Source organism: Vigna umbellata, chromosome 1 (assembly GCF_029865625.1).
Source record: "Vigna umbellata cultivar VRB3 chromosome 1, Vumbellata_1.0, whole genome shotgun sequence".
NCBI classification, from domain to species: Eukaryota; Viridiplantae; Streptophyta; class Magnoliopsida; order Fabales; family Fabaceae; genus Vigna; species Vigna umbellata.
In genome coordinates, this window is record NC_142165.1 from 90,328,699 (window position 1) to 90,400,787 (window position 72,089).

General features: G+C 32.5%; 2 protein-coding genes and 1 pseudogene across 10 annotated transcripts; 2 read left to right on the forward strand and 1 right to left on the reverse strand.

Moving 5' to 3' along the window:
* Positions 1 to 20,445: 20,445 nt before the first annotated feature.
* LOC124849016 (SEC-C motif-containing protein / OTU-like cysteine protease family protein) lies at positions 20,446 to 32,245 on the forward strand. 8 transcript variants are annotated; one of them, XM_088104683.1, is made up of 14 exons: positions 20,446 to 20,464; positions 20,622 to 20,746; positions 25,126 to 25,232; positions 25,491 to 25,566; positions 26,097 to 26,246; positions 26,588 to 26,649; positions 29,083 to 29,167; positions 29,250 to 29,399; positions 29,541 to 29,658; positions 29,859 to 29,986; positions 30,135 to 30,229; positions 30,378 to 30,520; positions 30,605 to 30,642; positions 31,774 to 31,913. In XM_088104683.1, the coding sequence occupies exons 2-12, from the start codon at positions 20,690 to 20,692 to the stop codon at positions 30,505 to 30,507; spliced, it is 1,158 nt and encodes a 385-aa protein (XP_087960809.1). In that variant the 5' UTR covers positions 20,446 to 20,464; positions 20,622 to 20,689; the 3' UTR covers positions 30,508 to 30,520; positions 30,605 to 30,642; positions 31,774 to 31,913. The 8 variants fall into 8 exon arrangements, with proteins under 8 accessions (XP_087960809.1, XP_087960811.1, XP_087960810.1 ...); XM_088104682.1 differs by lacking the exon at positions 20,446 to 20,464 and adding an exon at positions 20,501 to 20,519; XM_088104685.1 differs by having other exon boundaries at positions 20,447 to 20,746; positions 30,608 to 30,642.
* An 11,043-nt stretch (positions 32,246 to 43,288) lies between these two features.
* On the reverse strand, positions 43,289 to 47,002 carry LOC124849014 (floral homeotic protein APETALA 2-like). 2 transcript variants are annotated; one of them, XM_047326848.2, is made up of 10 exons: positions 45,964 to 47,002; positions 45,822 to 45,847; positions 45,569 to 45,599; positions 45,338 to 45,425; positions 45,029 to 45,174; positions 44,865 to 44,909; positions 44,623 to 44,711; positions 44,354 to 44,532; positions 44,062 to 44,277; positions 43,289 to 43,906 (listed from the first exon to the last, which is right to left on the reverse strand). In XM_047326848.2, the coding sequence occupies exons 1-10, from the start codon at positions 46,503 to 46,505 to the stop codon at positions 43,703 to 43,705; spliced, it is 1,566 nt and encodes a 521-aa protein (XP_047182804.1). In that variant the 5' UTR covers positions 46,506 to 47,002; the 3' UTR covers positions 43,289 to 43,702. The 2 variants fall into 2 exon arrangements, with proteins under 2 accessions (XP_047182804.1, XP_047182805.1); XM_047326849.2 differs by having other exon boundaries at positions 44,354 to 44,526; positions 45,964 to 47,001.
* A 19,645-nt stretch (positions 47,003 to 66,647) lies between these two features.
* LOC148206765 (secreted RxLR effector protein 161 pseudogene) lies at positions 66,648 to 67,436 on the forward strand (annotated as a pseudogene).
* The last annotated feature ends 4,653 nt before the right edge of the window (positions 67,437 to 72,089 follow it).

A 72,089-nucleotide genomic window follows, 5' to 3' on the forward strand; every position in this document is an offset into this window, starting at 1 on the left:
GAAAAGTTATCCAAAAAAAATTGTTAAAAAACATTTTCTTTTTAATTATCATTGAATTGTTTAAATTATTTAATATATTTTTCACTCTAAAACACTGTTTAACAAATATATAAAAATATTATTCAATTAAAATATTATATTTATTTACTTGTAAAATTTAAGAATCAAAATATATTAAAATTTAGAAATAAAATCAATTTTATATTAAAACTAAAAATATATTTAATTCTTAAAAATACACTAATAATATAAATATATAAAAATTATATGCAAAATGTTAAACATATAAAAAGGTAAAATAAATAATAAATTAAAGATCTGTTAAATGAGAAATAAAAATTGATATGCAATAATAATCATCGTAAAAGAAAGTTGGCATTAATAACAGTACCTGACTGATACTGTTTCTGAGAATATCAAGCTCTGTAGGCTTCTGCGTGGTCAAGGTTCGTGGTTAATGGTTGTCAATAGTTCATGAGATTTTCTTGGGTTCAGTATCACGTTATTAAATTAATATATGCAGAATCAAATTATGTGAAGAATAATGTTGAGAAAATTATGTTTAAAATAAATAATATTAACAAATACATGACAATTATTGATCAATAAAATTTCAAATATAATGAGTTTATTCCATTGCATTAGGTGATCTGATTTTGCTTTCATCCAACGGACTGGAAGATAGCAAGTCCTTGTCTCTTTAACACTGTCTCAGTCCTGATGCTAAATAAATAAGAGTGGCTAACACTATTATTAACATAAAACTTTATTTGAAATATGCAAATTATGGTAAATTACATCAATACTTTCATTTTGTTAGCTAGTATTATAAAACTTTAACTAAATAAAATGATTATGAGGAAGAAGAAAAGGAGTGGTTATTAGTGGGGGCATGAAGAGTCAAGTAATTAAGGATAGAATGCATTGCTTTATATGGCAGAGACTTTGGCTTTACTCTTAGCATTCTTGTGTCGAAACTTTATTATTCTTAGCTTTAACATTAATGGCGATTTTGATAATAATTGAGTGATAATGTGGACTTGTGGACCCTAATCTGCCTCATGTATTCAGTGGTTAGGATGGGTTTACCTACAACCAACAAAAGGATGTGAGTCCAGGTTGTTTCCACTCTAATAACTTCTTTAAGAAAATCAGATACTTTAACATATCATCAAGTACCATTCACAAATCATGTTCTTGCTACTCATTAACAAATTCAAAAATAAAATATTCTTATTAGAGATGTTAGAGGTCCATTCAAAATTAAAGTGAGAGTTTATATCAGTAGTAGATTCTTAATAAAAAATAGTCTTCTAATTTTTAAAAATATAAGATTTTGTATCCTTGATTATATGACTTTTTCGTTAACAAAATAGTGAAAGAGAATAAATGGTTTAAAATTATTTTTGACAAAAAGATATGGTAATCAAAAACATATTTTTTTTTCTAAAAAATATATTGTTAATTGTATTTCTAATACCCTACAAATAAGACTTATTATTAATCAAAATAAATTACTATGACTTTTTTTGGATGAGATTTGATTTATACCAAAATTAAATTCGAGACCCTAAATGGGAGAGAATGGTTTCAGAATCCTCTGTTTATGTGTTTATAAATAAAAATAGATAAATTAGTTTCTACGATTATAACTAAAATCAGTATAAAATTTATTTTTATTGAAAAATATTATTGTGTCCACTTTTTATACCAGTTATAACTATAACTAATATAGAAAATATTATTAACTATGTTTTTGGTCCCTTAGACTAATTTAATTTATCATCTTTAGAACGACATGCATTTAGGGTGTATTTACTAGGGAGATGATTTGGGGGAGAGTGAGTGAATGAATTTCAGGGGATTTGTAACATCCCAAAAATTCACCCTTTAAAAATTCAAAATTTAAATATGGTAACAATACATTTACAGTAACACCCCGTAACCTCATACTTAAATCTATACATAAGTTTTAAGCTCAGACTTAACTGCAAAGATAACATTAAATCCTTCTAATTCGTTCTTCCATCTCTTCCTTCATTTGCACCGAATCACGCGACAATCCTTCATCTGCTCCCGTATAACAAATACGTTATACGATCATCGCAAAAATATGATTTTACAGATACATGCACAAATAAGTAAGGGTGAGCTAACATGCAACACATCATTTATAAAATATGCATAATTACTTTGATATAAACATCATTAATATTTATGTCAAACATCCTCATATACCATCATACCACAATTCCTACTAGACACTCATCCGGATGATACGTTGATGAGCGATCACGGGAGGTTATGCACTTGTGATGACTTTTACTTTTTCTTACACATACACTTCCAAAATACTTCATACCATTCACAAGGTTAGTCCCCTCACTATGTCCAAAATCGGCACATAGACCAGGACCTCCTGCTCCTCTCACCACATAATTCATCCTTCTCTACTTGAGACTGGACGATTATTAGAGTATCAGGATAACCTCCAACTACGGGACCCTCAACATCAACATATACACTAATACCATAACATTTCAGAATCTCTCCATGAGATTCATACCATACTCGTATTCCTCAACTCATATTATACCATTACAAAATCTCCACATAATACACATATCATGATCAGATGCATAATTTCATGTCAACATCATAAAATACATTTATCACAGTAATTTTAACATATCTCTTGCATTCACATACTTCCACGTAATTCATGTCATACTATGCATAGTACACTTAATTCAACACCAACACAACATTAACTAAAATTGGAACCGAACACTAAGAACTTTGACCGAACGTTAAAGACCGAACGCTAATAGCCGAACATTATTGGGACGAATACGGTTTGGACGAACGCTATGGACCGGACGCTATCTGCCGAACGTTATTCGCTGAACACTATTTGGTTGGATCCTATTTGAACGAACGCTAGGGAAACATGTACTATTGAGCTGAACGCTAAAACTCGGGACCCTATATTGACCAAAACACTCTTAGAACGAACACAGATCAAACACTAGGCCGAACGCTCAAAGCCGAATGCCAGATCGAGCCCTACTTGAACGAACGTTCAAAGGTCAAATCTCACCGAACACTGCCTATGATGAACACTATCTGAGTGCAACATCATCGAGACCGAACGTTCCCTACGAACGACCCCTAACTATTTACGATCCATACCTGAGACAAGCATCATCCAAACCGAGCACTACCTATGAATGATCACTACCTGAATCATGCATCATCACAACTAATCACTACTTATTAATCGATCGCTACCTAGGAACAAATGTCAAGGCCGATCACTACCCATAAACGATCGCCACCTCAGAAAAACATCAGCAATAAAGATCATTCCCTATAACTCTCGCTTTGAGACAGAACCCTATAAAACCGCACGCTAAGGTCGAAGCCCATTTAACCGAATACGATAAGGACGAACGCTAAGCTTGAAACCCCTTAATCCTAACACTCTAAGGACGAATGTTAAGCTTGAAACCCATTTAACCTAACACCATAAGGACGAACGTTAAGCTTGAAACCCATTTAACCTAACACCATAAGGACGAATGTTTAGCTGAATCCCATTTAACCTAACACTATAAGGACGAACGTTTTGAGTCTTACTTGAACGCCTAGAGCACTCTGCCGAACACCTAAAGCACTGGCCGAACGTATTCAACTAATCCTCAGGGTACCAAATTAAGACCGAACACTAGCTACCTAAGAGCAACTATCATTAAGATCAAAAGCTACCTAATAACGCTCGCTATCTGAGAACAAATATCATCAAGACCGAACGCTCACTACTATCCATGGACATTCGCTATCTGAGAACAAGGAATATCAAGACCGAACGCTCGCTACAACCTATGGGCGTTCGCTATCTGAGGACAATGAACATCTAGACCGAACGCTCAAGATTGTTACCCGAGAATACCAAGTTAAGAACGAGCGTTTATATTCATTAATACACCAAGGCCGAACGTTTAAGTTTCAAACTTAGAATATTAAATTAAAGCCGAACGCTCACAATCACTAATACCCAAGAACGAACACTTATGATCCAAACTTAAGAATCCCAAATTAAGGACGAACGACTACAATTACTAATTCACTGTATACATTTTGGACGAACGTCTTGTACATGACTAACTTTACCTAAGGACGAACGCGAACGCTCGATACCTTAGAACACAAAACCGAACGCTCGTATATTTGAGCCGACCACGGTCGAGCAAATTGGACGAACGTCCAATTTTGACTCACCAAAATTGGACGTACGCGCGTTCTGCATAAATCTGCAGAATCGCACCAGATTCCAGAAAACCCAGAAAACCCCATTGTTTCACCCCTTTTTCCCAGATTTGCAACAGTATAGTTCTACAATCACTCGTACAGATTCATAGCAAAGAAGGATACTCTAAACATAAAATTATTCATCAAATAATCATAATATGATATCAAACCTATTATTCCTACAATTTATATACACAAATCTAGCTCCCCCTTACCTGGTTTTCTCCAAGCACAACCATCCTACAGCCAAGAACTCTGCCCCGATCGGAAGGACGAAAACATTCGGTTGAAATGAAGCCCTCTACTCCGCGGAGGCCATGGTAGCATCAGAATAGAATTCCTATGGTTCAAGGTGCTGGAATTTTAGAGAGAAGCGAGAGAATTTTGGAGATGAAGTTTTAAATAGAGAAAGAATGGGTTCCTTCCTCGTGAGCTGCTCTCCCTCGTGCCCAATCAAGAGACCTTCTCCTTTTCTCCCCTCCCGTAATAATTCCACTCCAATAATGCACTCCAATAATTGCATTCTAATAATGCAACCGTGTCCCCACCCTTCTCTAAAATATAGGTCCTTACATTCTCCCCAACAACAAAAATTTTCGTCCTCGAAAATTAAGCCTACCGGAACAAGTCGAGGTAAGTTTCTCTCATCTCGTCCTCTAACTTCCAGGTAGAGTTGCCGGTTATACCATCCCAGATGACCTTGACTCGTTTGACAGTTTGTCCTCAATCCTTACTGGTTGCACTTGAACTAACAAATCCTTTCTGGCTTGCACACTCTCAACCTCAAGTACTGTCCTAAGTTGATCTTCATGCTCACATGAAGGAGGTAAACCAGAAACTTCTTCAGGAAAAACATCTAAGAAGTCATTCACAACTGCGAGGTTTACACTCCGATTCTCCTGTATCGCAAGATCTGAAACTTGAGTCGCTTCCATAGGTGATAACACTAAGAAGCAATTATCATCTCCCAGGAGGTCTTGCCTCAAGACACCGATCGACAGAGACATACCTTTGTCTTCATCATTTGAAACCTTTCATCTTAGCCTATGATCAAACCTTTCTTCTGCGTGAACTACTAATCTCAAAACATCCAACTAAACTTGACTCTGAATCATCCACTTGCTGATAAAACTTGCTCATCTCCTTCAAAAATTTTTTTCACTTAATCCTAAGATCCTAACAATACTTCATTCTTCTTCAAAGACCTCATGTTCTGTCTTATCTGACTGCCTCTCAAAATCTTCCTCTTCTACTTCCTTTCTTGATACTTATTCCTCTTAGTTCACTATAGAATTTCCTATTCCTTTCTTAACTTAAACTTTAGGCCATCCACCACTTTCTTGTTCAGATTCCAACCATCACTGATACTTAGATTCATGTTACCAAACTCTCACAGCGTCACTCCGTTTCTCACCAACACCTCCCTTTCTTCTGACTGTTGACGTTACTGATATTCTAAACCCAACTCATTTCTCAAACCTTGCTACAACCATGCTTATCCAAAGCTTCTCTTAATCTAACCTCCGAACTTCTTCCGAACGATATAAGATCTTTTGACTTTGTTTCTTGAAATTTTCTTCACTCATAACATTACTCTTAAACTCCAATATCTTCACTCGCCCTCCGAAGCTTAACTTTTAGTCTTCTAACTCCTATTTTCAATGCAAGAACTTGTCTCAAAGGCTTAAACCAATTCCACTAAAAGTATACAACTCAAGTTGTCCTTGATTATGCATTCCCTTACTACGAAAGAGCATATTACACCACCACAAAAGCAAGAACAAAACAGGAATTACTACAGAAAACTACACTGAAACTCTAACTCTTTCTTACCTTAAACCTTCAGAATTAAGAAAGGAAAATCATCTATGGTAAAAGTCATGAGTGTGCACCCTCATTACTCTTATCAAGACGTTTTCTGTTCTCAAAAGAGGTCATCCTAAGGATGAACTGCTCTGATACCATCTGTAACGTCCCGGCAACTCACAGGGACCGTTGACTGCCCCCACAGACCACCACCAGGCTTTCCAGTGTGCTTTGTCCTCACTCGCACACTTTCCGGGAAAACTTCCCAGAAGGTCACCCATCCCAGAATTACTCCAGGCTAAGCACGCTTAACCATGGAGTTCTTATGAGTCAGGCTACCGAAAAGTAAATGCATTTTGGTGATATGAGTAGTCAAATCAATTCCTTTAAGCTATCCTTCAACCGTATAGTCCCATACCTACACAGTCTCCAGATCCCTCTCATTCCGGTGTATGTTCGATTCATTCATGTACCCCTTCCACCGGAAGCCTTGCCAGGAGCCGCTCATTGTCTGTGCCCCCTGCACCATGCTCCCCGCACCGGCGTCACTCCCCGCCCTCGTCAGTGCCCGGGTGTCACAGGATTTGAGGGTAAATTTGTTGTTGTTTATTTGAGTGAATTTGAAGGTGAATGAAACTGAATTTAAAAGTAAAGTTTATGAAAATTAGTGTAAAATTTAATCAATGTGACAAATAAAAAAATTATTTAATTGGTAGAAATTAAGATTACCAAAATGTCCCTAATTATAAAAATAATATAAAATGATAATTGTTAATGTTATATTTGATTGTAAAAATATTTATAAGAAAAAATAATTAAAATTATTATTAAAATATAAAAAATAGTAATTTAATAAATTGAAATAATAATAATAATAATAATAATTATTATTGATTATTTATTATTATTATTTATTATTATTATTATGAATTATTTATTATTATTATTATTATTATTATTATTAATTCATGCTCTGTGAATCCTTTACATTCTTATATACATAACTTTTGTAACATCCCAAAATATAGTAATTACCATAATTCAGATTTAATTACAATTAACAGCAACATAAACAGTCTTTGCATTAAACTCAGCGTTCAAAAGCCGAACGGCATTAGTACAAAAGAACGTACGATCAAAATAGAATTCAGAGATAAACAGGACGAACGGTTTTACAAAACATTTAACCGTACGTACAACTATTCTACCATTTACATCACAAATCTAACGAGCGCTCTAAGGCTCGGCCTTGACTTCCACCTCAACCAGATTTGCATCTTCCAAATTTTCTTCTTCCAGTATTTCTTCAAGAGATGCACCACCATCTGCTCACATCCACACGGATGATCATTGCATTTTGACAAGACGAACGTACAAGGACATGGGATAACACAATGGAAAATGCAAGGGTAAGCTTATATCATTTAATTCATACAACACACATACAGTTAACACTTCAGTTCACACATATATCAAGTAACTTAACATATAATTTAACATAGAAATATGTATATATATATATATATATATATATATATATATATATATATATATATATATGACAGACCGTCCGGACTGTATGAACCATGTAGTTACAAGCGTCCTTGCACCCGAGTGGTGTACTAGCCGGGATATACCTAATCAGCTACCACTCGAGGTTAATCCCTCGCCCATAACTAAGCGATGAACGAAGAACCTCCTGCCATTCCCCCACATGACTACCCCCTTCTACGTGAAGATGAGTATCACGGAATATCAGGATGGACCGCGAGTCCTAACTTATCCATGTTCATACTTTACCAAATTTAACATTTAATACAACTGAGACGTTCCTCCATGGAACGCTCGTTCAAATTCCATAATCATAAAATCACTTAATATAACGTTCGCACTGTAATTTATCATAATTCATAATCAATCTCATCTTTAACTTTAAGAGTACAAAAGGACGAACGTTCAGTCCTTTGAAGAAAATAGGACGAACGTCCAAATACAGTACTGGATGGACGGACGTAGCTCTCCGTTTGACCAGTTAAATGAACTGACTATATTGAAGGTATAATGATATTTTAGAAAATTTCATAATATAGATCTTGGACCAGATTCAATGTATCAAGGATGGTCAATAACACTTATAATTTTCTTTGTAAAATTTTTGTATATACAGAACTGATGCCCGTATTTGAACGAACGTAAGAGGATAGATATTCAAATGTTAGAACGAACGCTATTTTTGGACGAATGCTTCGGTATCAGACCGAGCGCTGTTTAGAACGAACGCTTCGGTATCAGACCGAGCGCTGTTTAGGACGAACGCTTCGACATAAGGCCGAACGATATTAAGGACGAACGTTCAGTAAAAGACCGAACGCTATAAGGGCGAACGTTCGACAGAAGGCCGAACGCTATATGGGCGAACGCTTCGGTTAAAGACCGAGCGTTCCATATTTATAAAGTTTCAAATATTTACATACAGCTGAGCTGAACCGAACGCTCAGACAATCAAATGGGGACGCTCGTTCTCGAGCAGAATTCTTTCCGAATGAAGGAATTCCATTCTAAGTTATTTTTAAGGAAAACCGAACGGTCTAAGACCGTACGGTGACGAGCGTCATTTATCAAGGGGATGATTTAAGTTTCAGATTTCTCAAACTTAACAAATTTCCAGATTTCAACCTTTAAACTTATACTTTATGCTTCATAGGATTTTCAATTTATACACTTTATAACATGCATTCCAGTAACTTCATATTCAACATAAAAATACAGATTTACTTCATACAACATAACATCCATTTTTCATACGTATCAAACTAACATGTAGATTAATCAAAATCAGAAATCATATTCCATAACAGTGATCGTCCATACAGCTCAAACATCATACTTTTCATACATGCAATTCCAGATTACACAACATGCAAGTATAAATTAAACGTATAAGCTTCCCTTACCTGGATAGCAGTGTTCGCTCAAATGCAAAGATTGGATTTGTCTCCTACGATCTCCTAACCTCAGTTTCGCTAATATTCCTACTTGATCTAAACACCGAAATCAGAGTTTACTTAGAAACAATCCATGCATGAACCGAGAACATGGTTTTCGAATGAAACCCTAATAGAAGAACTACTGGAGAAAGGAACTTACCAACTTAAGATCTAATTCTGTTCGGTCCAAAAGGAAGACCACGGCAGTACGAACACTCCTACGGTGCTGCAATCGTGATTGGAGAAGAGATGTGAGTTTTACAGTAAAGAGAAGTTCACTGGTTTTAGAGAGAAGTTGGAGAAGATGAAGAGGTGTGTTTCGTGAGGAAGAAGATGAGTGGTGCAGGTGAGAGAAAGAGTTTTCGAAATCTGATTTTGTTAACTCGCGTTCGTTTGAACGAACGTGTCCCAGGCTGACACCTGCACACCAAACTCTGAATTTGGAAGTCTCTCCAGCGACACGTGGCGTGCGTGCATGTGAGGCAAAGTGCGTTTTTAATGTTGCAGAGAATGATGTGGCTCGGTTTCAGTGCACAGCAGAGGGTTTATCAGATTTGGAAATGGGTTTTAAATGAGATAAGCATGGATTGTGGTGTGCATTAATGGTGATATGACAGGTAATTTACAGAGTTAATTTTTAGGGTCTCACAACTTTTTATGGTAAAAATATGTAACCTGTAAAATAAAAAATGGTAGTATATATTTTGTATGCATTTAGAATGATTGGAATTATTTTTTACCACAAAAATAATCAACTATGAACATAAGAGACTCACCTGAAGCAGCTTTCAATTAATCTGTCGGATTATATTAATAAGAAGCAGTTGGAGATTATCTACACATTGGAATGGATTCGAGAAACATTAGAATTATTACACGTGATATTTCTTCCAAAATTCGGTAATTATGAAATGAAACAAGGGTAAAGACCAGAATCTATCTAAAATCCCTTCAAATCAAAGCACTTTCACAATGAATTAAAAATCAATAAATCTTTCAATTACTCACTCTTCTTTCCTCTTAAATTCATACAAATGAACATAATTTTGATTGACAATTCGTCTGTCAGCTTTAATCATTTTAATCAAATTTTGTTAAGTTTATTTGAAGTTTCAAATATATTTCTGAATGGAAAAAAATTGTTTCAAACAGGGTAAAAACTCAAATATTACCATGAGATGCATTTGAAATGTCAAATAAACTTAACAAAAATTTAGTTAAAATAACTAAATTCACACATTTCAAAAATTGAGAAATTAAATTAGATCAAAATTTCAAAAAACAACTAATTTTAAATTTCACTTAAAATTAAAGACAAAAATATATTTAATCGTTACCTCCATTAGTTATTATAAGGAGTGAATTATTATTAATATAAAATATAGTTATAAAAAAATATTTTATCTTTATATATTACAAACATAAATATTGAATATAATTTTAAAATACTAGTTAAAAAATTAAAATAATAACGAAATTATTATTTCATACGATTATTATAACTTTATTATATATAAATATCTACTGTGGAAAATATTAATCAATATACTTCCCGCTTAAAAATTGGGGTTATAAAGTGGGAAGAAGGAAGTAAAGAGGAATATGAAATTTTTTAGTTATTATTATTTTTAATTACTACCTACCTACTAATATCACAAAAGTAACACCCTTTAACGAATTCTTCGTAAGCCTTTGAATAGAGATTATATCACCAACCCCAAAATGCAAAGTAATTAATGTAACTAATTAACATTATAATATTTTTTTCAATTGTTAGTTTTTATAATTATTTATTTATCTGTCATTTTTTAAGATTTAAAATAATATATTTTTTTAATTATACTTTTAATTTAGCTAATATGGAGTGAGAAAATAGTTATGATAATAAAATTATATAATTAAAAATAAATACACACTGAAATAGGTGAATGAAATACAATAAATAATTAATTTTAAATTGTGATGATTTCTTTTTTATTTGGTAAAACAATTTTAAAAGTTATTATAAAGAATCGAATGAGAAATGCTATGTACATAGAACAGTATATTTAAGGATGGGCCATTGGCAGGTAGCATATCTAATGATAAATTCATCGTACCTCGTTAGAACTTAAATTTAATTCATTAATATTATTCTTATGAATAATACAAATTACTTTAATATAATAAAATATATTAACTCGGTTCATTTTATTAAAATTTCAAAATAATTATCAAATACTAAATTTATTTTTATTACTAATATTTTTTATTTTGATTATTTATTAATAATACAAAATACATATTTATAGTATTTAATGAAACGAAGTAAGGAAAGCAAATTTAATGCTTCATGAAACTGGGAAATAATTATAAATATAATTATCCATTCTTAAAAATTATGTTTTAAGGATACAGTAGAGTACTAGATATAATTTTTAATAGATGATGTTCGATTATTTGAAATATAAATAGATTTTAATATTTGAGTTTCATTTTTTATAAAGATATTCTATTTCTTAAAAGCTTTCTTTAGAACATTTTTATATTTTATTTATGTTTTCATCTAACCGTTCATCTTTGATAATAAAATTTATCAGTGAAGTTATTACAGAGAATTTTTCATATTTATCCAATAAATACAATCAAATATAAAAACAAAGTAATAAATACAATATTATCTTAATTCTATTAACTATTAAACTTACAAAGAAAGATACTTTGTATTAGTCAAATAATTAGAAAATAATTTATTTTACTATATTTTTAGGAAGATATTGTCCGATCATTATATATAGTTATAACTTAGAGACATGTGTGAGTTATGATAAATATATAAAGAAAATAATACTTTAATAACAATATTTGACGACATTTTGACATGAAACACGTGTCAAAATGTGAGTGGTGCACATGGAAAATAACTTTTAAATATGAGAATGATGTGACAACAAAATTGGGGTGGAATTTCAAGTTTTTGGTTCCTTTTCTCTTTTCAGATTTCGAATCTGAGGAAGCTTTATGAGAGAACCAAGAGCGCGAAACCTAGAGAGAGTCTCCTCTTCCCTCCATCCAGCCACCCATTGTCGTCGAAGTGCCGCCGTTCGTAGAGAGAGTGGCGCTTCCTCCCACCCACCCATTGTCGTCGGAGTGTCGTCGCTCCTAGAGAGAGTGTCGCTTCCTCCCACTCACCCATTTTCGTTGTCATCATTTTTTCCACTTATAAGTAATGTGAAACCAATTTTTATACAATTTATGAAGAAATACTTGGCAAAGAAACCATATTTAGTAAAAGTCATGCTGCAGGAACAAAACTGGTACCAAAAGCAAAATAAGTGGGTACTTCAAGTGAAGGTTTTGCACACGAAGGTCAACAATGAACATAAAACTCATTTTGGAGTGCCTAATTTCTTTGTCATCATTTTTTCTACTTATAAGTAATGTGGAACCAATTTTTATACAATTTATGAAGAAATACTTGACAAAGGAACCATATTTAATAAAAGTCATGGTGCATAAACAGAACTGGTACTAAAGGCAAAATAAGTGGGTACTTCAGGTGAAAGATTTGCATAGTCAGGTCAACAATGAACATGAAACTCATTTATGAGTGTCTAATTTCTTTGTCATCATTTTTTCCACTTATAAGTAATGTGGAACTAATTTTTATACAATTTATGAAGAAATACTTGGCAAAGAAACCATATTTAGTAAAAGTCATAGTACAGGAACATAACTAGTACCAAAGGCAAAAGAAGTGGATACTTCAGGTGAAAGTTTACTTTGTAGTACTTTGAAACCATATTTAGTAAAATTCATGTTGTAGTACTTTCACCTGCAGTACCTTCATGTGCAAAACTTTTACCTAAAGTACCCACTTATTTTGTCTTTAGTACCAGTTCTGTTCCTGCACCATGACTTTTACTAAATATGGTTTCTTTGCCAAGTATTTTTTCATAAATTGTATAAAAATTGGTTCCACATTACTTATAAGTGGAAAAAATGATGACAAAGAAATTAGACACTCATAAATGAGTTTCATGTTCATTGTTGACCTGACTATGCAAATCTTTCACCTGAAGTACCCACTTATTTTGCCTTTAGTACCAGTTCTGTTTATGCACCATGACTTTTATTAAATATGGTTCCTTTGCCAAGTATTTCTTCATAAATTGTATAAAAATTGGTTCCACATTACTTATAAGTGGAAAAAATGATGACAACGAAAATGGGTGAGTGGGAGGAAGCGACACTCTCTCAATGAACGGCGACACTACGGCGGCAATGGGTGGGTGGGAGGAAGCGCCACTCTCTCTACGAACGGCGACACTCCGACGACAATGGGTGGCTGGGTGGAGGGAAGAAAAGACTCTCTCTAAGTTTCGCGCTCTCGGTTCTCTCTTGAGGCTTCCTCAGATTCGAAATATGAAAAGATAAAATGAACCCAAAACTTGAAACTATACCCCGAATTCTGTAGCCACATCATTCTTATCTTTAAAATTTATTTTCCACGTGCACCACTCACATTTTGATACGTGTCAAAATTTTGTCAAATAATATATAATCTTAGTCTTCCAAAGAGGTTGCGTCTATTAGTTTTTAAAATACATATTATATGTTTTTATGTGAAGGACTATGCATAATATTATAAATTTTATAATATACTTGTGTCCAAAATATAATTATGTAATAGCCTTTTAACAGTGTTGATATTATAATTGGGTGTTACATGTCTTATATTAACAAATGGTAAAATATTTTCCATGGTAAAAATAAATCAATTATAAGAAAATTCAAATCTTTAAGTAATAAAAATGTACTTTTTATCTAGTTAAAAAATTCTATTATAATAAAAATTGTATATTATTCTTATTAAATTTAATATGAAAAATATTTTTCTAACAAAAACTGTAACATCCCAAAAATTCACCCTTTAAAATTCAAAATTTTAAATGTTGTAATAATACATTTACGGTAACACTCCGTAACCTCATACTTGAATCTATATATAAGATTTAAGCTCAGAGTTGACTACAAAGATAATATTGAATCCTTCTAATTTGTTCTTCCATCTCTTCCTTCCTTTGCACATGATCACGCGACAATCCTTCATCTGCTCCCGTATAACAATTACGTTATACGATCATCGCAAAAAGATTTTCCGGCACAAACAAACAAGTAAGGGTGAGCTAACATGCAACACAACAGTTATAAAACATGCATAAATGCTTTGATATAAACATCATATAAAATTTATGTCAGACATCCTCATTTACCATCATACCACAATTCCTACTAGACACTCATCCGGATGATACGTTGATGAGCGGTCACGGGAGGTTATGCACTTGTGATGACTTCTACTTTTTCTTACAAATACACTTTCAACATACTTCATATCATTCACAAGGTTAGTCCCCTCACTATGTCCAAAACCGGCACATAGACCAGGACCTCCTGCTCCTCTCACCACATATATCATCCTTCTCTACATGAGACTGGATGATTATTAGAGTATCAAGATAACCTCCAACTACGGGACCCTCAACATCAACATACACACTAATGTCATAACATTCCAGAATCTCTCCATAATACTCATTTCATGATCAGATGCAAAATTTCATGTCCACATCATAAAATACATTTATCACAGTAATTTCATATCTCATGCATTCACATACTTTTCACATAAATCACATCAAACATTGTGCACAATTAATTCAACCCAAACAACAGCAAAATGAACTTAGAATTCAATACCATTTGTAGACCACTATTTGGACGAACACCATTCACCAAATACAACTGCCGAACACTACTATACTAATTGGAAGGACGCTATGAGATTCAATAGGTCGAACGCTAAACCGAGTACCCACAATTCGGCCGAACGCTACTACCGAACGTCTCACTTGATCAAAACACTAATCCGTCGAACGCTATAATCGAGTACTTAGACCGAACGCTAAACCAAGGACGAACGTATTTTCTGAACATCATTTGACTGAATACTATTTGCGCGAACGCTAGAAAATCATACTCTATAGGTCGAACGCTGAATACATTTCCATATTGACCGAACACTAATAATCTAAACCTCAGAACACCTGATCCAGATCGAACGCTATAAATCACTAAGGTCGAACGTACACTAATACATCAAAATCGAACGTCCCAGATTCAAACCTAAGAATCCCAGCTTAAGGATGAACGCTCACTAACACAATTAGACCAAGGTCGAACGTTACACTCACAATGAGGGACGAACGCTACTACCACATTTAAGAACGAACGCTCATTTAGCACTTAAGGACGAACGCTCATTTAGCACTTAAGGACGAACGCTCATTTAGCACTTAAGGACGAACGCTCGTTTAGCACTTAAGGACGAACGTTCAATGTAACACTATGAACGAACGCTCACTATAACATGTAAGGACGAACGCTCACTTACACCCAAAACCGATCGCCCAATTACACCCACAAACCGAACGCTCACTTACACTCATATACCGAACGCTCATTTACGCTCTTATACCGAACGCTCACTTATACCCAAGAACCGAACGTTCACTTATACTCAAAAACCGAACGCTCCATTATACTTAAAAACCGAACGTTCAAGAATTAATCCTAAGAATCCATATAAAGTACGAACGCCACTAATCACTAATACTCAATACCGAACGTCCAGAACTACTCCTTGTGAATGACAATTTAGGGACGGACGCTCAAGTTAAAACCTGGATTACCAATTGCCAACGAACGCTCACAATCATTTGGACGAACGTCTAGAATCCTGGCCGAGCGATTAAAACGAACAGTGTTAAATTCACACTTAACCGGACACTATCCATTTAGGTCTCAACCGAACGGTATTTAAAATAAGCCCTGACCAAACGCTAATATCATTATTGCAAAACAAGAACGAAAGCTAATGCTCGCTAGCTCTAAATGGCCGAACGTGTCAGAACTGGCTGACCTTGGTTGAGTACTATACGGACGGACGTTCTACACTGGCTGATTCGGACGGACGCTCAGAACAGTTACCGAACGTCCAGAAATTGGACGTTCGTCGAGCACCTATTGGACGAACGTCCAATTTTCACCAAAATTGAACGTTCGCGCATTCTGCATAATTCTGCAGAATCGCGCAGATTCCAGAGAAACCCAGAAAACCCCATTTTCAACCCCTTCTTCCCAAATTTGCATCAAAATACAGATTATACCAACAATTAATGAAATAAATCAAACTCCCCTTACCTCTTGAAGACTTTCTTTGTAAAATTTGTGATCCATCTTCCTCCAAACGTGCAGATCAAGATCTCTTTGCATCCTCCACAATTCTTCACTTCCTCTCCCAGATCTTACTGCAAGCACTCCATTCTCACCAGATGCCCATCCCAGCTCCTCCTCTCAGCCCTTCCGAAGTTGGTACAGCTTCCCATGGTGTTCTTTGGACGGCTGGAAATGGAGGAAGGAAGGCTCCCTTCCTCTGGCTGCTTTCTCGCTCCCTCCCCCATGCCAAAATGAAGACACCCCCTTTTCTCAGCTTCCTCCCTGCCCTTTCAATAATGCAGCCCAATAAACGAAAAAGTGGTGCCCACCATGTCCCCACCATTCCCAAAATTTACGGGTCTTACAAAAATAGTACTGTATTCTTTAATTTTCTGAAACTTATATATTTTCATAAATATTTACTATTAAACAAATATATTTTTATTATTTATGACAACCCTAGTTTATTGAAATAATTCTCATTCATAAAAACTTTTAATCAGACCTGATCTCTAATTTAATTTTGTTATTGAACGTCCTGGGCCAAGCACGTTTAAGTATATAGTTCTTATGGGTCAGGCTACTGAAAAGCAAACACATTTTGGTGATATGAGTAGCCAAATCAATCTTTTTAAGTTATCCTTCAACTGTATAGTTTCATACCTATACAGTCTCTAGATCTCTCTCATTCCGGTGTATGTTCGATTCGTCCTTGTGCCCATTCCACTGAAAGCCTGTCAGGAGTTGCTCCTTGTCAGTGTCCCTTGTACCATGCTTCTTGCACCGGCGATCATTCCCCGTTCTCGTTAGTGCCCGGGTGTCACAAATATCGATGAAATGCATGAAATATGGGTTTATTTTTATATATTTACACTCTTTTTAATAATTAGTAAAAAGGAGTGAAATATTTTATAAGACCATTTTAATTGACAAAGATAATTTATTCTATTATATATTATTATAAACACTTGTTAAAAGAATAAAAATAATCCTAATAATTATAAATAAATAAAAACATATATTGTGGTTACATTGGATCCTACTGCAACGGCCATACCAAGATAGTGTACGTGATTGCATCATTTAACGCAAAACTTAATAACTGCCACCATATTTCAGTTCTGCTCTCTGCAGCAAGGACTCGGACTCAGACGATTCAGAAGCTCAGGGCCCATTTCCCCACGGAACAATGGCCCAGAAGCTTAGAAAATAAATTGTTGTGTTTAAAAGATAAGTAAAATTGCTATTTTTATCTTTTATTTATAATTTTTATTTATTTACAATTTTTTATGTCGTATAATTAAATCAATGAACGATTATATAAATTCTTACAAAAACATTTATTAGCATAAAGATTTTGAAAATCATTGATACTTTTCATGAAGTAGATAATTTTACGAGCCAGTGTACTAATTATAAATTTAGTATATTAAGTTGTGCATATTATTCATGAAATATTATGAAATTCGATTTTTTAACTTTATTTAGATACACGCAATCCATTGAAAATAATAGATTTAATATTTTGGTAGGTTTTTATTTTCGTTGAAAATCTCAAATAAATTCGAGTTTGGGTAATGCTTTATTATAGGTGACTAGAGACCCAACTTGAGACTTACTCTTATACTTATCTCACACTTACTCATAATTGTCATAATTATAAATGAATATTAAACTCTAGTTGTAACAACGCATTTTTCTTCATTTTCTCTTTATTATTCACTTCTAGCATTCACCTCCATTGCATTTGAACCTAAATATCAAATAAACAAACCTAAACAATAACATTTCTTCATCTCAACCCTAACATTCTTATCTTTGTTGTTTGTCTTTGTCACATCTCAACTCTAACAATAAACAAACAAACCTAAACATTATTGTAGCCGCCTTTTTCTTTCGTTGTTTACCTCTATGTCATTTGTTTCCGTTGTTTATCCTAGTCGTTCGTCTTTATTTTTCTTTGTTGCATTTTCTCTAACATATTATCAACTTCAAACTCTTTTTTAGGTGAAATGTTATGCATTTTAGTTTTCCATTCTTTTAAATAAAAACATTATCTTCCTTCTTTGTCACTCTCTATCTCCTTACAGAGTCTTGCTTATAATTTACATAATATTTGCTCTCCTCAATGGCAAAAAGCACACCAACACCAACAATGTTTGTTATGGGATTCTATTGTATTTTTTGCACTTTATCATATGCATGAAGTCAGTGGATGTTGATAATGTTGATTTGTAACTTTTTATTATCATTAATTATTAATAATTGTTATTATATGAAACAAATTGTTCATTATTACTTAAATATTTTGGAAATTTGTAATTGTTCCAATATCCATACAAATGAAAAATGTTAGTTTTATTGAGTCTTCTACCAACATAGGAAGTATGAATACTTCAAGTCGTATGCCACCAATGACATCATGTGAAGGTTATACTCAACTTGTATAATTTGAAGTTTAATCACCATAAAGGTCACATGTTCTTACACAACCAAAGTCATTTAAATCAAGCAAAAGACTTAAGAGAAAACCTATAAGGACTCCTTCAAAGATTTGAGTACATTTGACAATGCAATTTACAAGTACTATGACAAGTCATAGAAGACTAAAAAGTATGAAACCACTAACTTGATTAAACATTTGAAAGATTATTATACTAATAGGAACGTTGATATAAAACAAAGAACATTAGGTATTGAAAAAGGACGTGAAGATCACCTTAATGCTATTAATTTAAAATTTGTTGAATTCAACCACGAGAAAACTATTGTTGGACTTGTTACAATGTTAATAGTTGAGGTACAACCTTTTTAGATTATTGAAAATGATTCGTTTTAGAAGTTATTCAATAAGTTTAACCCTATTTTTAAATTTTCCATCATATGACCATGACTAGATATTGTGTGCTCGTATTTAACAATGCAAATATGAAGTTAAAATCATTATTATCTAGAAATAAGCATATGTTTAATTTAGAATTGATTCATGTTTAAATGCTTTACAACATTTATAACATTAAATGCATGTATAATTTGTACTTTTTATTTGTGGTGATTTGTTTCTCTTTATCTGTGCAAATCATGACAAAACTTTATTCAAAAGTTTTTACTAGATCAAAAGCTCATTAAGATATAGAAAGACATTCTTAGAATGTTTTCTTAATGCCTTTTGGTATGAGAAAATCGGACACACCACCTTCGTAAAAAACATTATTGATCTAACACTACCTAGCACCTGATTTCGTATCTGAAAGATACCTCATTTTCTTGAAGTCAACTCTCTTTGAGTAACGAATCTTTCTTGAAGAGGGTTATATAAAGAGGATTAGATGAAGAGAAGAATACAATAATTTTATCTTTGACTCTTATACTGTTATTCTCTCTCTGAACTTCCATCGTCTAATACTTTCTTTGTTTAAGAAAAGATTTTACAAATCTTCATATTTCATTTATTGAAAACATTGATCTATACTTGTTTTCCTAAATTTTTTTATTGTGTTTGTAAATTTTAAAGAGAATCAAAACACTTGTTTGTTTAATTTAATTGAGCTAAACGATATAGTCAAAAAAATTAGTGTTGAATTAGGAATGACTAAACTCATATATTCAAATTGAATAGTTGAAAACGAGAAATGGTGAAACTCATTATAATATTTGAAAAAATTAGTATAATCTTTTAAGAGTTGTTAAAAAGAAGCTCATGTTGGATGAGTAAGTATAAAAAACAAAGCTTGCTTTATTTGTTTTCTTTATATAAGTTTTCTTAAATCCTAAAATATTTAATATATATTTGCAAAACGATTTTGAAAAATCTGTTCAATCCCCTTCTAAAATTTTAATGGTATATTATGCTATAAATGAATAATATATTTACATTGTCAATTATTGATACATAATTATTAAACTTTGTTTTACAAATCTAATAATCTAATTCAAAGCTGCTTCATAAGAGCCAGATTCTGGAATAAGTCAAGTACGCTGCTTTCTGCACCCCTACAATTCTTAAGTTCAGCTCCACAATGATAAGGACTGCATCATACCACCCCGCCACTACTTGAAGAAGAGGGGAAGAAGAACACTGAAGAGGAAGAAGAGAAAATGTGAGAAAAAACTTATTCTAGAAAACTCTTTCCACAATTTATTTTGTATGTGGAGGTGGGTAAAGAAATTGTGGGCTGCAGGAAGTAAAAGCTTATAAATAATGATTGATAATTTGAATAGGCTTTAGTTTAGTTCTTCACTTTTTGTATCTTGCAGCGTTCTGGGACGGACTCAGATAGACACCTTAAGAAATCTGTTTCATTTTTTCAATTTCGGACGAGGACATGGTTAAGCCGAAGCTACAGAAGAAGCTATCCCAGAAGAAGCAACAACAACCGCAAGTAGGTTTCAAATTCCGTTATCTCTTCCTTGTTACTTACTTTATGTTCTCTCTCGGTAATCGATCTCTTGCTACAATTCATGGATATTAGTGTTGCATTTGTGATCCCAATTTGTTATTTCCTAACGTATCTCTCTATCGTGCTTTAATTGTTTTACTGTAGGCAATGATCAATATAAACCCTATATTCATTTAACAATTTCATAATTTTATTTATTTATGCATTTTAGTGATGTTAGTGTGGGTTGCATTGCATCTTTCAGAGGGGGCATCTGTGATGTACTACCGGAATCTGCACTGTTACTAGTGGCTATATCTTAAAAATTACGTGTAAGGAACATTTTAGAGATTAGATTGCTAAACTGGAATCATCTATTTCAATTTTCAGCATAACTAATTTATGAGGTTGCTGTGGCACTAAATTACATTCGAGGGTAGAGACAAAGGTGGTGACATCTATATTATGGCTGTTGATGTGGCCAGTGATGTACTGTCAAGGATGTCTGTCTAAGTTTGAGCTTAAGCCTAGGGTTTTTTGTGATGTTTTTTTTTCTTATCTTTTTTATTCTTTCAGATTGAAGGAGCCTTTTCTTTTCCTCTATGCCAACTTGGTTTTCCTGTTGTTGGAAAAGTTATTTTATGTATTTGCTGTCTAGATTATTAAAAGCCAACTTTGGTGTCTTTACTTTTTCCTTGTAGAGGCAATACTAGCTGTTCTGATTGTACCCTGATTTGTTTATCTCTATAATCATCCGTTATATGTATATTAAAAGTCTGTTGAGTGAACAGACCACTTAACCTTTATTGAATCGAAAGAGGGAGCATGAAAAAGGTCGATAAATAGTGAGGAAAATAAGGTTGTTAGGATTTAGTGAAAAAGGTGGAAATAGGTGACAAATGAGTAGTAAGTTGATATAACTGATGTGATAATGTATAAATTAGTTGAAAGCTACATTTTCAAATACAAATTATATATTAGAACAAAAATAAAAATTGTGGTTTCCTCACTCAAATGAGTGGTTGGCTATTTTTTGTCCATAGTAGGTGCTAAATCTTTAATGCCTTACTCACAGTTGGTTTTTCTCCACGCAATTTAACAAAACATGGCAAAAAATGTCACCACAATCAATTATGTGACGAATGTACTTGGAAATAGAGGTCTTTGATACCAACATAATCAATCATGGGCTATACATAATCGATTATGTTGGCTCCTGGTGCACTGTGACAGGTAATTGCATCTGAGGGGCATTTGGGGAAATCATTCATTGCCACACGGACTTTGTCCTTGTATCAGCCCATTTCGCATTTCATCTTCTATTTGATGGATGGATTTGAGTGTGGGACTCAAACTTCCTTGCAAATCAGCGTGAATCCGTGGAAATAAACACATGTGATCCTCTTCAAATCCGTCTTCTGCATTTACAATACACACGTAGAAGAGAGTTTTAAGCATTTTGCGTTCAATCCCAATATTTTAAGTGCTTTATTCTGATTTTGTCTTTGTGAAGGTCCTTCACAAGATGCTATAAAGACTTTTAAAGGAAACAACAGACAATGCAATAACTCTCTTGTAACATCCCAGATTATATAGAAGCATATAACATAGTAAGTCCACCTTTAAATAAAAGATAACAGTTAGAGTAGACTGTAATAAAGTAGTTAAGCTTACAGTCATCCCAGAATGAGACATAATTTAAAACTTAAACGCAAATAGAATATTTCACAAGGATAGGAATCACCGGGAAAAATCCTCAACAACTAAATAGTAATTCAAAATACAAGAAACATTAAGAGAATCCTAAGGAGACTAAGCAGCAGCATCGTCTTCCTCCAAAGCCTGCTCCAGAGGCACATCATCCACCTCTGCTCACATCCAAGTGGATGATCATTGCAAAAGAAAAGCATACCCAAGCAACGTGAACACACAAGCAAGGGTGAGCTAGATATAAAAAAATCGTTTTATAGCAGTCACAGGCAACATGCAAGTAAAGACGAATATACTATACTATACAAACATGACTTGTTGCACTTAAACTTGACTCGTCCGGACTAGAATGATTGCCGAGCTATAGCGGGTTATGCACTCGTGGTGGCCTCTACTGCTTTGCAAAGCCATTGCCAATGGGTTTCACCCTACCACACTCACGAGGTTAGTTCGTTATCACTCACCTTGGGCCGTACTGGAAGCACCCAAGACTAGGACCTCCTGCTACTCCTCACCACATGGATCAATCCTCTCTACTTGAGAATGAAAGACCATTGGAGTGTCAGGAAAACCCCTAAGACTGAGCTACCATGCAAATCATTCTAAACATTAAGGGCACCACCATGAATCTTCTCCTTGAAGATCATGGAATTACGTCCAACACTATAGGGCACCACCATGTGACCTCACTTTGAGATCCATGGAATTGCGTCCATTAACCATACTTGTTACACTTACGCCAATCACAACTTTGTTTCATACATACTTCCAAACTATAATTCACACACAATACAACATACCCTCAATCATGTTGCAAAATCAAGCCACCCAAATCAGTTATATAGACATACATACACCTTGGCAGTCAAACAACACCAAACAGCTCAAACAGATGAGGAAAAATGTGAAACTCACTGAACCAGGTCGCACAGCGCACCAGGGTGCAAGGCAAGACAGCAAAAATTCGCACAACGCACCACCCTTGGTGCGCTGAGCGAATTTTCCTGACAGGGGGACAACTAAAATTCGCATAGCGCACCAAGTCTGTGCGCTATGCTAAACTAAAAATTCTAATACACATTATCAGACCCTAAACCCTCGCATAGCGCCCCAAATTCGCTATTCGAATTAATTGACATTAAACTCAAATCACTACCAGTCGCATAGCGACTAGATTCGCAAAGCAAATCACCAAACAGAGAACAACCTTCTCCAGTCACTCGCACAGTGCACCAACTCGCTATGCGAATGACTAAACAGAGAGCACCTTGCTGTGAGGACTCGCTATGCGAAAACATTCGCTTAGCGAGTCTGCATAATCTGCAGGACGCAAGTTCTGCAGAATTATGCAACTCACACACCCTTTACCATTTCTAGTCATCTTTCCCAACTTCTAACACCTTTAATTTGTAGTTTATACTTAATTAAACTTGTCTAGATGATCTAAAACCTTCCTACTACCATTCTAAAGTAATTACAACTCAAATTCAACTCTAAAACACCAATTTCCACCACTTAGGGACCCAAATTCAATTCAACCATTTTTCACCTGTTTTGATCAGTTTGATGACTCTAACAAGTCACAAATAACCTCCCTATATTGTCCCAACAGACTACAAGAGCCCTAGACCCTTAACTCTCAAATTCACTATATCACTTCCTCCAAAATAACTCAAAACACTAATAATCCTCTTAACTTTCAACATACAACTGCTACATCAGATTTTACTCATCAAACATCCTCAGTTGCAATCACACAACACGTTTAAAGCAGTTCACAAAACATTAGTTCACATATTCACATATGAACATTTCAGCACATATCATTCCATACACTCAGAACATAAAAACGCAACCCAAACAACACAATGATGCATAAATCAGTCCATACACCTAACATATAACAACTTATAAGAAAGTATTCTAGCTCCCCTTACCTTGGAGTGACTTGACTGAACCGTACAGCTCGCCGGAAAAACTCTAACAGCACCTCACAACAAGGACCTAAACAGTGCCCTACAACCACCACAAATGGCGATGGGAACAGCTCTTAGAGCTAGAACTGAGTGGAAAACCGGAAGGAAAAATGAAGGCACAAGCCACATGCAACTACAGAGATTGCATGTGCTAGTTCAAGGACAGAGAAGAGCTTGCATGGAGGGGCTTACCGGCTTAGAATCCGAAACTGATCGGATGGTTCCGAAGCTCTCTATGCTGCGGATGTTTTGGCGTCACCTAAACAAAATTCCAGTGGTTCAGTGAAGAGGACTGGAAGAGAGAAAGCATAAATATGGTAGAGAGAAGGCAGAGAAAATGAACAACTGAGTCCTTAGAGAGAGAATGAGAAGTTGAGATAAGGAACTCAAATTTTTTGAAAGGTCCCTTACTAAGGTCATAATGCCCTTAGCCTGATGGGTCTGACTGCCTCAACATAAGGCCCAACTGCCATATAATTTCAGGCCCTTACATCTCTTGTTGTACTTACTGTTAATTTAACTGTTTTGAATGTATACCCTTAGCTATTACTCAGTGGGATAAGGCTGTTGTAAAAAGCTCTTATATGTTAATCTATTGAGTGAAAATCCAATTGAGTTTGTATTTTGTAGTGTTTCTAGGTATAGATGTTGTTTGGATACTTTAGCCACTGGTGACCGGCCATGTATTGGAAACAGGTTAAGAAGCTGGGAAAACGGGCTGACACTTCTCAATTTCGTACTCAGTTGGATGCTCTGGGATTACGCATTGTTGAAGTGACTGCAGATGGTAATTGTTTCTTCAGGTCAGTTTGAATGCTTTGCATCCAGTTGCACTGACTACATTAGCATCCATGTTAATAGTACATACTACTATACTAGGTACTTTCACTTGCACACAGTACCAATCTTTTATTCTTATTATGAAACTGACAGTAAGTTATAGTCCCTATAATTTTGGCATTATCACGTACTAAATTAGATCTCTATCTCTCTCCATCCACCTCCTGTTTTTTGATTTTTGGCTAGGTAAATCTCTATCTGCACTCTTCTTTCTTATGCAGATCCCTTGCTGATCAGTTGGAAGGCAATGAGGAAGAACATAAAAAGTACCGCAGCACGGTTGTAAAACACATATTGGTACAATGTTCTGGAAACAATTTTGTTCTTTTCTTCCTCTTCTTTTTCAAATTTTCAACTTAATTACTTCTCATATTTTATGCTTATATATTGTTTATGTAATAATTTTGATTCATGTGGTTTTTGAAATTCATTGAAAAAAGAAAATAATATCTATGTCATTAATATGCTATACCCCTGTGCTCCCTTTACCCCTTCATTAGATAAATAGAAAAAAAAAGGTAGGGCTTGAAATACTGGGTTAATCTGTGTGTTGTTGATGTAAGATGTGGCATGAAGAAAATTGTTTGGTTGGAACCTTTATCTGGTTAATCACCTAAGTATTCACAGTTAACCTAATAAATGAAAGGAAAGTTGAAAAACCATAAATAATATCCATAATCAATCATAAGGATCATCGGTTGCCTGTGATTTGTCTATTCTTTTCTCAGTGATATTTTATGTTTGTGAACTTTCCTATGTTAGTTTCCCCTCTTTAATTTTTAGGAAAACTCCTTCACATAGCCTGGTCTTGAAGCTGTGATTAACAGGATAATCGAGAGATGTTTGAGCCCTTTATTGAAGATGAAGTACCATTTGATGAGTATTGCCAATCCATGGAAAATGAGGGTACATGGGCTGGACATATGGAATTGCAGGCAGCTTCTCTTGTAACACGTAGTAATATATGCATTCACAGGGTGAGCAGCATCCTTGAAGATAATCAACTTCTTCACATCTTATATTCTAATGTCGCATAATTTTGTATGGAATATTGTTGATTAGTTAGATTATTCATTATCTAAACTTTATACAAATGAAGATAGAGGTATTTTCACATTCTATCATCTCTGTCCCATGCAATTTTATTTTGTTTCTGAATGTGCGTAAGCTTTATTCATTAATGTGAAGACTGAAAATAGTAAATGCATATTTTTCCCAGATATATTTAATTGCTTTTATGATGTCTTTGATTGACTTTGTATTTTGTTACATGCTAAAGTTAATAGAAATTTCCATTCATATTGGTGGGATTTTGCAGCACATGTCTCCTCGGTGGTACATAAGAAATTTTGACGATAATGGAGTTCGCATGGTTCATTTGTAAGTACTATGGAGTCTATGGTTATATTGTACTCCTTTGTCTCTTTTGTCTGAAAATTATAGTGATGATTTTGATATGCTAAATCTATGACTAAACTAGCAAAATATTATTTATATATTTAACTTGCTGACAGACTCTAAGTCTTCATTTTTGTAATTAGGAGACATTTCTTTCTAATCTGGCATTCAATTAGTAAAACCACCATTTACAATCACATACACATGTACATGAATAGAATATTAGATTTGTAGTGTAGGCTGAGCTCATTATTTAGACATGAGGTATGGAAAATGACAATTGAACGTGATTGATGAAGCTGGTTGTAACCAATGTGATTTTCTTAGATTGCTTTGAAGGAAAATTGATAAAATTACGGAGTAAAAATCCAATCGTTGTGTGTGAATGAAAAATCCTTTCAATGATATTGATTAGGATTTGGATCCTATTATTTATTAGATTTTGCATATGCTTGAGATTAAAATAGAAAAATATATTTCTATGGGGCTAAGAGATCCCTTTTACTGCCTTCTATTTATATTGAAAATACAAGAGTACATGAAATATTAAAGGACTGCACTAGACACCTAGATGCAGAACTAGGTACGACTAATAAATGATCTAGCAGACTACACCCTGCTTAGGCTTAATGATGATACATAGATGAAAAAGTATTCTAACACTCCTCCTCAAGTTGGAGCATACAGATTGTATGTACCATGGAACAAATAAACTCAATCTGAGGTCCCCTTAATGACTTGGTCAACACATATGCAAGTTGGTCATTTGATCCAACAAACTCAGTACATTCTTTTGTCAACAACTTTTCACGAACAAAATGACAATCAATTCCTATATGTTTAATTATCTCGTAAAAGACTGGATTTGATGCAATGTGGAGAGCAGCTTGGTTATCGCAATACATCTTCATAGTCTGGATGTCATAGAAGCTAAGCTTTTGAAGGAACTGCTTTACCCATATAAGTTCACATGTTAGTGACACTATTGCCCTATATTCAGCTCTAGTCATTGATTGAGCCACTACATTTTGTTTCTTACTTTTCCATGAAATAATGTTTCCTCCAAGGAAAACACAATATCCAGTAGTAGATCGTCTATCAATTGGCGAACCTGCCCAATCTGTATCATAGTACCCAGAGACCTGAAGGCTTCCTTTATCTTCATATAACAATCCTTGCCCGAGAGCCTTTTTGACGTACCTTAGAATGTGAATGATAGCATTCCAATGGCCAACACATGAAGCCTGCATGAACTGACTAACCACTCCAACTGCAAAAGATAGATATGGTCTTGTAATAGTCAGATAAATAAGTTTTCCAACTAGCCTCCTATATCTCTTCAGATTGGAGAATAACTCACATTCTTCTATTGTTAATTTATGATTTGGGTCAATAGGACTGTCTACCAGTCTACAATCAATCATGCATGTTTCTTGTAAAATATCAAGAATATACTTCTTTTGGGAGATTACAACTCCATCTTTTGATTGAGCTACTTCAATGCCTAAGAAGTATTTGAGGCTTCCAAGATCCTTGGTTTGAAAATGTCTACACAAGCTATGGAAGTGGCATGGTGACGTTTCGAAAAGCAGAAGGTGGCGCGTGAACAACACGTGCCTGTTCACAGCACACAAAGATGATGTGCGTGGTGGTGCGTGGAGGAGAATTGGACTTTGGCACTGGCAGGGTTGGTCGCGGGGGAGAGACGAACAGATCCGGTGGTCGTTGGATGAAACTATGATGGCTGATGGTGGCAGCGACGAAATGGCATAGAACAGTGGTTGATAGTGCTGGATGGTCACAAACTGCAGTGGACAGCTGCAAATAGAGGTAGACAGTAGCAAAACAGCATCGAACAATGGCAGACAACGGCAAATGGCGCCGGACAGTTGCGGACAGCAATGACAGGTGTTGGCAGATGAGACGAGACAACCACAGCGGGATCAACCTGCTCTAATACCAACTTGAGATTAAAATAGAAAAATATATTTCTAGAGGACTTAAGAGATTCGTCTCACTGACTTCTATTTATATTGAAAATACAAGAGTATATGAAATATTAAGGGATTGCACTAGACACTTAGGTGCAGAACTAGGTGTGACTAATAAATGATCTAGCAGACTACACCCTGCTTAGGCTTAATGATGATATATAGATGAAATTATTCTAACGCATATCTTATCAGTATGTAGTTGGAGTATTTAGCAATTAATAGTTTCTAATCTTAATCACATCATTCTATCAATTTAGAAAGGACACTGTCTTGTAATATTGTTCTGTGTGCTGTAATCTGTTTATGCATAATGCCTCTAATTAAACTCAAGGTATATGCATACGGAAACAATGAAAACATAATTTTCCTCGACCTTGCATTTGACTTCGGATGGTTTTTGAGTGTACTGTGTGTTTTCCAGGTCTTATCATGATGGGGAGCATTATAACAGTGTGCGGTTGAAGGATGATCCTTGTGATGGGCCGGCAAGGCCGATTGTAATCAAGGTTGTTATTATTTCTGCTTCTTGATTTTTGGACTAGTATCAAGTATTGGAGCATATGCCTGATTAATTTTAGTTTGTGAAAGGCTGATGCTGATCTTTCAGTACCTTCACATGAAACAAAAGTCATGAACAACAAAACCCGTGGGCGAGCTGGTAAGGAAACTTTTCAACCGGGGTCCATAAAGTTGGTTATGGCTGGAACTGGATGTGAAAATGCTGAAAAAGTGGAACAGGTGAAATGAGTGCATATCATTTTGCTGTTTGCTTGTGCTACATTACTAATATTTCAGTTCGGCTAGATCTCTTGCAAGTTGCTGTTTTTTCTAAATTTTAGTTACGCTACATGTATTAAAAGTCTGTCTTCCTTGTCCTAGATTCTAGGGCAGGTACATGGAGACATTGATGCTGCGATAGAATTTCTAATAGCAGAGCAAGGAACTGAAGAGTGCTCTGCGAACTCAGATTCCCTACCTAGTCGGGCTAATACTTATGGTAATGTTTTCTTGTATAATAAATGCATTTTGCACTTTCCATACTTTAGATGGCAAACTAACTTTTCATGCTTTATTGGTAATTTTTTTTCTTGCATAGAGGTTTCATTTATTCATTAGCATTTAGTATAAACCATTATGATTAGTAGAGAAAAATGAAACTTTGGTTCCGTCGTAACCAACCTAGTCTCAAATTCCAAGCACGTATAGGTCATGATGAAAATGAGAACCATAAGCAACACAAAGAGGACAAGGTAGAGGACAGCACTAATGATGAATCAAACAATAGTTCCAGGAAGACCAATATCAAATTGCAACCAATTGATAAGGTTCTCTATTTTCTGCTAATTTTAGTTTATAGGTGCTTAATCCCCTGGAGGGGTTGATCCAAACTAAATTAGCTGTTTAAATATTATTATCTCCTTTGACACGTTTTTGTTATTCTAACTGCCTCTTCTTTGTGGTGTTAACCACCAGATTCCTAGAAACAAGGTCTGCCCGTGTGGTTCCAAAAAGAAATATAAAGCTTGTTGTGGATCTGCCTTGGGAACACAATCTGCTAAGTTTCTAGTGTACGTGTCTTCAGTGTTTGGAAATTTTCTCTGGGAGCTCACTTGATGTTCCTTGGATTTAAGTTAGCTGACTTGATTTAGTTTGCTACAAGAATGTAATCAAGTGAGAAAATTTCAATGCGTGTGACCAATATTTCTGTTGTGTCAGTAACCAAGCAGCTGACGCACGAAGAGGGAAAAATGAAAGGAAGCGAGGAGAAAAGGGGATTTCTGCAAAAGTAGAAGCGCCTAGTGAATACGATTTGGTAACACCTGACGTGGGCGCCCTTTGTATTTGAATTGACAATAGATGTAAGACATGCCTTGTACTATGGTCTACAGAACCTTTTCCCTGCTTTGCAAAATTGATTAATAAGTTATTGCTTCTTCCGACAGAAGTTGATTGTGCTGCACCAGAGGAGATGATACTGAAGGTGAGCAAGTTTTGTCTTTACATTCCTCTGGATTTACAAGTTTACTGAAGGTCATATAAAGAGAACCCTACCAGTTTTTATATCGTCACTGCTCATGTTATGTCAACTAGTTGATATGCTCATGTTATCGTCACTGCTCATGACAACTTATTGGCTACCAAGATGCCAGCTTTTAGTAGTAATCTACTATGTTGTTATCGTCCCTTCAGTATATACTGGCCGGTATTTGAATTAAGACTTGGTTTTGGTAAGGCGGAAAGAGGGAGGGAGGAAGGAAGAGAGTAGAAATGAGGAAAGGTGCTTGGGTTGGTTGGAGAGAAGTGTGAAGAAAAGAGGAAAGAGAAAAACGGACGGTCCACGTGGCACTGTGAAGAAACATGCAGAAATTTGCTACTCTCAGTGGCATAATTGTTTGTGATGCACGTATAATTGGTTATGCTGCTTGAATACACGTTTTGACGTTTAGATTAGGGATCACTGTGAAAAAACATATAGAAATTTGCTACGCTAGGGCATAATTGTTTGCGATGCACGTATACATAGTTATGCTGCTTGAATACACGTTTTGACATGTAGATTTGGGATGTAATATTTATTATTGATTATTATTATTATTACTATAATAAAAACAATTCAAAAAATAATATTGATAATAATAAATAAAATTATTAGTCATAAATAAAACAATTTCAAAAAGTTTATCTTCACTATTTTCCTCTTCTGAATCATATAGTGTTTCTTGTACTGATTCTTTAGGAAAATGACACTTGAACAACCATTTTTGACAACATTTAGACACGCGCACACGTGTCTAAATTTGAGTGGTCCATTTTCATTTAATTTTTCCAACTGGACCACTCAAATTTAGACACGTGTGCGCGTGTCTAAATGTTGTCAAAAATGGTTGTTCAAGTATCATTTTCCGATTCTTTATATCCATTTCGCTTTATTTTGTTTGTTTTCCTTCCGCTTCCTTTATTTTATTTTTCTCTTCACAAGAGTGTATACCAACTTCACATCTAGGCTTTATTCAAAAGTGCATCCTGTGTCCTTGTAAGTTGTATTATCAATATCGAAATATCACCACCTAGGACATTGTTTACTGATAGGTTTGCCTTTTTTCCTAAACAGGTTTGCTTTTGGCAGAAACCACATCGGGTACAGGAAAGGAATGTACAGAAGCAGAAATAGAGTTACAGAAATCATTTACAATTTTTGTTCTTCCGGCAAGATGCTTTTGGGAAGAATGTGGAAGTTTTGATCATTCTTTTCATCGGAAATCTCGTGTGAGAATCAGTTTTGCCAAAAATATAGGGTAGAAATATCATCATTATGATTTAGTCAAAAAGTTCAGCTGAACAAGGGTCCTTTTTCCTTTTAACATTTTCGGCTAGAGTCAATGGACCTAATCAACCAGAGAAAAATTTCTTACATTATCTCAGTAATACAAGACTAGAGTGGTTCAAATGAGGAAGAATTAACCCTCCAAGTTATTGTCATTTACTAGTTTGATTATCGAGGAATTCCACCTTTAAGTTACATTCTGGTGAAATTGCTGAAGTATTTTAAAATTTGAAACTAATGAGATGTAGCAGTTATGGTAGTTTTCTGATAATTCTTACTCGGTTGCATGCGTATTCTGACATTTTGCTCTCTTTAAGTCGACAAGAGTATATACGAGGTGCGTGAGTTCCTCATTTTATTTATTTATTTATTCATGGTCTCTGGAATAGTCTTAGAAGCAAAATTATCTTTGCATTGCCACGTGGCACGATCTGGATCTCCTATTGCCAATTACTAAACGAGATGGGCGAATCTAATTAAGGAGAGAAAACTCTTATCATTTACAACACTTCAACTTAAGGTCTAAAGGGTATCAAATTCTTCGTTACTTAAACCCAACAAACATTGGCTTCTCTTTGCAATTTTTAGTAAATTCTTAAAAAGTTGCAGACATGTAATGGAGCATAATGGATATTATTCTTAATGCTCTGGAGATGTTACTCTTTTAATTGACTTTTTTCCTTTCTAGTGTATCTATCTGTTTAAATACATTTTACTATACATGAAGTAATCCAATTTAATATACTTTTATTACAAATATATATTTTTTATTTTTAATATAAATAAAATTTTGAATTATTAATTTTTTTCTATAAAATTTCATTATTTTAAAAAATACCCATAACTATTCATAGATCCATACGTAGATTCTTAATATACGTATTCGTGTAGATACAAGAGAATCGTTCATATAAGGGAACTGGTGACATGAAGCCCGTGAATATTAAAATCAAAAGTTTATATGAATGATTGAAATTTGAAATGCAATAATATGAAATGAAGTTGGAATAATTTGCTAAAATAACCGTGTGAAAGAGGTAAAGGTTTGGGCCTAGCATGGGATTTAGTAATAGCCTAAATCTGCATTATGGGTAACTTAAAAGGATAGGGAAGGCTATAGTGGAAGGGCAAAACTAGAACTTCATACGCAATTCTGAGGCATGAAGAGAGTGAAGTCCTAAAGGGATGGCATGCAAAAGGAGTGTTAGTTGGTAAGCCCTAGCAATCATAATGGTAAGAGCATAGAAAGAAGAAAATGGCAGACATGGAAGGTTGGTGAAGATGAAGTTTGCGTTGAACACTAAACTTGCTCCAATAACTTAAAAAGAGTGCCCCCCAAAGTCCATCACATGACCGAAATAAGAAAAAACCTTGTTCAACACATTCAATCACTACAACACATTACTTAGTTTGGAAAAGTAGGTTATAGTTTCCCACTACCTTTTTATGTGTTCACCACGATATGTGCAAGACAAGACACCAAACAAATCACCACTCACCAACTCCCAATGGTTTGTTTTTTGTTGAGAACATTCGGTTAGAAAACTGAACAAAAGTAGTGCAGTCCCCATAGTAGAAACTCGTAAACCTCTTTGATTGGCATTGGCCCAAATAGAAACATGTCTGTTTCCTATTGAAATTAAGCAACTTGGACAAGCAAACACATAAACTTTGCCGTCCCTGTTTTGGTGTCTCTGTTACATTGCCCTTTTCCTCATATTTTTCTAGCTAGATTCATGCTTTGGTTTCACAAGTGTCAACCATCAACAATTTATTGCCAAACTCCATTCACATTCACACACACTTTCGTTTTCCCTTATTCGTATAGACACTGATTTTTCCTTTTTCCATTCAAGGGAAAGAACTTGCGTAGCCACTCCTCAAACCTCAAACGGATTGCGATGTGAAATCATAATAATAGTAACGTAATCATTTGACCAATCCAGCCTTAACGGTCGTAAAATGGAAAACCTAAAATCGATTCAACCAACCGAATTGACTTTTGACGAAGAAATCACATGTAAACCTTTCGATGTTAGCCAAATGTGACTCTGATCCACAATTTCCTCTTGCCTTGGGTTTTATAGGAATATTAGTATGTAACATAAAACTATACGATTTTTCAATGCTTTTCTCTTTCTGAATACTCACCAATGCCTAACTTCTAACACCACTCCTTCCTTTTTCGACTGCTTACTTGTTAATCCTCAAACTTTTGCATGACCACAATAAATATTCAATCTTGGAAACTCTGCCTAAAATTTTTACACCTCCTTATCAATCTTATTTAGTCCAATTCATAAGTAAACAACTTCAACTAATCCAACTTTCTATTTTTCATTTCTTCTACAAAAATCCTTTCGTAGAAAAAAAAAATCACGAAATTCTTCTTCATTTTTATACAATGGTATGTATGATCTACCTAAACTCAACGTTTTTAAATAATGATTATAGAAATGCCATTGTTACACATTTTTACTCATTACGTAAAATCCCTTCTTAAGCATTGTACAAACCCCCTTCTATTTTATACACATTACGATGAAATACGTTTCAAATAAAACAGATTTCAATTCATTATTATCTAAATTATTGAAATTTTAAGATAACATTAAAATGATACGAGACAACAAAAATTTTAATAGCAAAACTGTCAATTATAAGTTATATATATATACAATATTGTAACAAAAAAATTAACAAAAATATAATCGAATGGATTAGTACTAACTAAATCAATAATTTTCACTTTTTAATTCTTAAAAATTAATTTTTTTTTACCATAGTTCAAATATTTTTATTTTGAATATAAAATTATATTTCATTTAGTTATCTTTACTTTTATGTTGAATTAATTATATAAGATTATATTTTGAATATTCATGTAGGGAGAGGAATAGTCACATTTTATGCGTTTAAGGTCTTCGACTTTTAATCATTGTTTTCAAAGATGAATAACATCAATACAATATCATGGTTTGAAAAATTCTAAAACATTTTTATTCGGAAATTCATAATTTTTATTATTTTTTTATAACACAGGGATTTAATTGTGCTATAGTTTTTAAATATATGTTTTTCTTGTAATGTTTAATAAATATAGGATATTTTAACAATCTATATGAAGAATTTTTTTCCAATTTTATAAAAAAATATTTAGATATACAAAATAGAAGGAGGCTTATGTAAGTTTCTTTCTTTTGTTGATAATACACAGTGTACTCTCTTTTTTTTTAATTTATATAAGAGGTTTATCTACGTTTCAAAATTAAAGGGGAAATTATATTTTAATGCTGATAAATAAAAATATACATTACATTTAAATAACAATATTCAATAAAAAAAATTATATTTAGTAATTTATAAAATTGGTTATTTAAATTTGTGACAAATAAAGAACTAAATCAAGTTTCTCTTTAAAGATTTAGTCTTGATTTAATTAATTAGTAGTTATGCGTGGCTAATTGGCTATTTCATTAGAAAAAGTATAGGACAGTATGTTAGCTTGTTATTTCGTTCTGACATCTATTTCAAGGATTGACTGACTTGCATAACCTCCAACAAAAACTTCACTACATTTTAATTTTCAACACAAACCAAATTATTTTAGTTTATTTTGTTTTGTTATTCTTTCGCTCCATGCTTAAATCCCTAAACCAGCTCTCTTATCTACATTTAGTATTAGTTAATTGCTATAATTTTTGGTAGCTTAGAGAATAATTTATTTTTACGCTTCTTTATCAAGGGAATGTTTAACTTTCACATATTTATTTGTTGTAAAGGTTTGTCTCATATCTTCTTAGCTTATTTTAATGCTATAATCCTTTAATATTGAAACATTAAAATATTATTGTTACAACATTTATACGGAGATTTGTTTAATATTTTTGCTTGTGGCGCATGTTTATATCTCAATCATTATATAGTACAGATCAACAAAATTAGTTCGCAATTCTTATGTTTATATCTCAATCATTATTTTGATGTTTGAAAATAAATTTTAGTTTTAATATATTTAGTCTCAATAAAATAAATGTATTTTAATTTTGGTTTCCAAAAAAATATTATTTTTGTTTTTCAAAAATTTAAAACTAATTATTTTGGTCCACATAAAATAAATAACTTTTTTATAGTCTCTCTAAAACATTTTCCTTTAGTTTTAATTGCTACAAAATATGAAATAGTTACTACGCTGGTTCCTAAAGTTCATTTTAAGATAAATAATAGTACTTATTTTAGAAATTTATTTTTGGGAAAATGGTGACATTGTAAAAAAAACTTACTAATTTTTTGCAAGAACTGGGAACATAAAGTTAATTCAATTAAATACTTCCGCCTTAATTTCTTAAAATAACGAGAAATATTAAGTATAGAACCTTTTGATTGGTGGCTTTTGTAATGAATTCCTTGACTTGAAAATTAGGAGATCATACGTATTATACCCATTTTCTTCAATAAAGGATTTTGTTTTTACAAACACTATAAGAAAATATACACATATTAATATTGGTTAAAATTAAGTAAAATTCAATATCAATTAATTGATAGAGTTAAATTTTACTTAAAACAAACTTTAAAATTTATAAACGCTAATTCATCATTCATTTTTGAAATAATTTTAAATTACGTACAATTTAATATTAGTTAAAAAATATTTATAGTACAACTCCTCCATTTTTAACAAAAGAAAGTAAATCGAAAAAAAAAACTTTGAATCAAAACGGTTTTATGAAAAAAAAAAAAAGGCTTAGATCAAGATTTCTTTTAAATGTGAAGAGATTTGTATAGAAAAGCAAGAAAGAAAATTTATAAATGAGGTGATTTATATATAGAATTTAAATTGTAGCCTTTAGAATAAAAAATAATTTATGGTTACTATTTGTAGGCGAGAAGTACAAATTCCTAACATATCAATTTGTCCGGTTTAACCAATGTTAAATTATATAAATAACAAAGATAATCAAATTAAATTAGTGTCAATCTAGTTAATTTAACTTAAATAAATATGAATGTTATAAATAAATAAATTTATTAGTTAGATTGAACGCCTTTTAAATATTTATTTTAATTATTGTTGGTTAAATCGATATTAATATGACATTAACACAAATATTTTTATTTATTAAAAAATTAAAAATAGTTAGCATTGATTTAAAGTTAGCCAAGCTAATTTTATTAGAATCTAACATAAATCTATCACTGAGACATGTTTGTTTAAAAGTTGAGTAAGTCGATTATATTATTGTAATAAGCATTGATTACTTATATATTTTACAGAATAGAAAATGAAATTTAAACTTAATTTTAAGCTTTTCAATGTCAAATGTGTTTTTTTTATGTAATTAAATATTTTCAGTTTGTGTTTGATTGAGTTGGCTATGATGGTTAAGCCAAAGACATTGTGTATTAAATTATTTGTGTTATTTTGAGAAGAAGAAATTTGAAAAATGTTGGTGAAGATGAAAAAAGGAGTATAATTGGAAAGGAGGGAAAAGAAGGAGTATTTGGTTTGATAATTTGATGGGTTAAGAAAGTGATAATGCAGCGGAGGAGGAGGCGTAGGTAATAAGTGAGTTGGAACGTATTGTGTCCCTACAGAAATGAACAAAAAGATGTTACAGATGCTGAAAGTTAAAGACAAAAGAATGGATAGAGCTAAAACAATGGACATTAGAAAACGAAAGATGATTAATACTTAGCGAGGAAGAGAGCATGCATCCACATCAATCCTCATTTGTAGTTTATCTCTTTTAGAGAAAAGGAAGAAAAGGAAGAAAAGGAAGAAAAGAAAGAGGGGACCACAATTACTACACAACAACCCTCCACATTCCATCCATAATATTGACCAAAGGAATAACTCTCTTTTCCTAACATATACTAATCTTATTTATAACTTAACACCTTTCATTTACGATCAACATGCATAACGCTGCCTGCCTTTTCTACTCCCCCAAGATACACATCTTTATTAGCTTTGCTCTTTCTCTACACTAAACTTCGCACTTTAGGACTCTCATTTTCAAATCCAAACTTACTTACTGCTTTAATCCTTATTTGACGTCATTTTAAGATTTATTATTTCACCACATTTACAGTCTTTGTTAACACGAGCCAACCATACATTATATATATAAAGAATTATGAACTCATTTATCTTATTACACAAACAAAGTTTTGTTGGGATTATTTAGAAGGGGTTCAGCCCAATTGCATAAGGGATTGATACCATTCTATCAAAAATCTTAAGACAATAGGTTAATGAGTCTTTTACATTTATATGTCTCTTTTGTACCATCTTTCATTTCGAAGAAACACGCTTATCTGGAATCCTTCGCTAGTTAGACTTTCGATACATGGACCATTATATTTGTATGAGTCGGTCACCAAGACGAACCATTGACTTTGATACCACTGTTGGGTCTATAAAGGAGGATGTTTACTAGAAAGACACAAACACCAATAAGATTTGAGTCCAACCATTATGGATGACAAAAAAATCCGCACCTGCAGATAAAATCCGCGACGAATAGTTGGTACCCGCGGGTTGTGGGTAGTGAGTATTTTAATATTTGCTTATAAACGGGTCGGGTGCGGATATTATACTACCCGACCGGCAGATACACATTACTCGCAAAAAATAAAAATAATAATTTAATTTATATTTATTTAATTAAATTTAAAATAAAATTAATTTATATTTTATTTTATTTATATTAAAATTTATATATTATTTTGTAATTATTTTTTTAAAATGTATAAAATATATTTTTCTAATATTTGCGGATTTTTTTGGAACGGGTATCCATGTAGGTTGTGGGTAGGCACTATCCATACTCGACTGTTTGTCCTCCCTACTAACCACAATAGAGATTGACACCATTCTCTACCCAAAATCTTAAGACATTAAATTAATGTATCTTTCACTTTTATACCGTATTCTACTTTTTCATTTCTATCCAATGTAAGACTTGCACTCATATTTAGATTTCCAGCAAATTTCACATTAAATAAAGTAAGATATGAACATGAATTTAAACATACATAAGATACTCTCTTGGTAATAGACTTGTGTGTGTTGTCTTGGACTTTATGGGTAATAGGTTTGTGTGTATTTTATCCAAATATGTTTTTCAATTTTTTCATCAATTACGTATTTTGAAAAATAGTATTATATCCTCAAATAAACAAGCATTTCTCTTATCTGAAAAAAAAATCTAAGATAATTAACGATTATAAATTTAAAGCTTAAAGATTGGGTTGGCATTACACAGTTGGATATTTTTGTGTACATTTACAGTTGTTTCCTGTTGAAAAATATATAATTGTATGAAGAAAGATATAAATAGAGAAAAAAATGGAAGAGAAAAAGTAAATTAGAAAAATAGATTAGAAAAGAATCTTAGTGTACTAAAAATAGTAAAGTTGAATTAAATATGGAAGTGGTGGTAAAGAGAAAGAAGCATATGTGGTGAAAGGTCACATGGGAGGAGGATCTAAGAGAGGAGAAGAGAAGAGAAAATTACATATATGCCTGGGTGCGTGGTAGAAAAATCCAAGGAAGAAAATGCAGGTGAATACAATAACAAACCCACAAGGATGCCAGAAAAGGAAAGTGTATTGTGTATGGAAGAAGAGAGGGTGAAAATTGGAATGAGAGAGAGAAGGGGGAAAGCGCGTCCCAGAAAGGGAAACCAAAGGAGTAGTTTGTCTCAGTGAATGATGAAAGCGATCTAACAAATGAGACCACAATGTGTGTGATAGGACCAATCACTCCTCACCCAACTCCTACTCTCTGTCTCAGTCACCATCATCATCTTCTCTGATAAACAACTTTGTCTTTCGATAAACAATTTTGTTTAAGTAGACCCCAATTCCTTTCCAACCGTTCAAGAAATTCCATATATGGAAACGCCCAACTTAAAGGGTAAAAAAGCTGCTCTCAACCCAACCCATTTCCCTCATCGCTTTACTCTTTTCGATTTCCATTTTTTTCACTTTCTCCACCCACCTTCTCTCTCCCTAACTCAACCTATTCTTTTCACTTCTATCGCATTCTCTTTTTTTTTTTTTCTTACACTTCTACCTATAACATTGTATTTTCCTTAAACCTTCGACTTCCTAAGGTAAAACTACTGAGAAAATAAACATCAACGTGGGAGAAAAAGAGTAAGAGAAACGACTCTCACTGCTGTAGCAGTGTCTCACTTATAGGATGCAAGGAAAAAATATCCAATCTTTACTGCCTTTGTTTTCTTCTTTTCTTTACGTAGAATCAAGGCCCATGGCATCAAATATTTGGACCACCACCAACCTCTTCTTCTTCTTCTATTCTGCACTGCCTCTCATCATCTCACCCAACTATATCTCATTCTTAGCTTACTCTCGTAAGGCTTTGTGAAACGGGATCTTGGACCACGCTACTTCTTCCTCTATTAACCTCTTCCACCATACCAGTTTTTCAAAACCCATTCACGCTTTATTTCATCTTTCTTAATCATCAAAATATCGATATCATTACATTATTATATCAAGGATGTCGGCTGCTGTATTAACTCTTCAAATATTATTTTTCATATACAAGTATCACTATGTTTAGAAACCATTTATATAGAGATTCACACATTCTAAATCACCAAAATCGGAAGGATTTTTTTTTCTTTTATCTTTGCCATCGAACTTGGATTTTCGAGTTTTTAATTGTAAGTCAACACCCACGATATCATTAAATGAGAATCACAATTAAAAAATTTAAATTTTATTTTATAAAGAAAATTGTTCTTTTTTATTTATTATTTTTTAAATTTCTATATACCATAAATTTATTTTTAACTATACTCTTAATTTAATTACTATCGAAAGGTAAAAAAATAATTACAATAACACAGAGAAAATATAACATACATACACCTACACTAAAAAAATAGTAAAAGATAAATCGCATAAAATTAGATTAAAAATAAAAAATAAAATATTTTTCTTAGTTTAAATAAAAAAAAACTTTAAACTGCTATAATAAAGCAAGAATGAGGTACAATATACTGCTTTGTTCTTGTTAGTATGGCATAGAGGTTACAATTTTTTCCCATATTCATCTTAAATGTCATATCTTAAACAGTTATTGATTCTATTTATTTATTATAATATTCATTATGGCTTCAGTCGTATATATTCAAAGTCATATCAAGTGTATTAGTCGATCAAACTTAACAAATTTTAGAGAAAATAAAAACATACCCCAAATATATACCACTTAAAACACATGCGTAATAATGTGTATGCGTATTCACTTTTTTTTAATAGCAAAAAAGAATGAAATTATAATTATATAAATAATTTTTACAATTTAATTATAGATAATTTTTATCTATTTTTTTGTAAATAGTTTTTAATTATTTAGTAGATTATTTTTATTTATTTAATTTTTAAAAATAGTTAAATTTTAAAAAATGATTAAATTTAACAAGTCAGTTAAATTTAAAAGAAACTTAATGAATAAAAGTGAAAAAAAAAGTAAAAAAAATATCTTCATGTAATATATATAAAAATTAGATATAGATACCTGTATTAGTATTGAATGCAATTGCAATGTATTTAGTTTTTAGAGTAGTTGAAATTTGTAGCCCTACAATTTTTTTTTTATTTAGATCCTACGGGAATAAACTCTACCCTACTTAAGTAAATTTATTATAGGAAGGAAAGTTCACAGTCCGGCATTTATAATAGTTAAATACATTTTTTAAATGTCACACTGTATGTTTTGAATACTAATATATAGAGGATACATTTTGTAATTTTATTTTGTTTGAAGAAAGAAATGAAATGAGATTTTAAAAAAATGAAAAATCTAAGAAAATCTCTCTTCAGCTATCTAGATAAATAGAAGAATGAAAAAGGATGAATAAATTAGATAATATAATGTTTTAGCTTAACATAAAATGATAATATAAATTTTAATTTATTTTCAATCCTTCTATACAAAAAAGTATTATAAAAAACTCTCCAAGGACAAAAATTAAAAGTCTAAACAAATTTCCAAGCAAGGAGAAAGAATTATTCTTTGGTACAAACCTGATCCAAGAAAATTTAAGGCGAAGAATGAAATAATTTATATCCATCTTATTGTCTACCCTAATTATATTATATTTTTCTGTAATTGATCCAAACGAAGGACGTGTGATGCAACAAGATATCATCAATGAATAGTGTAGGCTACAGGGTGTTGCTTTTGTTTACTCAAATAATGTGGTTTACAGAGTGATTAAGCTTAATAATTTTTTTGCTTTTTTTAATTTTCCATTTTGGTAGTACGACCCGGTGGTAGTACAAGAAACCTAAAACTCGGGTCTTATATTTAATCTATTCGAAGCATACTTTAGCTGAAAATATCTAAGATGACGGTAGTGATGACGAAATGGTGTATGCTTTAAAATGATATTTTAATTGTTTACCAAACCACAAGGTCCAAAGAACAAATGGATGATTATTTAAATGGGAAGACTATTATTTTTGCAACCTACGAGATAACAAAGTTTATCATCAAACATTGAGTCTGATTCATTAACGAGTCAGAAGCTGTTCCCTCTCAAACTCACATGTCTAGAATCGTTGAACCCAACCAATCTATTAACCAATGAGGCCTCTGCTCCACAAAAGTACATCCCATATATTATATTAATATGATACGATGAAACAAACACCTGTTTTTACTTTTAATTAACATTGTCATTATGCACATACTTTAGTTTTTTGTCGTAAAGGTTAAAAGTGAGAATGGTTAAAGTGTTAAACCTCCTCAAAACCCCTTGGCCATTATGCCCTTTTGGTCGCTTCTTTTTCTCTCTCTCACTCCATGTATCAGTGTCCTTTTGGAGCTTTAGACGAACAATGATAGGTCCCTCTCATCATAATGGCATTGTCTGACTGCTTTTGGCCGAGAGAACTGATTCAAAGGACACCGTTGATGGAGACTATTCATCACCATCCGATGATATTTCCAAGACACCAGAAAATAAACCATTTTGTATCTCTGATTTTTCCCTGCCTCCACCTCCACCCTACTCCTCCTATCAATATATAAAAATTCCTCATTCCTAATATTATTTTCTTCAACTTTTTTTGCTCGTTTAAGCTTTACCTAGATTTGTCTCAACGTTTTTTGTCAAGCTAAACAACCCCCCATTGCCCTTCTAAGCCACCAAAGCTAGCATCTTTCCTTGGAAAAGTTTTTAAGACCAATCCCAATCCAAAGAGAAATAAGGAACAAATTGACAACCATGTGTAGGTGATAGCAATACATCCCAAATTAAGAAACGAATAGGTGCTGTCATAAATACCACAACGCAGAAAAGCAATAAATCAGAGTTATACAAGATCATAAAATTTTAGTCAGAGCCCAGAATATCTAGTTAAAGATTTCGTCCGTTTGTTAGTTTGACTGACCCAGACCAAGACCAGTAATAAGTACCCAATTTGGATTTTTTTTTTCTTTCATCCTTTCTTTTCACCTCAACAGTTAACAAGTTATGGTCTTGTATGGCCTTCCTAAAGGAGGTTGCTGGGTTGGACATGGACACGGCCTAACACCGCAACCATTTTTACATGCTAAGAAAAGAAAATAATTTTTTTTGGGGGGCGGCGGTGGGGGTGATGATATTCTCGGGGAGCAGATTATGATCATTTGAATGAAACTGGGTGGGCAGAAAATTTCTATATAGGGTCATGAGGGTCTCATGAGAGTGTGGAACCCATTTTTCTGCAGCCAACCTTGAGAAGAGGGTCTTATCTGTTGTGGGAATCCTGATGATGCTGCAGCAGTTGCTAAATAATGTGGAGGCCCGGATTGCCACTGTTGTTGATCGGCCATTGACAATGAAAGATCACTTCCAATACGGCCTCCAATGCTGCTGCTGCTGCTGGGAAACTACATTTAATAAATAAATAAATAAATAAATGGGCTGACAACTCCAATACTAAAAATGTGTCTCAATGGTAATAATAGTGGGGGCTCGTGTTTCTATATTTTCTGATCTCTATTTAATGTATGAGCTAAAATAAATTAATTGAAGAGATACCCACATGAAAATTTGGTGGGTGAATGGGAGCAAAATTTTGAAGCATTTGAGACTCTCCTCCGGTAGACCTGTAGGGACCATATCTTTGCATTTCACTGGAAGCTGGGCAATGAAGGTGGGTTTGACTTAGCATCCTCAATGCTTCACTCTCCCCGTGCACATCCCTTCCCTGTGTGTCCTTGTTCCCTCTATTACATGGTTTTGGCAGTATATTCACCAGCTTAACCAAATATTAACACACAAATCAATAACCATTCCACCATAACTTAATATAATAATAACAACCATCAACCAACCTTAGGTTTGCTTCCCCCATTTCGCCAATTAGATTCAGCTGCCACCTGTTGATCATGATTTCCACCATTGCTGCCGTGATGATGATTCCCAAACGCTTGGTTACCGCCACCCTTTGAACTTGAATTTCCCAAACTTAAATCCAGATTGTGATCTGCACCGTTCCCTGTGGATTCTGCTCCTTCATATTCACACATACGTTTCATTAATATAACATAAACACGATTATCGCAAAAATCATGCTAAAAAATACTTTTATTCCATTTCTTACCGGAGTTAAGCTCGTTCTCATAGATGCTGGGATCAAAATTGGTTACGGCCTCTTTGCCATTGCATTTTATGGCTGCTTTGTCATAAGCCCTATAGTAACAATGTGCGATTAAATTAAAACCCTAATGATGATGATTAATAGTTTAATATTCTTCGCTAGAAGATGGGCAATCTAGTAAATGGAAGGAGGAAAGGAAAACAATTAATAACGACGTGAGTGAGCAAAACAAGATAGTAGTTTACTTTGCAGCTTCAATCTCGGTGTCAAAGAGACCCAAATAAACGTACCTAATGAATCAAATGAGTTAATCTTAGTGATGAGGAAGATATGAAATTTAGATTGTTTAGCATGAAGAATGAGAAAATGGAGAAAAAGAAAAAGAAAAATAAAAGAAAAGAAGGCATACTTTTTCCCTAAAAATTGACCCATTCGAGCTTCCCATCTTCCACACTTGTGCAAAGTTACACCTCTATATTTGGAGCTTCCCCTCGGAAATCCAGTGCTTTGTCGGCGAAGCACGTGGACGAACTCTTCCTTGGTAAGATTGCTCATCTATTAACATCGAATACGACCAAATCACGAGAATAATTCGAGATGGGAGAAATAACAGTAACCGCAGGAGATAAGGTGTATTCTATGAGAAAGACTGTTGAAGATAAGATATATGGACGAATCCCTTCTTTACGGAATAAAATAAAATTTTCAAACGGATCACCTGCTTCAGGTCGTCTTCATAATCTTCAATATTGAAGTTTATGTCGGCCTCCACTCCTCGGAACTTGATGGCCGCACGATCATAGGCCCTGCAAAGAGAGATGGAAATAGAGGTTTTCCTTTGAGGCTCACATTTTCCACAACGAAATGTGATTTATATTTGATTCGGTTCAAGACATAGAAAAAGTTATATTACAAGCTTGGTAAACTAGAGGAGGGGGCAAGGGCTCACCGAGCAGCCGCATGTGCTGTGTCAAATCCACCTAGACAAATTTACCCAGACAAAACCATCAAGTCAGTCACCACAATAAAATTTCCCCCCCACACACACAACACACTCACTCTTGTCTCTACCATATCATAGCCGAGACAAAAAACACAAAAGAAGAAAAAAAAAACGTTTTAGCCGCTTAAAACAAGATTTAGGGAAAATAACTGCCACACTCCACACACACACACACAATCATTGTTATCGTTATGCTTACCTAGATACACTTGTTTTCCACAATCCCTGCAATACCACGGACACAAACAGAACCGAAAAGAATCAAATTTTGATGCTGAGAAAAGGCCAATTTTTTTTGAACTTCAGGTACACATTTTTTTTTTGAAATGGAAAGCACTAACCATATATGAGACTCCCACCGACCCGTTCTTCTGTAAAAGGTGACTCCTCTATACTGAGAGCTTCTTGACCTTGGTCCTCGGCGACTCTTCTTCATAGGCTGAGAGACTTCGACTGATTTTCCAGCACCAAGTGCTTCTGATTGGCAAAATTTTACACCTACCCAGTGAGCTCTAGGGAAGGTGGAGCTTCCACCACCCGATGCAACCGCCACGTCAGCCTCCTCCACCGGAAAAAACTGTCTTGTCACAGGTGGGTGGTCACTGTCCATGGACTCACAATCTTCGGTCACAGAGAACCCGAAAATCTTGCTGCTTCGCTTCTTCATGCTTCTTCTGCCACCTTCTTCGTCCTCCTCGTCGTCGTCCTCCTCTTCTTCTGATCCGTCCTCGATTACCACAGCCGAAGAGCTGGAATTGGAAACAGATCCAACCCTTTTGCCTTTGATGTTGTCATCGTCCCCGTAGATGGAAGTCTTGAGGGAAGAACACCCTTCGGATTCCTCGTCCTTCCTCTGATCGGGTGAGTAATTGAGATCCCACATTCTAACATTAACGGTAAGTAGCGAGCCGGGTGTGTGCTCTTCAGTCTCACATGAAAAGAACAAACCTTTGTGTTGCCCTTTTATTTTAATTTTAATTTGGGCTGGCAGGAGCAGAAGAAATTGAAACTGCGTGTGTGTTATGGGTGTGTTGTCGCGGTTTGAGAATAAAATAATGGAGATGCGAAAAAGGGAGAAGTGGTGGAGGTAGCGAGGTTGGGAATTCAGAGAAGAAAATCAAACCTAGGACGAGTGAAGAGAGAGAGAGAAAGAGGTAGGTGTTGCAAAAATGTAGTAAAGGAGATGTTCAAAGATCTTTGTATTCCCCAACTGCCCAATACAGCATAGACGAGGCCAGTTTGAGCAAGCTTAGACGAAAGCATCTCACCCTCTCCTTAACACCCTTCCTTTCTTCTCTCTCTCTAACCACTTGCTTCTCTCTTTTCTTTTCAATGACTCATAATTTCATTCTCTCTCCATCTCTAGACTGTCCTTTTTCTTGTCATTCGTCACTCTCGAAAAAACAAATATTTCTATTTCTGTTTTCTTTATTATTATTTCCTCTCTCACTCTTTTTAATTTTTACTGTTTTTCTCTATTTATTAGAGAGGGGTCAGAGAGATAAATAGGTGTTGAGAAAATTGGGAAAGAAAGAACCATCTCTTTCTTAAACAACTTTCCCACGTTAACCAAATCGAAAAGCATCCTGGGTGTCTTTCTGGCTCCTAATTACCCAGTAATGGAAATAGACAGCGGAAGGAGTCCTAAAGAAAGATAATTACTAAAAAATAGCTTTTGTTAGCTTGTAATCGCTAATGATTTCGCAAGTCGCAAAGCCCCTTGTTCAATCCACGCCTCCAAGCGTTTTTATCTTTTTAGGATTATGACTACGTTTTACCATGTGGGGTGCGACGGGAGGACAAAAAAGGAAAGTAATTAGAGGTGATGGAAAGGGGTAGTTTGGGGAAGAAAGAAGTATTTAATTGAGAGTGTGGAAGGGAAGGGAAAAGAGGAGAAAGAGTGAAGGAAGGAAGGGAAGGGTGTTTGAGTTTGTGATAGGTTTTGGCATCAGAAAAGGAAATGAGAATAATAGTAGTAAAAGGAAACTCTTTCCAGAAAAGTCCAATCCAAGAGTACGGGAAGAGGGCCACCTTTGCCTCTTTCGTTCTCCAAGCGACCAATGCCCTTCCTACGCTGTACCTTGTATTTATGACCCTATCTTACACTACCTCACTCTCCTCAAACTGCGCGTGTTACCTCTATGTAATCTTTGTTTCTCTTCCAACAATACTCTTCTTTCTCTACTACTACTACTACTACTGCTCTTTCTCATTTTTTTACCTTTCCTTTTCATTTCTCTAATCTCCTCCCTCTTTATAAAATCACTTCTCACAACTAACCACCCATCAACACAAATATCACTCTCCCCTTCAACCTCAACAACATTTTTTTCAGTGTAATATGCTCAAAAATATCTCACACTTCATTCCAACATGTAAAAACCTTTTAAACATTCCTGCACTTTATGTAACATTCTTAGTTTCGTAATGGAATGCTACTGTAACAGTCATAATATTATTATAGGTTTTAATAGATACAACTCATTTTATACAAGTTTCGTAATATCACTGTCGTAATAGATTTTAATATTTTCTATTCAAAAGATTCCGGTATAATTTTATCTAATATTAAATAAGTGATGCAAGCAAAAAAATTGAGCCAAGCTAGTCTGAAAAAGGAAATAAGTGTATGATTTAGTTTTCCTTGTAATATTGTACATATAAAGGTTAACTTATATAGATCATGTTCCCTTGTAAAGAAATTTGAAGGTTGAAACACATATTTCTAAAATCATGTTTTGTTTTCCTTTTGGACTTCAATCAAACCTATAACCAAACGAAGATTGTACAAAAACTAAAAACAGCTGTAAAAGCTCTCGAACATCAAAATGATATTATTCTTAAGGGAAAATCTTCATTGATTTGCCACCACCCAAGAACATGAGAATTTGACATTATATCCAATTCAAAATTTTAAACTAATTAATAGGCTTATTGAGTTATTTATTAATGCCGTTTAACTTTGATTGTTTTTAAATAATGTGAGACTCCATATGAACTTAAATATTAACAATTGTGAGTTTTTCTTTTTACATATTGATAGTCCGAAAAGCATTTTTAATCACAAATGTCTCAGTGATGATATTGTCTTTCAAGTAAGATTGAGACTTAATAAAGTATAAGTGATGAAGTTGAGTAAAACATGACTAAGAAATTAGATCACAAGTTTAATGTTTTAAAGTTTTAAATTTGAAGTGGTGTTTGACTATGATTAAATAGTGAAAATTTCTCTGATGTTTCTTCCCCTCAAATTAATTTTTCAAGAGATGAAACATTGTTTACATGTTGTAATAATTAAGTCTAACTTAGATTGTTTTGTAAAAAAAAAAAAATACTTGCAGTAAAACTGATTCTTTTAATATAATTTTGATATTACCTATAACTAGAGGAAATTTTGGTAGTTGAGATGAATCCATACAAAATCTTGTCTCTTTCTTTGTTTAACTCATTCAAGGAAAAATATATTTTAAAATTTCTTTAAAAAAACAAAAGAAAAAGGTTATCAAGTGCATAAAATTTATGTAAAATACAATTCAATGTCCTTCTTTTTGTCTTTTGCACTAACAAATTTGTATCTTAATTCACCTTCCACGAGGTTAAATATTCTTCTAATAGGTGTTAAATAAAAACATTTGAAATGTAAATTATAGGAGTTTATATGAAAAAGGAACATAAAGATGCATGTCCATCTACACATTACCACATGCAAGAAATCATCACGAAAGTTTGTGGTAAAAAATAATTGAAATACACTGAAAGAGAATATAATATTCTTCAATTAATTGTCGATAATATAGTATCATTAATTGTACTTTATTAAAACGTTGAATATAATAGGTACTACAAGATTGTCAAAGAAAAATGGGACGTAATTTGCATTACTTTTATGCTCACTAAAAGGAGGTTGCATATTGAAATATGAAAATTCACTATGTAAGATTATTCTAAACAAGTTCTTCACACCTGTTTGGAAACTCTTTCTTTATGATTAGCCCTTCCATCAATGCTTTTTGTTGATGTTGACATTCAAAGGGGAGTAAAATAAGAAGAGAGGCAAATAACAAGGAGGCAATTTCGATTAGAAAGGATATTAAAGAAGATGAGTGAACAAAAGAAAATAATTTCCGAGAGCTAAATGAAAAACAACAGTCTTTATAGGAAATATTTGAAAGGAAATGCCACATCCAATCGAAACCTGAGAAATTGTTCTTTTGACATACGAGAAAGGAAAAATAAAAAAAAACATGTAAATTGTGAAGAAGTAGATTTTGATCTGGAAAAGGAAGAGTTCAAATTGATGTTAGACAAGAAAATCAAGGACTTGATAACATCCCATGAAAAAGTAAAGTAGAAGATGTTGATTGTGGTTTATATATCGATTATTATTTAATTGGTATAAATTTTCTGTACCTTAGATTCTATATGATTCTAAAATTAGTATAAAAAATATCTTTTGATTTGTATAAAAAAACTTTTATACACTAGTATATATTATTCTTTTAGAAAAAGAAAAAAAATATGTTATAAAATTTCAAGACAAGATGTTAGATCAATAATCATCCAAAGGTGCACTTCTAATATAAAAGGCACTAGAAAAAATATGTATTATCTACTATATGTTAATTCACTTTACATGTGAAAAATATCTTATCAACTAAAAATAAACAAACATACAATGTTATCTTATTAATAAAGCAAGTCAGCAAGATTCATTCGACATCAACTGATGATCTTCACATTACTAATTAGAAGTATTCATACATATAATATATGAATGTGAATCTCTTTGTAATACTCAAACTTTGTAACACTATATATATATTAATCTCTCTTTGAATATGTTTATTAAAAACCAAAGCTTATATTTTATATTAATATATCTTTTATTGTTTGGTTAGAAACATTTTTTTTCTTATTTCCTAAAGTGAAGATACTAAAGTGAAAATAATACTTTTTTTTTGTCATATGTGATTGAAAAAATACTTGTAAAATTATTTTAGTTAAAACTTGGAGGTTTCTAAATAATAAACTTAACTTTAGTGGTTGAGACGAATTATTACAAGATATAGTCTCTTTCTCTCTTTTAGTTTTTCTTAAGAAAATATCTTTTATATTATGTTTTTTTCATTAACAAATACAATGTGACCTCAATGATGAACGTAAGTTTTAGATAGATTATTTAGATCAAAAGTATTTCCTGTAAGTATTAGCCTTCATAAAGATACTTGTGGTTAAGTAATATATTTACCATTATGGAATACTAGAGAAAAAAGAAATGTTAATATGAATTGGAATCTCATATTGTATAGAAAGAAAGCAAGCTAAGCAACGTATAAATGAGAAAAACTTACAAAACTATTATCTTAAAGTTTTAAATTAAAAATTATAATTTATATATTTCTAATGTTGACATGTAATCTACTGTTAAATATATCTCCAATGTTTTTTTCTCCAATTATCCAACAAATATGAAACACTTGAATTTGTCATTTCCTTTTAGAGATATCAAATAATGCACTTTTATTGTACAAAAAAAATGTACATAATAGTTTTTCTTAGAAAAACAAATTCACTCATGTTAAACATTCAAATTTTTAAATAATAAAGCTTCAGACAAAGTCATAACTCGAGGTTTTCTTATGTTTATTTCTATTTATATCATAATATTTCATTTGAAAATTTTGATGAATTCACTAAGTTAAAATGAAAGATTTTAGAAGAAAGGTAAGATTTTGAAATTAAAAAAAATATATGATTTTGGGTCAACTTCAGTTAGTATATTTTGTAGTGATATTTAGTGAATTGGATCACTCAATTACTCAATGTATCCTAATCCAACCTAATTAAATTGGGTTGAGTACATTTATAATTGATTTAATCCTAATCCAATGATGAGTTTAGTATGAAGACTTATATGTTATGGACAAAATATCTTAGATTAATTTGAAAAAAAACTTGTTATAATTTAATTTATTAAACTATTTAAAGCTGAAATAACTTTTGCAAAGATTATGTTCTTTTTTAATTAGGTTATACCTAAAAATTACATTATTTTTTTCTACCAAAAGAAAAGTTTACAAAATTTTAACCTAACTCAATCCAACTTATTCAAAATGGACCGAGTCTACATAAAAAAATGCAAAAACCAAATCCAATCCAATTTGATAATTTTTTAGTTAACTAAATGATAAATTTATCCAAATTTTGTCTAATATAACTTGCAAACACCCCTAATATTCTGAATAAAGAAAAAGTGTTAGGATTATTTAATAACGAAAGGTATAAGAACAAAGAGAATTGTGAGCATAAAATAAGTAAATGAGGTAAGTATAATTAATAATTAAAAGTGATTAAACGATTTTGTTGCAATGTTAGTATTTTGTGGAGGGAATGGTGGAGACTGGTGTTATTCTGTATAAAGAATTAATGTGTAGGTTTTAGTATAAATATTTGAATGTGTTGCCACGAGTATTATATTTGTGAGGATTTTTCTTGTTTTTCCCAAGTATAACCCACCAGCAGTCCACTATCCCAATTATGGTACATATCAATTTCATGACAGTAAGCATGTACGTGCATGTGCCTCCTAGTCATGAAATATAATGCGCACCAATAAGTTATTAGTTGCTCAGAAAAACTTATGTGGTGGGCACACATGATATTAACATCTACAGTACTCGCTTCCTTTTCCTCTCTCAGTAACAAAACATTCACTCAAACGATGAACATCAACCAGAATGCGTGTGATATGCATAAGCTTATTCTACTAGACACCAATTACACACCCATTTAGTTCATAACTCATCATATGTAAAAAATCATAAAAACATTTGGAGTGTCTGTGAGTTAAATAATGAGAAAGCGAGATCATTCGGGTAAACTTTCACTTAAATCATTGTTTCAAATAATTTTTTTAACAATTATATCTTTCTTAATTTTTTTCATTTTGAATAGAAATATATAGGAATGAGGTCATTTTTTACGGGTCAAAAAAATTGTTTCTTTTCTAATAGTATTTTCTTATTTTTTTTTACGGAAAAACTAAATATTTTGAAAAATAAAAATCCTTTTACACATTTAATTAAATGTATCGCTTTAGAATGGACGTTGTAGCTATTCTGACTTTCCTTACACGTATTCGATTTTCACACCAAAATCTAATTTCATAGACCATTATTTATCTTTTCGATTGTCGAATTTGAAAAAAAAAACTATTTTCTTAACATTTTTTTAAATAACTACTTGATGAATATTTCCATTTTAAATATAAATATGTAGGAGCTAGATACATACTTGTCGGGCCTAAATATAAAAAGAAAATATTTGTCTCTTTTCAAACCATGTTTTCTTTTTTTTTAAGAAAATTAAATATTTTAAAAATCACATCTCTTTTTGCACATTTAATTAAAAGTACCACATTGGACATTGTAGGATGCTCTCGTATAACCTGTAACACAGTAAAATTCTAAAAAGAAAATGTTTGAATAAAGTTCTAAATCTTTTTTACAAAACAGTGTTTAATCTCGGAATTAAACGGTCTAAACACTTAAATATTTAAAACAGAAAACCTTTAAAAATAAAAATCAATAATATGTAATATAGTGTGATTGAAAATAATACAAAATATTTTATATCATCCATGGAAAACATATTTTTTTCCAAGTGGTTGTTAATGCATAGTTTATTTTCTTTAATTTTAATTAATATAAACGTTTTAGGTTTTCTTCTATTTAATAAAAAAATATAAGTATTTAAGTTGATCAAAGGAAATTGAAAAATTATCATTTGACGTTCAATTAATTTTTAATCTTATTTATTTGTTTGTTTGTTTCTATTTAGTCTCTATTAATAAAAAATTGAATTAAGTTTCTAAATTTTAAAATGTATTAATTTAATTTAAATACAATTTCAATTATTATATAAATTATTAGTACTATTAATTGCTTTAAATTATATAAAGTACAAACTAAAATAATAAATATTTATGTGTCAATTATTCTCTTGTTAATTACATAAAAATAGTTGCATTATTATGTTTGGAAAAATGAAAACTTAATTAGATTTTAATTAATAATGTTAATACATAAAAAGTTAATTAATTTAAAGAAACATCTAACCTGGGTTTAATTAGGGAGATGCCTAGGGGAAAAAAATCTAAAAGAAAAAGCAAGAATGTAATGTGTGTGTAAACGTATCTTTCAATCTATCTCCCAACCAATTCTCTGTGTATTTGTGATGGAAGTGGGGCGAGGTTAAGGTTAAGGACCTCCTTTTCCTCAAATGGAAACACCACTCTTTCTCTTAAAAAAGATTATCTCGTATTCACAAAATATAAATCAGTAAGTTTTTATATACATACAGTTATTATTTATGAACATCTATTAAAATTATTCATTTATATTTCTATTTTTATTGAAATTGGCCTTTATACTTATGAATAATTTAGACCACTTAAATCACTTAAGAAATAAGTAAATAACATCCTTAAAGAGCAAACAATACTAAACATGAGGTGTCCAATAACTAAGAGAGACATTACTCTTATATAGCAATGAATTGAATATGAATAGGCCTAAAATCTAATGAAACACTTTTGAACAATCTAAAAGTGGTTCATCCAAGATTCCTTTACCCAATCATCTTCTTTCACCCTTCTCTTTTTCTGTTTCCTATTTCACTCCTTTTCATCATCATGATCATCTTCTTCACTTAATATGTCTAAATTCCACCAACCACCACAGACCCCTTACATATCCAACGGTCCGTGCAAACTTTACAATGTGCTTCACCACATCCAACCAAAATCACGCATCTCATATGTAACCGCCGTTGCTAACGTCTTCTATGTTTGCTGGACCATCAAGCCCAGGGAGGCCCAAAAGAACAAAGTCAACAAACAAGAAACAACGCCGTCATCCAAAAGCTCTCAATTTCCGCCACTTGTTACTTGAAGCAGGCGCAAGCAATACCTAGGACCCTTCGAAGTTCCAACTGATCGGAGAAATCGAGGCCCAGGACCCACCCTTCACGGAGGACCCGCCACGACTTGGCGTGCCGAATTTTTATTACACCCATCAAGGTATGCTGTTCGACGAGGTTCGGAAAAGCAAGGGATTAACATGGTTCGTTAATCGACCATGTCTAATTATGGGGTTTTTCTCCCTGTAGCTTCATGATCTTTGGAACCTTTCTATTCTTCATATGTTATATTATATCATCAGAATCTCATTAGACAATCTTGTATGGTTGTGTTTCTACGGCGAATATACTGAAAAGACTTCAAAAGTGTTTGAAATATTCAACTTTAATTCTAAGAGTATTTATTTTTATCGGAGATACTAGTCCTTTTTTTAAGTCGAGTAGAAATTATGTTTGCAAATTCATTGTTCAATTTAGCTAAGTGTGTCAACAAATAATAAAATGTGATAATTAAGTAAATGAAATTAATATATTTCATAGGATATATTATTTATACTATTGTTTATAGATTTTTATCTTCATAGACTTCGATCATATAGTCTAATTACTTGTTAATCTTGGGTTAATTTTTTTTTATTGGCTTAATTGTGAATTATCTTAGTAAAATAGGTGTGGGTTGAGTACATGTAGTTTTAGTAGGTTGACATGTATTCCATTAAGAGCAGGTATTGTCATGTTCGAGCAATTTATTGGATATATACAGTACACTAATTTTTAGACTTAATATATTATATATTAGAGACTTTTAAAAGCTTTATGACGTCAAGTATTAATATTTATTTTTGTGAGAATGTCGGTCTTTTCATCTTGCTAATGTTGATGTTGATACCAAATTCTCCTTTTGGTAATTAATTCTTTCTTTTTTAACTTAATTTGAATTATCTCATTATCTAACTTGATATTGTTTTGATCGAATAAATACAAATCAAATACATATTGTTTTGTAATCGATTTACCAAATATAATATTCTTATATCCGATCATATATATGTATATTTGAATAATGTATACCATCAAGTTGGAAGGGAGAAACATGTAAAAAAACCATTAATATTAATAGTAAATTGTGGCATTACTATGGAAAAAACTGGACTAAATTTCGCCTTGTATTCTACACTGTTAGACTTTTAGAATTATGAATCAATACTCCATTAATTAAAGACAGTTTAGTCACGTGAAAATGGTACTACTACCATTAGTTCAACATTCAATAAATGAAATTAATGTTAATTAAAGTAGTCATTATTTCTCCATCTATACAACATACATATAATCTATGTGGAAGCTCTTATGAATTTAATTGATATGTCTTATAGTATTTTTTTTATAGATCAAACACTTGTCAGATAATCAAAGGGCTTTATGTCCAACTAGTCACATTCTAGATTAATGACATGTTTGGTTTCGTAATGGGGACAGAAAAATATAAAACTAATAGTTGTACTAACCTGTCATTCATTCTCAAAGTTAGAGAAGGAATAATATATTTTGTCTCACAAGAATGTCAATATGATACTGATAAAAGAAACCACAGAAGAAGTGGTTTAAAAATTCTGCTCCCAAGATACATGACCTAGTGAATCTCATATCTTTCTTTGATTCAAGATGAAATTTGTTCTTATAACATGATACTTTCTTCTAATTAAGGATTACGTCTAATTGTCTTGTTTGATCGGCAATATAAAAATGGGAAAGAAAAAAGAAATAAAATATAAAGAACAGAGGAGAAATAATACAAAATCAAATAATTAAATTTAGATAAAGAGGATACGAAAGAAAAGAAAATAATGAAAAAAATTTGTAAGTGATTTAATTCATACATAAATTCAAAAAGAATTACAAAAAGATATATTTATAAAAAATCAAGTTAACTTTATAATTATAAATTAATTTTAATTAGAAATTAAATTATAACATTATAAATTTAATTATAATATATAATTTCATTATTATTAATATTATTTTAATAAACTTATTATTATTATTATTTTTAATATTTTATGTTTAACATTTCATTTTTAATAATATTCAACTACAAAAGAAATATCATACATTTAATATAAAAAAACATATCATTAAAAAACATATACGTTATTACAATTATCTCATTCATATATATATATATATATATATATATATATATATATATATATATATATATTCTCAAAATCAAACATCACTCAAACTAACATTACTGAAAACAAACATCATAAATTTATATTTTTGTACAAGATCTATTAGAACATCTTTATATACTCACACCATAAGGTGATCATAATTGCAAACAAGAAAAACGAACAAACAAAAAAATAATGGATAAGCTAATGTACCAAAAAGACAATCATACAACATTTATAGAGATATTAACACAAATAAACGTTTATATCAATAAATCCTAACATGTTATCATTCATACTAGACTTGATCATCTAGATACATGTATATCAGACTCTGACGAGTTATGCACTTGGCCTCTAATGCTTTGTAGAACCATTGTCAATAGGTTTTACCCTAACATACACAAGTTTAATCTATTAACGCCTTTGGTCAATGTAAAGCTCCTAGACTAGGACATCTTGCTCCTCAAACCACATACCTCACCATTCTTTAATTGAGATTGGATGGTTATTAGAATGTCAAGATAACTCCCACAAAATTCATACATCAATACATACACCATTGAAACTACTACAAGAAATTTTTCCTTAAAATTCCTTCCAAAATATTCACCATACATGTTCACAACCATGTTCTCCATCTATAATACATATTAAACATACATCATATCCATAGTAATCTATTTTAAACAAATCAAAGTCTCAGAAAAATCACAACATATACACTAACACTTAGAAGTGGCGCTCAGTGCAAGATCTCTCGCAAAAGCTCTTAACAATAGCCCTGGGGGTTATCACTAAACCTTTCGTAAAAGGTGATGCTCAGTGGTAGTCCTGGCATTCAACGATACCATTTTGTTGCTAAACAACCTATAATTAAATTATTCTAGACCTACAGTGAAGAGTAGTGCTCAATGATGCCCTTCCACCACTTAATGTCAACGCATTCGTAAATTTGCACACTGAATGGTACAAACATGTCGCTTAACGGGCTGGAGCTAAAATTCTCTCAGACCTGCACAAGGAACTAGCTTTCAATCCCAACATGTCATCTCTCACGCCATACCAAAAAATAGCAAATTCAATTTTGTTACATAGGGAAAAAGGGATTGTTCAAATGATCAAATTGGTATTTCCTACTTAGTACTTGGTCGAAAAACAGTTTCCAATGTCAAAATACATACCAACTTACTCAAATGATTAAATCCTAAATTCCTCAATTCTACACCAATTCAGTCAATTATAAGCAACACACAACCATTTAACACAAACAAATTTTCAACATACTCACACACCAATATCAATCATTCAACAAATTTCATGCAACTTAAACATGAAAACTCAAATTCTCAAAGCACCAATAAGTTTAAACATGTTAATTAGTTTTCCTTACTTGAAACATGACCAAACGACTCTAAGACCCTTAAGACACCTTTAGGAGCTCAAAAGTTCTATCTACCCCTATGAACAATACAAACACAATCAGGACACAATCACTTATTAGTAGAGAGTCTTATAGAAGATTTAGACTACACATGCAAACAAGAACAGTCCACATGCGAGAAAAAGGCATACACTAAGGAAAAAGGCAAAAATTAACTTACTCTATTGCAGAAACCAAATATTTTACTGTCTCCTGTATTCAAACATATAAAAGGATTATTAGAAAGTTTAGAAAGATGGTAGAGAGCTCTAAAAGGAAAAAGATTCAGATAATAATGCAATATAAAATAATGAAACTCATTTATAAAAACTATATTTATATTTTAAACTTCTATTATTAAAATAATCGAGTCTCATCATTTTATAAACACAATCACTTCTAAAAAATCATTTTCTAAGCTTTTAATTTTATATACACAATCACTTCTAAAAAATCATTTTCTAAGCTTTTACACAATTGTGTGCATGTGTTTACTTTTTTTATAATGACAATAAAAATAATAAAATTATTACTATTTTGTAATTATTATAATTATAAATTAAGTATAGATAATTTTTATAATTTTATTGTAAATATTTTTTATTTATTTTACAGATAGTTTTATAATTAAAAAATAATTAAGTTTAAGAAAAAAATTAAAACCAAAAAAGTAGTTAAATTTAAATAAACAATTTGTTAAAAGGTAAAATTGATAAAATATTTTTTTTAACTATAACATTTTTATATAAAACTTAAAATTGAAAAAAAAGTGAATCCCCAAATATTATTATGTTATGATTTCATTATTATTAATATTTTAATTATTGTTTTACATTTTATTATTAACGATTTGTTTACATTAATATTAATATCATTATTATTATTTTATAGTATTTTTAGTTTATTTATTTATATTTTTATTATTAATAATATTAAATTTCTTTTATTATTTTAATTATTATTTTACAAAATTATTCTTATTATTATTACAATTTTTTTTAAATTTTACACCTACGTATTACTATTATTTTATTATTATTGTTATCACATGTAAATATTTATTATAATAATAATCATTTAATATTAGTATTTTATTTATATATTATTATTGATTACTTTTTATTATTATTTTATTATGTTATATATTATAACATATACCATTGTGTATTGTTATAACATATCGTCTCCGTCCTTTCACCGAATGCGTCAAACCGTCTTCAAAGTTATTACAAGAAATCAATTATGATTCTTGTTGGAGTTTTGTTTACGGAATTCATGTCTAATTTAACTGGAAACGATTATGATAACTCAATTTACTTATTCTACGTTAAACATTATGATTTTTCACGATTTTCTTTGGAAACTTAAAAAAATTAATTTAATATTTCAAAATAAAATATTTAATACTTTTTTTCGTTATAGTATTTATAATAATTATTTAATGTTTTTTTTCCAAATTTCATTAATATTGAAAGAAATCTGGTATCTTGTGTTAGATCAATATTATCCTGTCTTTAAATGATGATAACTTAACAAAATAATATAAATATTTTTATTTAAAAAAAAATACAAATGTATAATATCTTTTAAGAACGCTAACAATGAGATTACTTATGTTTTTTTTTTCATAAACTATAAAACGATTTTTATTCTCGTATTTACATTAAGCTTTCCTTTTAATAAGTCAATATACTTAAAAAATGCATAAATATTATTTTCGTTCAAAGTTTAAATAAAAATAAAAAAACAAAATCATATTATAATTTATAGAAAAAATATAATTAATTTTTAATGCTAATTTAAAAAGATACCAAATTTATTGTTTCTAATCAATATTAAAATCACATTAAGTAAAAATATTGAGAGAACAACAATGTAAATACTAAGACAAAGAGGTATTAAATCAAATCAAAATTTATGCAAATCTATAATTTTAAATTCGTGTTTTCTTCTGCCGAACAATAACGATAGTTGTCGCATTTCTATTCGTGGAAACAATAATTTTCCGTAAACAGATATGCAACTCTTATTTTTTATTTTTATTGCAATGCTACTTTTGTTAATTGTGTGCCTAATCCTCTGTGCTCAGGAAAGTCAATGTTTGATTCCACTGTCAAATAATCCCTAACTACGACAAACATATGCAACTATCACTCCCACATAGCATGTTTAAACTTGGCATGAATAATTTCTCTTCCTTTCAATATATATATTTCAGGTGCCCGCAAAACACGCCTTCACAATTTTTCTTCGTCACACCATGGACATTTGTTTTAGTTTGGTTCAAATTCTCCATTGTCCACGCTTTACCAGATATATGTCAAAGATACTTCGATATTTAAGTAGTATTCTGATGCTTAAGTTAGTAATTAGTTCGGAGAAAAGTTAGAGCAAATTCTTAATTTTACAATAAATACGATCATCTATCTCTTATCTTTGACCCTTATTTATCATTTTTGAGATGAGCCTGAGATTAGCGGAGTTCTAATCACGGCTCAATCTCAATCCATTACACTAATTAATATTTACTTTTAGTTTGGCTCTTAGCGTCTTTTAAGAAATATTGGTCGTTCAATCTCAACTCATGTATGGTTGGATGACCTTCGTCTTCATCGTATACGAATTTGGAGTTGAAATGAGCGGATCAGTCGCTCTTCATAAATATGAATAGTCATTCGACCATACAATAAATATATATATATATATATATATATATATATATATATATATATATATATATATATATATATATATATATATATATATATATATATAAATAATAAAAATATTCTGATGAGATAATAAATAATATATATTTGTAGTTTGGTATATTTAACATTTATTACATATATGACACATTGGACATTTTTAAACTAATATGATATAAAATTAAATTAATTTAACATAATTGTTTTAAAAAAGATTAATTATTTATAAAACAGAGTAACAAGTTTTATTATTTATACTAATGATACATATATTAAATGAATTGACATTATGAAATTATTTATAATTATAATTGTTGATATATTTACTAATATATTACCATGAAGAATATTTTTTGTGTTAGTTATTTTTATTTACTATGTCTAATATAAAATTGAAATAAATACAAATAACATAAAGTGTAAGTTTTCTGTTAGTTAAATTTAATCAACATAGAAATAAATCCATGACGATTTAGACCTTAACTACTATGGAAAGGTTGCTAATTTTCATTTTTTTTAATACATGACCAATTCTATCCTTCCTTTCTTTTTTCTTTCAATTGCTCATAGCCTTTTTATTTTCTTTAACCCCGCTGAAGAGCCTAACTAATTCATTTAGAGGGAAATAAAATATTTTACTTTAAAATCCTAAATCTATTTACAACCACTTTAGCTTCATATAAAAAGTTTTATAAAAATTTATTTTAATGGCAATGCAATGATCACATTAATCACATATTTAATAAATATGATAAAAGGAAAGAGATTAATACTTACATGTTGTTGTAGATGAAAAACTTAAACTATAAGTGATTTACTATTCAACTAAAAATTGCCATAATATGTTAAATTATATTAATAATTTACATTGGTTCATGTAATTTAAAGTATAACTTTGATGTAAGGATTCTAATGTGATGATTATTAGAATATAAGGTATTAAAGTTATTGGGATTATTTTAGAATTATTAAAATTAATCCCTCTCTTCTCACTCTAAAAGGGCATTTTGGTATTTTATTAAAGTTAATTAAAATATCATAAAAGAGGAAAAAGTTTTAGTTCTGTTGACACATTAAGTTTCTGAAGAGATATAGAGAACGTAACGTTCTCAGGAAAGAAGAGAAACTGACAGAGAAAACCATCCTACAACTTCTATATCATCCAGAAGGCATTAAAGAGGAGTAAGAGGACAGAGAACATTTGACAGGAAGAGACAGGAAGAAGTGCACAATGAATCCAGGTTAGTTCTCTTTTACTGTGTATTATGGAAATTGTGAGTATCATGAAAATTCAAGATCCTGTGTGTGTTGTTTTCATTTAATTGAAAATTAAAGATTTGCTTACAAGTGGTATCAGAGCACAGTTCTGAATTTTATGATTCTCCTTGAATGGTAATATTTCCAAATTTTAAAACCCTAATTTTTGAATTATAAAATTTAGGGATTTTATATTTGTTGGCATGAAAATTAAATTCACTGTAATGTAATGTGTGAATCTCGGAAGCCGTAAGTTTTTAATTTGATTGTCAGTGAATTCGATCCGTGCAACTTTAAAAATGGCTTTATGCCGAGAAGTGAAAAATTTTTGATGGAAGTGAATTGAATTCACTGTACGTTATGAAATCTGCAAGCATTTGAATTCGCACCCTGAAAGCCAATTTTATTTATTTTTATACTTCCATTAAAGTATTGCACGTGATTTGATTGTATTGTGGAATTCTATTTGGAAGCAACTTTACTGTTGAACGTGAATTTCATTATGGAAGCAGCAAGTTATTTGATTATCACATTGATGTGATTTTAATCTGTGCATAAAATTAAAGTTCATTAAAGTTGCTTTATGCCAAAATTGAAATTTCGTGTGCAGTAACCAAATAAAACCTGCATAAAAGAAAATTCAATCCCTTGCAATTTTTTTATTTTATTCATTGTTGCATTAAAGCAACTTTATTGTTGCGGCAGTGTTCTTGTGCTCATGTATATTTTAACATTGTTATGCATTGAATGCAAATTAATTGTGAATTAAAAGTTTAAAGTTTCAAATACTTTTAATTTGAAAAGTACATTTACTGACATGCATGATATAATTTTGTTTTATGAATTATATGTTTTGGAAGAAGGAAATTCAATTATGTTGAATTTCGGAGAGTAATTAGTCATTGATGTAAGGATGTTATGGATTACCCAAAGGTGAACCATGGTTTATAATTGATGACATTAAAGTGAAACATTTCATGTACTTAGTATATGTTTGTATATCCAAAGATAGCATACATATAGTCTCAAGTATGATTGATTGTTTATTAAAGTATATATATGGAATTTGTCAGTTTAAGAATCACCCAAAGGTGAACTTAAATGAATGACTTTATTGACTACCTATCAGTTTAAGTGTCACCCAAAGGTGAACTTGAATGTATGACTAGTGTAGTAATTTGTTTGAATCCATTAAATTTAATCAAAGCATTAATGTATGAGCTTCTGTATTATTTCCAGCTTACATGAATTTAGCAGGTTTGAGCAACAATGTCGTCAAGTTTAATGGGCTCAATTATGCCGATTGGTCAGAACAAATCCAGTTCCAACTGGGTGTTCTAGACTTGGATATGGCTATTATGATGGATGAAATGCCCGCAGCCATTACAGAGACCAGTACAAGTGACGAAAAGTCTCTTTATGAGGCTTGGCATAGGTCTAACAGGTTGTCATTAAACTTGATGCGCATGTCTATGGCAGAGAACGTAAAGCCTTCCATGCCCAAAACGGAAAACGCAAAGGAATTCATGAAAATGATCAAGGAGTATTCACAATCAGACATAACTGACAAGTCTATTGTAGGAACTCTTATGAGCGAGCTGACTACCAAAAAGTTTGACTGGTCACAGCCCATACATGAACATGTAACTGGAATGGCTAATATAGCAGCAAGATTGAAGTCAATGGGAATGGAGGTGAATGAGTCTTTTCTAGTACAGTTCATCATGAACTCTCTTCCTCATGAATTTGGCCAGTTCCAAGTGAATTATAACACTATTAAGGATAAGTGGAACTTCCAAGAAATCAAAGCCATGTTGGTTCAAGAGGAAGGGAGATTAAAGAAAATGAGAGATCATTCTATCCATCTCACAACTCATGAAGGTGCTAGCTTCAGTAAAGGTAAATCAGGAAAGAAGAACAAGAAGGACAAAGCCCCAATGAAAGTGAATAAGGGCGGTATCCAGAAGGACCAGAAATGTTTTTTTTGCAAGAAAGTAGGTCACTTCAAGAAAGATTGTCCGAAAAGAAAATCTTGGTTCGAAAAGAAAGGTACTTTTTATGTTTCTGTAAGTTTTGAAGCAAATATAGTTGAAGTGCCTAATAATACCTGGTGGTTGGATTCTGGAGCTACTACTCATGTTTCTAATATTATGCAGGGATTCCTTTCAATCCAGCCCATAAAAGGAACTGAAAAGTATTTATATATGGGGAACAGAATGAAGGCACGAATAGAAGGAATTGGGACTTACAGATTGATTCTAGACACTGGCTATTGTCTGAATCTTGAAAAGTGTCTCTATGTTCCTGGTTGTGCTAGGAATTTGATTTCTGTTGCAAAGTTGGATTGTTTAGGTTTTAACTTTAGGATTGAAAATGGTATTTTTCATTTGTATAAACTTTCGTACTATTATGGTTCTGGTACATTATTGGATGGTTTATACCGTTTAAATCTTGATGTTAATTTTTCTGAATCCCTGTTTAATGTTGAACATGTTGTTGATAGAAATTCTAGTGCAGGAAAGGAATGTTCTGCTTTCTTATGGCATAAAAGATTGGGTCACATATCCAAAGAAAGGATGTTGAGGTTAGTAAAGAGTGAAATTTTACCTCAATTGGATTTTGATGACTGGGATGTATGTATTGATTGTATTAAGGGTAAACAAACAAAACACATATCAAAGAATCCCGCCACAAGAAGCAGTCAACTTCTTGAGTTAATACACACTGATATTTGTGGTCCTTTTGACATTAAATCCTGGAGTGGTGAAAAATATTTTATCTCCTTTATTGATGATTTCTCACGTTATTGTTATATATATCTATTACATGAAAAATCTCAATCAGTGAATGTCCTTGAGGTGTTCATAAATGAGGTGGAAAGGCAATTAGATAGAAAAGTAAAAGTGGTGAGATCTGATAGAGGTGGTGAATATTATGGTAAAACTGATGAGAGTGGACAATGTCCAGGTCCATTTGCAAAGTACCTTGAAAGTCGGGGTATATGTGCACAGTATACAATGCCCGGTACACCACAACAAAATGGTGTAGCAGAAAGGCGGAATCGTACTCTTATGGATATGGTTAGGAGTATGTTAAGTCATAGTAATATCCCTTTATCTTTGTGGATGTATTCATTAAAGACTGCTGTATATCTGGTTAACAGGGTTCCTAGCAAAGCAGTTTCTAAAACTCCTTATGAACTATGGACCGGAAGGAAACCCAGTTTAAGACATCTTCATGTTTGGGGTTGTCCAGCAGAAGTAAGGTTATACAATCCGCATGAAAAGAAACTTGATGCAAGAACCATTAGTGGTTACTTTATCGGTTATCCTGAAAAGTCAAAGGGATATAGATTTTATTGCCCTAACCATAGTACAAGAATAGTTGAGTCTGGAAATGCTCGGTTCATTGAAAATGGTCAATTTAGTGGGAGTGAGGAATCACGAATAGTGGACATTCAAGAGCATACTGATAGTGTTTCTACGTCTAATGTCTCTTCTGAAGTTGTTATCCCTCTTGTTGTATCACAGTCACACAACAAGCAGAGACAACAAATTAATGTTCCAATCCCACAAAATGAACGTATAAATGTTGAGCCAGTTGACAATGAGCAAGTCATAAATGAGCAATTGATAGAGGAACCACAAGAAGCAGCATTAAGAAGGTCTGTAAGGGAGAAGAGACCTGCTATTTCGAATGATTATGTGGTTTACTCTGTTGATCATGAATGTGACTTAAGCATTGATGAGGATCCAGTCTCTTTCAGACAAGCCATGGAAAGTAATAATTCAGAGAATTGGTTGAATGCTATGAAAGAAGAGTTGAAATCAATGGATGACAATAAAGTATGGGATCTAGTTGAATTGCCTAAGGGTTCAAAAAGAGTCGGTTGTAAATGGGTCTTTAAGACTAAACATGACTCAAAAGGCAATATTGAAAGGTATAAAGCTAGATTAGTCGCCAAAGGTTTCACTCAAAAGGAAGGCATTGACTACAAAGAGACCTTCTCTCCTGTTTCTAAGAAGGACTCTTTGAGAATTGTTTTGGCTTTGGTGGCTCATTATGATTTAGAGCTTCACCAAATGGATGTAAAGACCGCCTTTCTGAATGGTGACTTAGAAGAGGAAGTTTATATGGACCAACCAGAAGGTTTCACCATAACAGGAAAAGAAGATCTAGTGTGTAAATTAAAGAAATCAATATATGGACTAAAATAAGCTTCCCGTCAATGGTATCTAAAATTTAATGATATCATAACTTCATATGGTTTTGTAGAGAACACCGTTGACCGGTGTATATATATGAAGATCAGTGGGAGTAAGTTTGTAATATTGGTTCTATATGTTGATGACATTCTTCTTGCTACTAATGATATTGGTATGTTACATGATGTAAAGAAGTTTCTCTCTAACAACTTTGAAATGAAAGATATGAATGAGGCATCTTATGTGATAGGAATAGAAATATTCCGTGATAGATCACAAGGATTGTTAAGTTTGTCTCAAAAAGGCTATATTAATAAAGTGTTAGAGAGATTCAGAATGGAAAAATGTTCTCCTGGAATAGTTCCAATTCAGAAAGGAGACAAGTTTAGTCAAATGCAATGTCCCAAGAATGATTTGGAACGAAAGGCCATGGAGTCTATTCCTTATGCGTCAGTGGTTGGGAGTTTGATGTATGCTCAAACTTGTACTCGGCCAGATATCAGTTTTGCTGTTGGAATGTTAGGCCGATATCAAAGTAATCCCGGAATGGATCACTGGAAAGCTGCAAAGAAAGTTCTTAGGTACTTACAAGGTACCAAAGAATACATGCTCACTTATAGAAAGTCAGATCATCTCGAAGTGATTGGCTATTCGGATTCAGACTATGCTGGGTGTGTGGATTCAAGAAAATCCACATTTGGGTATGTCTATCTTTTGGCTGGAGGAGCAATTTCTTGGAAAAGTGCAAAACAATCAGTCATTGCTACTTCCACCATGGAGGCTGAATTCGTGGCATGCTTTGAGGCCACAGTTCATGCTTTGTGGTTGCGGAACTTTGTATCGAGGCTTGGTATTATTGACAGTATAGCTAGGCCGATAAGGATTTATTGTGATAATTCCGCAGCCGTCTTCTTCTCTAAAAATGATAAGTACTCAAAGGGTGCTAAACACATGGATTTGAAGTACTTGTCGGTCAAAGAAGAAGTGCAGAAACGTAGAGTGTTGATTGAGCATATTGGTACGGATTTGATGATAGCAGATCCGTTAACTAAAGGACTACCGCCCAAAACTTTTATTGGCCATGTTGAAAGTATGGGCATTATGGATAAGTCAATGTTAACATGATGTTGTTATCTATCTATATAGATATGTATAGTTATATGCTTGTACTGTCATGACACTTGTGAATTCAATTAAAGTTATGTTTCTCTTTATTCTATTGTTATCCACATTAAATTATATACATGTATTATTGATTGTGGTGACATGATAGGTCTCCTTTAGAGACATGAAAGTTATAAGATTGATTAAAGTTATGTTGAGTTGTTTTGATTATGTGATACATGGAAGGAATCTTGTCGATCATGACTTTTGCCCGCCATGATCCGATTATTTCAATTCATATAAGGATGATGACTTGATAATTCTAATGAATAGTGCGCACTTAAAGTTTATTTTAGATCTTCAAGTCATCACATGAACCAAGTGGGAGAATGTTAAATTATATTAATAATTTACATTGGTTCATGTAATTTAAAGTATAACTTTGATGTAAGGATTCTAATGTGATGATTATTAGAATATAAGGTATTAAAGTTATTGGGATTATTTTAGAATTATTAAAATTAATCCCTCTCTTCTCACTCTAAAAGGGCATTTTGGTATTTTATTAAAGTTAATTAAAATATCATAAAAGAGGAAAAAGTTTTAGTTCTGTTGACACATTAAGTTTCTGAAGAGATATAGAGAACGTAACGTTCTCAGGAAAGAAGAGAAACTGACAGAGAAAACCATCCTACAACTTCTATATCATCCAGAAGGCATTAAAGAGGAGTAAGAGGAGAGAGAACATTTGACAGGAAGAGATAGGAAGAAGTGCACAATGAATCCAGGTTAGTTCTCTTTTACTGTGTATTATGGAAATTGTGAGTATCATGAAAATTCAAGATCCTGTGTGTGTTGTTTTCATTTAATTGAAAATTAAAGATTTGCTAATATTTATATAATTATCACTCCATCACTTACTATAAATAAAGTTCACTTATGGGTAATAAATTATATCTGCCATTGCATATGCTTTAATTACTACTACGAGTATTTCTATGCGACTGTATTTAATGTGAGTTACGTACGAAATTATGAACGAGAGGTTAGGTTTACTGGTAATGTACGTATAAAATTAATATAGATTAACAAATAATATATATATATATATATATATATATATATATATATATATATATATATATATATATATATATATATATATATATATATATATATATAAACTGCAAATAAATGTTCATATGAAAAATAAAGTTTAATAATAAGTTTTCTTACAAATATTATATGTACATAATAATTTTATTAGTTACTGATGTTATATGACGATTGACTAGAAATGGAAGTGGACTGTTGTGAAAAAGGACAACATTGAATATTTTCTTAAAAATAATTTGTATTGTAAAACCCTGAAAATGATACGAGAAGGAGGGAAAAATGTCTCAACCAAAAAAGATTTAACATTTTATAGAATTTTTCAAACCACAGTTCATCTTATTTTCTCATAAATCTATATCTCTCTAAAAGTTCAAACCTCTATCCACTACAAAAATTATTAATATTACCGACGGATTTTTATCGACGATATATATTTGTCGATATATTTTAATTTCCGACAGATTTATCAATGGGTTTTTTTATTTTCGTTATCGACGGCCCAAAGCCTTCGGTAAATCTGTCGGTAAGTGAAATGCACATTACCGACGGATTTGTTGAAGGCTTTTGGTCGTCGTTAATGTGTATGTCACCTACCGACGGATTTACCAAAGACTTTGGGCCGTCAGTAAAAAGAACGAGAATTTTCCCGCTCTTTTTCCACTTAACGGCGTTACCGACAGATTTATCGAAGGCTTTTGGCCGTCGATAAAAGAGCGGGAATTTTTCCGCCCCTTATTTCTAGCGACGTTACCGACGGATTTACCGAAGGCTTGTGGTTGTCGATAAAAAGAACAGGAATTTTTCAGCCCGAATTTCGCCTCTAGTGCCAATATATGTGGCAAACATCACACTCTTTTCTCCTTCTCATTTCTCTTCATCTCAGTGTACAACTTCTTCCCACCGGTAGTGCCACCCTCCAATGTTTGGTCACCGGAACTTCTTGCCACCACTACTCATTTCTCCTTCTAATTTTTGCTTACCGTCACGTAGTCTCATCACCATTGTTCTTCACCATCGCAAGCTCGCCACTGTTGCAACCCACCATTGTCCACTTTTCAGTCTTTCCGACAAGCTCAACGGTTTTACCGACGACATTTTGACCGTCGAGAAGCCGTCGGTAAACGACAATTACCGACGGATTTTATACATTACCGATGAGTTACGACCGTCGGTAATATCAATTATTCTTGTAGTGACCTTTTATTCTTCTTCTCTCTAGAAATTCTTCATCTCCTTTCATCTTTTCCTCAAACAGCCACCGTCTAAGCAATTTGGGAGTCAAGATCTTCAATCTCCACCGATCAAAGTCTGGTTTAGAGTTGGTAAGTCTTGTTTTCTTAGATTATTGTTAGATTCTGTAACTTTTAAACACATGCAAGCCAAGTTTCTGGTTTCATGTGTTCATCAATGTTCTTTTCCCAATTCTGATCACATTTCTGGTCCTTTGGTTGAACTCTTCTCATCAATCGGTGAGCTTTAGGTGTTTATAGAATTTCTGAAATTGGGCAAAAATTTTTGGAGGATAGAAGTTGTTTGGTTTGTTTGAGGTAAGGGAAGTTAGTAATTTAATTAACGTTTTCTATATTGGAATTGGTTGTTTAAATGTATGCATGTATGATTGAAAGATTGTGTTGATTTGTATGTATGATCGAGATCCTGTGAACTGTTTGGTTTTTTTTGCTGAAATGGTGTTCGGTTGGTACTTGGTTGGAGGAAGTGAATGAGAGGAATTTAGAAGTTGAAGCTAAAAATGAAATTTGGTAATGAATTGTGTCTGAGCATGTTTAGTTAGATTGGTTAGAGTCTTTAAGTTCTTCGGTAGGGTATGGGAAGTGAGAAATCTGACTTTGGGTTCATGGGTTCTTATTTCTGTGTATTTTAAGGAGAAATCTGTCATGAAACTCTTTAGATTAGTGTTATTGAAGTTTAAGTATATCCAATTAGGTGTGTATCGATATACGATTCAAGTTGTGAGGATTTGAAGTTAGCCAAAGTGTTTAGAAAGAGTCATGTTGGGTGTTGTTCATAATTCTGCAGAAGTTCTGCAGAATGCTGAAATGGTTAGTGTTGACTGTTCGGCCTTCTTCTGCGTTCGATTATTAATTGGGTTCAGTTTCTTTGAAGTCCTCCCAGTTCATGACCGTTCGACCTTAGTAGCGCTCGGTCTCGGTAGTGCTTGTTCTGTACTACCGCTCGGTCTAGGTAGGGCTCGGTCAGATGCCAGCACTCGGTTTTAATAGTGCTCAGTGATGCACTAAGCACTCGATCTTGTACTAGCCGTTAGCTAGTGATAGCGCTCGATCATGTACTGTCTTAGTAGTGCTCAATCTTGTACTAGTGCTCATTCTTAATAAGTGATTGGTCTTGGACCAGCGCTCGTTCGATATAGTGCTCGGTCTTCTACTGGCACTCGATCTTGGTAGTGTTCAGTCTTGTACTAGCATTCGGTTTGGAGAGTGCTCGGTCTTGCACTGGTACTCGGTTTGGTATTTGTGTTTGGTCTTAACTACGTTCGGCCTCTGATGTGCCTTACCTATTAACTATCTTTCGGTCTCTCTTAGTGGTCGGTCCTAAATAGTGTACGACCACTTCTTTAGTCTTATCTGTTATGAACCGTTCGGTCTTGTCCTTTGGGAAGTGAGTAATTGTTCAGTCTCCACCAGTCATAGAGTGTTTGGTCTAAGTCGATAGTGTTCGGCATAAGGTAAAAACGTTCGGTTTAACTCTAGTTTTCGGTTGTTCTAGTATTCGGTCCTAAAACTGTGTTAGGCTCATGCTTAAGTCTTGCTCTTAAATGACCGTTCGGTTATGTTAGTATGTAGGGAAAGTTTCTCTCGTTCGGTCGTATTCAAGAATGTTGGTTGTTTTACTGATCAGTTTGATTATACTTAAATGTGATATGAATGGAATAGTATGGATATGAAGAAGTATGATGTGATTTGTATTATATGGATATGAACGAGTGTTCCAAGGAGGAATATCTCAAAAATGGTTATGGAATTGTAAAGTATAAATATGGTTAGACTAAGCTGTCGTTCATCGTGACATTGTAATGGTCACCGAGTCTCAAGTAGAGAATGGTGGCGCATGTGGTGAGAATAGCAGGAGGCCTGGTTGCGTATAGCTTGGGGTTCCAACTATCGGACTAAACTCATGTGTAGACTTGGGTTTCCAGCTACAGTGAGGGATGAAGGGCTAACCTCGTGTGGCGGCTTGGGTTTCCAGCTATGATAATTCTGATGATTTTCCAGATTACCTTTCCACGAGTGCATGAACGTCGTAGCTACATAATTCATACAGTCTGGACAGTCAGAGTGAAGTGAATCGTCAATGCATGCATTGTTGTATGATTATGGTTGGAAATGTATGATTATTTATTGCATGAGGGACTTACTGATTTATATTAGATTTATGTGAGTTATCTGTTTACATAGTTAATTAAATTACACTAGTTTACCCTTATTTTTCTGTCTTGTCATGTTGTTTGTTCGATCGTCCTTGTCTTTGCGATGATTACTCTGTGGGTGTGAGCAGAAGGTGCATAAGCTTCTCTAGAGT

Coding starts and splice junctions, on each gene's coding strand:
- LOC124849014 (XM_047326848.2), bottom strand. CDS start 46,505: ATGTGGGATCTCAATTACTCACCCGATCAGAGGAAGGACGAGGAATCC. Junction 45,600..45,821: donor TGGAAAACAAGTGTATCTAG/GTAAGCATAACG, acceptor AAATTTGTCTAG/GTGGATTTGACACAGCACAT. Junction 45,175..45,337: donor ATGAAGACGACCTGAAGCAG/GTGATCCGTTTG, acceptor CGATGTTAATAG/ATGAGCAATCTTACCAAGGA.
- LOC124849016 (XM_088104683.1), top strand. CDS start 20,690: ATGGTTAAGCCGAAGCTACAGAAGAAGCTATCCCAGAAGAAGCAACAA. Junction 20,747..25,125: donor AGAAGCAACAACAACCGCAA/GTAGGTTTCAAA, acceptor TATTGGAAACAG/GTTAAGAAGCTGGGAAAACG. Junction 29,400..29,540: donor ATGCTGAAAAAGTGGAACAG/GTGAAATGAGTG, acceptor TCCTTGTCCTAG/ATTCTAGGGCAGGTACATGG.